The sequence below is a fragment of the Myzus persicae genome, unplaced genomic scaffold, assembly GCF_001856785.1.
Source record: "Myzus persicae strain clone G006 unplaced genomic scaffold, MPER_G0061.0, whole genome shotgun sequence".
In the NCBI taxonomy this organism is placed as follows: Eukaryota; Metazoa; Arthropoda; class Insecta; order Hemiptera; family Aphididae; genus Myzus; species Myzus persicae.
In genome coordinates this window covers 6,346-78,434 of record NW_019104087.1, presented here as the reverse complement: position 1 = coordinate 78,434, position 72,089 = coordinate 6,346, and the positions used below count along the sequence as shown (strand labels likewise).

General features: G+C 31.1%; 4 protein-coding genes, 1 long non-coding RNA gene and 4 pseudogenes across 5 annotated transcripts; 4 read left to right on the top strand and 5 right to left on the bottom strand.

The window, feature by feature from the left end:
- Window positions 1-12,600: 12,600 nt before the first annotated feature.
- LOC111038546 lies at window positions 12,601-13,234 on the bottom strand (annotated as a pseudogene).
- Window positions 13,235-19,050: 5,816 nt separating this feature from the next.
- On the top strand, window positions 19,051-20,176 carry LOC111038538 (annotated as a pseudogene).
- Window positions 20,177-26,926: 6,750 nt separating this feature from the next.
- On the top strand, window positions 26,927-29,277 carry LOC111038537 (putative nuclease HARBI1). The gene is given in 8 exon segments (XM_022321670.1): window positions 26,927-27,041; window positions 27,215-27,459; window positions 27,563-27,620; window positions 27,623-27,758; window positions 28,069-28,213; window positions 28,584-28,728; window positions 28,801-28,948; window positions 29,022-29,277. Coding segments are annotated over 8 exon segments (1,248 nt in total).
- A 709-nt stretch (window positions 29,278-29,986) lies between these two features.
- LOC111038528 lies at window positions 29,987-31,397 on the bottom strand (annotated as a pseudogene).
- A 5,822-nt stretch (window positions 31,398-37,219) lies between these two features.
- On the bottom strand, window positions 37,220-40,284 carry LOC111038535 (protein ANTAGONIST OF LIKE HETEROCHROMATIN PROTEIN 1-like). Its single transcript, XM_022321669.1, has 2 exons — window positions 40,061-40,284; window positions 37,220-38,057 (listed from the first exon to the last, which is right to left on the bottom strand). Exons 1-2 carry the CDS (start codon window positions 40,282-40,284, stop codon window positions 37,220-37,222), a joined length of 1,062 nt encoding a protein of 353 aa, XP_022177361.1.
- Window positions 40,285-45,138: 4,854 nt separating this feature from the next.
- LOC111038534 lies at window positions 45,139-46,176 on the top strand. Its single transcript, XM_022321668.1, has one exon. The coding sequence runs from the start codon at window positions 45,139-45,141 to the stop codon at window positions 46,174-46,176; it is 1,038 nt and encodes a 345-aa protein (XP_022177360.1).
- A 49-nt stretch (window positions 46,177-46,225) lies between these two features.
- On the bottom strand, window positions 46,226-49,362 carry LOC111038533 (52 kDa repressor of the inhibitor of the protein kinase-like). Its single transcript, XM_022321667.1, has 2 exons — window positions 48,024-49,362; window positions 46,226-46,290 (listed from the first exon to the last, which is right to left on the bottom strand). Exons 1-2 carry the CDS (start codon window positions 49,360-49,362, stop codon window positions 46,226-46,228), a joined length of 1,404 nt encoding a protein of 467 aa, XP_022177359.1.
- Window positions 49,363-65,211: 15,849 nt separating this feature from the next.
- LOC111038532 lies at window positions 65,212-67,677 on the top strand (annotated as a pseudogene).
- Window positions 67,678-69,204: 1,527 nt separating this feature from the next.
- LOC111038527 lies at window positions 69,205-70,275 on the bottom strand. The gene is made up of 4 exons (XR_002604993.1): window positions 70,058-70,275; window positions 69,902-69,971; window positions 69,392-69,557; window positions 69,205-69,317 (listed from the first exon to the last, which is right to left on the bottom strand). It is a non-coding gene; the product is annotated as an uncharacterized LOC111038527 (long non-coding RNA).
- Between the last annotated feature and the right edge of the window lie 1,814 nt (window positions 70,276-72,089).

Genomic DNA, 72,089 nt, shown 5'->3' with positions numbered 1-72,089 from the left:
GTATAATCAATAAAACCACATTTCTATCACAATACCTACTTGAGAATAATATAATCTATGAAAATAAGATCAAATTTTTTACCAACATTCATTTTTATAAGAACATTATTTACACAATTTAAAATTACAATATTATAAATCTAAAATGTATCTATTATTACAATGTTTATTATAAAATAATTCTATAACAATTAATAATTGAAAAAAACATGACTTAAAATTTTTAATTTTTCAATCTTAGCTAATTTAGATGTTGTTGCATATAGTTGAGTTTTTTAAAATATTTTACAAATTAAAAGTAATTTTATGATATAGAATTTATGATTAATACAATTGATATTAATATTAATCCATGTATTTATAATATCACAATTTTGTATTCTTTGCGTTAAATTTTGCCTAATTTTTTTTCTATGCTGGAGATGATCAAATTTTTTTTCAAAAATATTTAATATTCTATCAATTATATTATTGAAATCTTTTGTCGGAACCTTAAGTCCAGTGTCTAAAGATGAATAGTTCTTGTTCAATATTAACAGTTAATTTTTTTCATCTAATCATTTTTCAGTTACTAATTGACATTCACAATATTTACAATTACATTTTTGTATACATTTATATGCTAAATATGTAACGGAACAATCTTCTAAGCTCACCGTCGATTCTGAATATTCTTCATTTGAAGAATTTTTACTGGATGTTGAATTTACAGAAATGGAAAGCGATTCTTCAGTATCTGAAGCAAGTGCTTCTAATAGATGTTCTTATTGTTCTTGCAGTCGGGTTTTTATTGTAACCACCTTTTTGTCTTAATACACTAAATACATTTTCCAATGCATCTTGATTCAATATATTAGTTAAAACAAAAGTTACTCCATTATCCGATTTTTCTTCTTCAAAAAAATATAAAATTCCATTAATTGTCTGTGAAAGGCCTTTAAAACATGGAGGTGTTGTTGTCTTTCCGTTTTTTATTTTTTGTACATTTTGAAAATATGTCGATGCTTCAGTTAAAAATGGTTTTACTACACCCGAGTAAGATAATGCACAGTTGTATGGATTTTTACTAAATAATGTTCTAATATTTAAACAGTCAAATAATTGACAAATTCTATAAAGTCTGCCGTGTTGTTTGCTGTTTTACTAAGCAATTGTTTTGTTCTAATACATGTGCGTATAGTGGATGCCATTGTGTGACTCAGTAATTGAACAACTAATTTTACTCGCATTTTTTGGAATGAGCTTGGATTGATATGAGCATCCATTATTTTTAAAAGAACTCTACTTTTTGTATTTTTTTTAACTATTTGATACGTTTCCGCTATATCACTGAATGAAATTATATCATCGCCCTTTTTAAAACAAGAACCAATTAAGTTGTTTCGAATACTTTTAAATAGGTGTGGGACATCAAAAATTGAAAATATTTTATTTCCTTCGACGAAAAAAAAGGAGTGTCACATATAGAAGACGGCTGGGGAAAATAAGTTCAGTAACATCACTTCTACTTCTGTTGTATGTTTTTGTTGGAGTTAGTGTTTTTAATTGTAAATCGATTTCATCTATCTTTTTATTTTCAATGACTACAGGTAAAATATTACCTATAAAAAGAAAAAGAAATTGTATAAATGTATAAATCAAATTTCTAAAAATGTGGGTTTTGAATGTTCTAAAAAAAACTATCATTCATAAATATTAAATACCTAAATTATTGATAAAACGGTGAAAGACTAAATATATTACAATTGATTTTATAATATAATATATATTTATTTATATTATAAAATCAATGATATTACATAAAAACAAATTTATTAGAATAACAAAAATCGCTTACCAGATGAAGTAGATGACCGCGCCTGTTCAGAATTATGTTTATAAGGAATTGCCGTTGGTTTCAAATTTTTATTTGAACTATTCATGAATGAATCTGGAGAAAAATGCTCTTGACATATATATCTATTATATAGCTGTGTCTTGTCTAAAGACAATAAATTTACATTTCCTATAAAATATTATTATGATATAATTAAAATATTAATACTTTAACAATAAATATATATACCTACTACATGACAAATGTATATAATATATGACATTTATTTCTCACCTGAATTAATTATCCATGTATGATGTCTTTCATTTTTTGGAATTCGGAAGGTTAGGTTATGTTAGGTACATACTTTTTTTTATGTAAGTGGATATCGAGTCGTCAAAAAACGATGGTGGTGAACGTTTATAAGGATTTACAATCGAAGACACCAGATATGCTGTACATGCAAATAACGTCCGAGATTTCCCAACTTTTAGGTATAGGCTTGAATTCAGTCCGTAAAATAATTTCGGAATATAAATCAACCGGAACCGTTGCATCTCCTTCCAAGAACCAGAATAAGAAGTTCGACAAAATTGATGACTTGGATAGGAATGCACTACGTCAAAAAGTACATAGTTTTTGGTTGAAAAGGGAATTGCCGACAATCGACAAGGTTTTGAAAGTATTGAATGATCCGGCTCTTCCTAACTTCAAACGCACGGTTAGGTTAGGTTAGGTTAGGTTAGGTTAGGTTAGGTTAGGTTAGGTATACTACAATCAAAAAATTGGGAGAAAGACATGGGAGAAGACGCGCTGCCGGCCACGAGTCGGCTAGATAAATATTTGAAGGATGCACGCGACAGCTGTATGCCTGAAGGTAAGTACAGGGGAGGTAAGAAACCTGCCTATTGGTGGACGCAGGACATCGCCAGACTGCGGGAGGTATGCAATAAAGCCAGACGCCAATATAAGAGGGGACGCCTTCAACCACCCGTGGACCATGAACGGAGGAAGGAAGAATTCAAGATGGCAAGGAAGGAATTGAAGGCCGCCATCAAGAACAGTAAAAAGAAGAGCTGGGACGACCTATGCAAGCAAGTAGAATCCGATCCATGGGGTCTACCATATAAACTGGTGACCAAGAAACTGATAGGCAGAAGGCCGATTCCAGGTCTTTCAGTGCCAGGAAGAGCGGAGTCAATAATCGACGCCCTCTTCCCAAGAGAGACAGCCACCGTCTGGCCGCCACGTACGGAGAGCCACGTCTTCCCGGAGGTAACGTGTGCCGAAATCGAAGAACTCCGCTAGAAAATCCCGAACGGAAAAGCGCCGGGCCCGGACGGTGTGCCCGACCTGATAATCAGGGAAGTCGCCAGGGTGAAGCCGGAGATCCTCAGAGACGTCTTCAACAAATGCCTCAAGGACGGCGTATTTCCACGCTCCTGGAAAGCGACGAGGCTCGTCCTCCTCAGAAAAGGCGATAAACCCCTGGAAGACCCTTCGTCGTACAGGCCCATCTGCCTTCTCAACGCGGTGGGCAAGTTGTTTGAGCGAGTCATCAAGGCAAGGATCGAAAAGCGGCTAGAAGAAAATGGCAAACTCGAAGACAGACAATACGGGTTCAGGAAGGGAAGATCGACAGTCGACGCCATTAAACGCGTCCTCAGTGTCGTTGAAGCAGTTGGTTCCGGGCCACTATACAAGAGGAAATTGTGTGCAGTAGTTGCGCTAGACGTGGCTAACGCATTTAACTCGGCGAAGTGGCCGAAAATCGTTAAATCTCTGAACGACAAGGGAATGCCCCCTTATCTCGTTGGGATAATTCAGAGCTATCTGTGCGACCGGACGGTGGAACACGGAGGGAACATAAGTCCTACCACGTGTAGCGTTCCACAAGGTTCCGTGCTCGGGCCGCTCTTGTGGAACGTCATGTACGACGAACTCCTACAAGTGGACACAGGAGGGAACGAACGCGGAATGTCGTCCACCGAATTAGTGGCCTTTGCTGATGATGTGGCTGTGGTGGCAACGGGCCACACAACATGGCTGCTCGAGTCGGCAACAAATGAGGCTTTGAGCAGAGTCACAGAATGGATGACGAGCGCTGGCCTAACCCTGTCTGTGAGGAAGACGGAGGCGGTGATGTTAACCACAAAGACAGGGTACAGACTGCCAGAGTTCAAAATTATGGGTAACCGCATAGAGCTGAAGGACAACATCAAGTACCTAGGAGTGGTACTCCATAAAGTGCTCGGCTTTAAGGCGCACGTGAAGGCAGCGGCGGCCAAAGCACAGGCAACGTCAACTGCCTTAGCAAGACTTATGCCTAATGTTGGATGCTCGGGCCAGAGGAAGAGGGCCTTACTTTCCACGGTGGTGACGAGCAAACTCCTATACGCTTCGCCAGTATGGGCCGAGGCGCTGGTGTTTAGGGGGAACATAGAAACCTTGGAGAGGCCTCAGAGGGCGATAGCCTTAAGGGTCGCAATGGCATATCGCACAGTATCGACGGCTGCGGTATTTGTGATAGCGGGACTGATACCGGCCCACCTGCTAGCATGGGAGAGGATGGAGACGTACAGGCGTAGGCACGAACCGGACAGGAGACGCGTGTCAACCGAGACCCGAGCGACAGTAATGGAGAAATGGCAGATCGAATGGACAAGCGGAGATAAGGGAAGATGGACTCAAAGACTTATCCAAGACGTCAAAACATGGACGTGCAGGAAACACGGAACGGTGGACTTCCATCTGACCCAATTCCTGTCAAACCACGGGTGTTTCGGGCAGTACCTTCAACGGTTTGGGAAGATTGCAGCCTCGACATGTGTGGACTGCCAAGATCCCAAGGACGACTCGGAGCACGTATTTTTCAAATGCGACAGATGGTGGAGGCAGCGACGAGCCCTGGAAGTGGAGCTAGAAGAAGAGGTGACCCCGGAGCGCATAATACCATGCATGTTGAAAAGGAGACGAAACTGGGACACGGTAAGGGACTTCGTGAATACAGTGCAGTCAACCAGGGAAAACGAGGAAAGAGAGCGGCAACGAAATCAGAACTGAACTAGTTAAGTTATTAAATTGTACGCCGAAGGCGAGTTTTAGAGGTGTAGAGCCCTCTCTTTTTTGTTGAGCGAATGCTCCTTACAAATGTTATTTTTACATTTTGTCGTGTGTTCATTTTAATAAATGATACGGATACAGGAGGAAGGACGGCCCTAAACGGGTGAAGTGCCCTCCTGTAGCGCCGTGATTCAACACAAAAAAAAAAAGGTATACTACAATCAAAAAATTGGACTTCGTCTTCACTAAAAGGAAGAGATGTAGTGTGTTGACGGAGAGAGAAGATTTACTTGTTTGGCGACAAAACTATTTGTATGATGTTCGCAAATTTCTTGAAGAAGGTCGTACCATCTATTACCTGGATGAAACCTGGGTGAATGCAGGTGACTGTGTTGATAAGTTATCGGTTGACAAGTCAATAAAATCAAAACACGATGCGTTTACTAGAGGTTTGACGACTGGTGCGGCGAACCCTACTAGTAAGGGTCAGCGTTTAATTGTGCTACATATTGGGTCAGACAGAGGATTTTTAGAAGGTGAACTGTTATGTTTTTTGTCTAAGAAAAATAATGGCGACTACCATGACGAGATGAATGGTGACAATTTTCATGAATGGTTCGAGTCGATAATTCCACGCCTCGAACCAAACTCGGTAATTGTTATGGACAATGCCCCGTACCATTCAGCGAGGAAAGAAAAAAATACCAACATATTCCTCAGCAAAGGACGAAATTTTGACATGGTTAACTTCAAAAGGCGTTGTCATTGACAAATCTATGTATAAACCACAACTGATGGCGAAGCTAAGAGAAATAAAAGGTAAATATAGTCTTATGTCGTCGACAATATGGCTAAAAATTCCGGCCATACTATACTCAGACTGCCCCTTACCACTGCGAGTTAAACCCCATTGAATTGGCATGGGCAATGGTGAAGAACTATGTGAATCAGAACAACAACACCTCTAAAATTGACGACGTTAAAAACTTACTGAATACAGCAATTGATCGTGTAACCAGTGAAAATTAGAAAATTTTTATTGAACACGTCAAAACGGAGGAAAATAAAATAAGCGAAGTTGACCGCAATATGGACGAGATAATTGATAATTTGGAACCATGCGTCCTCACCATAACAAGTGAGACTTCAGATTCTTCTGATTTTTAATTGTACTAATTGTATTTTTGTGATTTATATTGTATTTAAATTTTCTATTATTATTTTGACGATCATTTTGACATTTTTGTGATTTTATGTGATAAATTGTTTAATGAAAAAACGTAAATAAAAATAGTTTTGATATATGAATGACTGGCGTATACGTAATTGTTTTGTATGATATTTACAATAGCATATTGTAGGATTGTTAATAAACAAATGAATATTTTAATTATCTTTACTTCATATCATGGACTGAGTATAAAATACAAAATATAATACATTATATTAAATATATTATTACAGTTTAAGTAAACCGTTTGGTGACTGCGACGGACAGACATAAAAAATACACGCAATGTATTTTAAATTATTTACACTCATCGGCGGTCGATACTAAACTAATTAGAGCTCCCATCCGCGGCAGCTCGTCAAGTGCTACCACGGAACAAAAGCCACGCCCATGCGCAGATCCAGGGTTGCCAGATATGGCGATTTATCGCCAAAATGGCTACTTTGTGTGTGTGGCTGGCGCATAATTTTTTTTTGGCGGTTGGCTACAGTTATGGCGACTTTAGAATACGATTTGGCTAAAATATGGCTACATTGGCTGCAATGTTTTCATTTTAATTTTTCGATATATTTATTTATAAACACAATTCCAATATGATGTAAATTACTTATACTTGTTAATAATTAAACCAATTCTACAAGAAGTCAATCATTTAAGTATAACTTTCCAAAAAAGTTTTGTTGATATAGGAAGATCTTATGATGACATAAGTTCCTTATTTTTATTTCTTGCAAAACAAATTATTAATGTTAATGTTATTTCTAAAGGCTTTAATTTCATGAGAGACTAAATTAATAATAACAATGTTTATAATTCTCCAGATAACTATGACTATGGTCTAGATTACAATAGAGTATTAAAAACTTAAATATTGAACCTAATGCTATTAAAACATTAGAATTCAAAGCATTTTCATTTATAAAAGCATTATTGTATGAACTAGACAAAAGACTACCTGACAATTTAGAGTTTTTTCAAAAACTACAATTATTTTCACCCAAGCAGTGTTTAATCAATTGCACCCTTCTTTTATAGAGTTACCATTCATTGACCAATTTTTAAATAAATCTATGTTTGGTACAGTTGAAACACATTGGGAAAAGCTGACCACAGTAAAATTTAATTCTTATTTAAGTGAAGATGAATTATCAGATAGTTTAAAATTTAGGTCCAAATTGTATTCATTTAAAGATACAGGTGGTACATATATTTTTAGAGAACTCTCTGAGTTTGTTCTAAAATTATTATGTTTACCATCAAGTAATGCAATTGTGGAAAGAGTGTTTTCCATATTAAATGGTGTTAAAACAAGATCAAGGAATAAAATTAATTTGGTAATGTTGGAAAATTTATTAAGAATTCGGTGTCATTTTAATTCTTTGAAAAAATGTTGCACTTCTTTTGTTCCGACAAAATCTATGTACACTAAGTTCAGTTCAAAAATAATGTATAAATCAAGTGAAACTGTTACATCAAATAATATTAACCTTGCATGTATTAATGATGATGATGATTATGATAATCTGTTAAATGTCTTGAATAAAGTTTCATTACCAGATAATATGTAAGATTACCTATAATTGTTCAAGTACCTAATTAAGTTTATAAATGAATTATGTATTATATTAAATAACTAAATTATTATTATTATATTAAATTATATTATATTTGTTTATTTAATTTAGATGTTTTAATATTTTGGTTACCTATTTAAAGTTAATATAAATCGATGTCACAAATAATTATGGGATGGTTAGAAAAATAATACTGTGCATGACATTGTCATGATATTGTGATTTGTATGCTTGTGGCTACTTTTATATGATAAAGAAGAAATTTGGCTATTAGTCTGATAATGTGTGATTGGCGATAGTTGGCTATTTGATAAGAGTAATCTGGCTACACTAATCATCACAAACCTGGCAACCATGCGCAGAACTTGGCCGCCGAGTCATCATCTCATTTTGAATGGACTGTGGTGCCCTTGTCCCACACTTACACATTTTATTGTCATCAATTATTATTATCAATTATTTTGTTACCGCAACCGATGTTCCTCGTTTTATGTGATTGTACTCTTGTGTTTTATGTGAATTATATTATGTTCCTACTCTTGCCCTTTTTACATTGTCAAAACTTAATAATAACCCGCGATTATCGGCCGAAGCCGTTTTCTACCCGCTCGAATCACCGCCGACTTCGAGCCCACCACTTTTACGTTAGGTTCGCCTCGACAACTATAAAAAAACAAAATATACGACCTACGCGCGCGGTTTAATTTTGAACACCGTTTATCACCCGTCCATGCGGAACCTCATGTTATGTTAAACCTCTCGAACTTAATATTAAGAATAAATATCATCACAACATTACTTATTTTGTGTTTACACTTAATGATCCTTTAAACCTTCTGATTTGGGAAGCGACCGTGCTGTCGGTGTGGTAAATCACCCCGACCACTAAAAGACTATAGATTACGAAGCGCGTTATCTCATGCAGCTGCGTAATTATTATGAGACAAGGCCGCCACAATCCAGTCAGTTCGCTAAGGACGGTCAACACGACTTGCGAAATCATTTTTAAGTGCGCGAATCGCCGTAAACTAGTATAAGTGAAATTATTATTTATTCCATTCCGTATTGCTAATGTGGTTCTTTACATTATTATATTCATAGGCGCAAATCGCCAACTTTATTATATGCTGTGGGCGCCAATCGCCACTTGTATTATTTATTTTTATATTTCATTTTTGCCGGTTTTTTTTATAATTTTTATATTTCGTTGTACGCGCTAATCGCCGGTTGTTGTAATTTATTATTATTTTGTGTGTTTGTGTCAATTACCATTTTTTGTAGGCACAGGCAGCAGCTGGCCATTTTTTATTTGTGTAATTAACTTTTCAAAGTATCTAACCCTGGAAATGGCAACATAAAGTTGACCATGACTAAACACAGGTTGGGGTAAATACAATCCTACTTTATCCAATGTTTGACTCTGCGCTTTGTTTATTGTCAAGGCAAAAGCTATTCTTATCGGAAATTGACGTCTGGTGAATGAAAAGGGAAGAGTAGAATCAATTCTAGGCAATAAAATACGCTGACCAGCTCCTTGACCAGTTATAGTTTCCAAGTCTAAAGAATGATCGTACATATTTCGTACAATAATTCATTATATTGGAGGAGACATTTAAATTTCTCAGGAATATTACAATAGTACCTTTCTTTAGTACCAAACTGTGCGGTAGTAAACCACTTAAATGTAAACTACCCGTCTAACAATTCAGTCGGAAACAAAAAATCGTCACAGTCTTTTGACACTGTATTTAAACTTAAATACGTTTTTTTCTGGCCCTGGCAACATATTGACGATTGAGTTATTTATTTCATCACAATGTTCATTTTTAGGTGCAAGAATTGCAAATTGTGAAAAAATAGACATATTTTCTAAATTAAAAATAATATTTCCAAATACGTCTTTTATTATATTTTTTGATAATAACGATGGTTTAATTTCAATAGAATATTCGTCCAAGTCAGGATTTATTAGAGGGTATTCATCATTTCCAATTTGTAACAAAAACTTGGAAAATTCAATTTCATTTTTGTTTACTCTCATATTTCTAAATAGTTTAAGAATTTTAAAATGTGGCCAAATCGGAGAATTTTTTATGCAGTTTTGTATTGTAAGCTGTCTAGAGCCATATGGGACAACTGGTAAGACTTGTCTGAAATCTCCTCCTAAGACAATAACTTTCCCACCAAAGAAAACGTCGTTTTCCATTATATCTTTTAATAATCAATTGACAACCATTAACGCACACGCACTTGCCATAGCCGCTTCGTCCCAAATAATAAGTTTTCATTTTCGAATAGTTGATGCCTCTTTGCTAATTTACCTTCAACGATGAAACTGAAGTATCTATCAATATCAAAGGTAATTTAAATCGGCTATGTATTGTGCGACCTCCGGGTAACAACATTGCTGCTATTCCAGTCCAAGAAACCGGAATTACATCATAACCCATTTCTATACAACTGTTAATGATACATTTATAGACGAATGTTTTCTCTGTACCACCAGGTCAATCAATGAAATATGCGTTAGGATCACTTGTATTTTCAAGGCTCACGCATTTCATAATAGTTCTTATAATATCACGCTGTTCTTGATTTGCGCTGTCAATTAAATCATGTTGAATTGATAATGGTAATGTATCTTGTTGATTTGATTCGCTGTCTATAATAGCAGCATCATATTCTGGTAAACCGATTGATTTCAATGTCTGACCATGCAATTTTAATGTTAATGAAATATTTGATAAGGTTTTTGCATAAGCAATAGTGGCATTTGAAATTTGTATAAAGTCTACACTCATTGCGCCTTTAAATGTTTCCCATAAAACGTTAGTGTCTAAGGTCTTTGAAAAATACTTATATATGCAAACATTTGTCGAAGTTGCTTTGGCATTTGAAAAATGGATACTTCACTTAAACAGCGATACCACTCTGAATCATCTGATATCAAATTTCGATATTTAGCTGCCTCTTTAAAGGTAGGAAATGTTATACCATTATGTGTTCTAATGTCTTCGAATGATTTAGCACCAATAACGTGGAGTAGAAGTAATCTTAGATAATACCGTTCACTATCAGAAGGCGATACATGGTACATTCTGCCAATGACTGGCTCTTATTTAACTCGTTTTTTCCATTGCTTCCCATTCCAAACATAATGTTACAGGTGTTTCTGGATAACTATATGGACTTTTAGTTTGTTTATGGTTATTTAAATTTAACCATCCTATTAGTGTGGTACTTTTTAACTCTGCGTGCATTAATGCTTCTACTGCATTATCATTGGTGAAAATACACTTGTTGTTGATCGGGTAAATGCACGGCGAGTCGTATTACAGTATGTGATTGCTCATGCATATTGTATGAAAATATTCTATAAGTTGCTTCACATGTCCAACGTATCTGGTGTTTAAATAAGTGGTCACTTCATCATGATTCACTGATGTTTGGTTGACAGTTACTTGGAGATTAGTCATAAATATTGTTGTGTGCGTAATCTCAAAGGCTCCAAAAGCCGTAAGCTTTAGAGACAAATCAACAAGTACCAAATTGAACTGTAGAATTACGTTTATTTAGCAGAAAATATAATAAGAGCATAATAGCGTGTGCGCGTGTGACGAGAAGTTGCTCAGGTCTCCGTGGCTATGATACATCTGCCCAGGCTGTCCCACGGGCTCCCTTATAAGTGATGTAGCGGCGCGTGCAGCTTGTATGTGTGCGTGTTTCGGTTGTTGTTGCCAATTCTTAGAATAGCGACTCGTGTCCATGATTTCTAGTCGTGTACATATTCTATACTATATTGTTGCAATATTTATGTTAATGGAGTTTATGACCGTAATAAAATTATGATATATTATATTATATTATATACTATGTTATATACTATGTTATTATATAGCGAATAGTGGCGCCTAGAGTGTCAAGGCCCGCAACAATATATAATATAAATATTACAAAAATTAAAAATTAAATATTTATAAATATATTTATGTAAATATTTAACACTGGGGACACTTGCATAAATTTCAACATTAATATGAGCTCTAAAATACTTTAACAGAAAGGGATTATATGGGACAACGTATCTGTTATAAATATCAATACATTTTCCATTAACTGTTTTACTTATTGTTCGGCCATTATCTTTTCTCATATACACAGGATATCCATTGTAGTGTTACGTGGTAACAATTAAATTATTGTCTTTCACTACTGGTATACGGTGTGTAATTGTGTATCCGTAGTGGTAGATTAGTACCAAACGGGGGAATGTGAGAGGATTTGGATGTTCGACAAGACGAGTACACCGAAAGAAAAACCACAATCATAATAATAAAAAAGTATGTTAAATTGACAATAATCTTGTTAATATTGAGCCAACAAGATTTTGTTATCAATTTGATGATTTTTATTGTTTTTCAAACAGTCTTGTTTACCTAACCAATATACATTGTTAATCATACAGTTTCTATTGTGAAATCAACAATCATTATATGATTGGTTATATTAATTTGTATTGTAGAGTCAACCAACATATTGTTAATTAGGTATAAAGTCTCTTATTTAACCAACCAATATACATTGTTAATCATACACTTTTAGTTGTAAAATCAACAATCATTAAAATATGATTGGTTATATTTTTATTGTAGAATCAACCAACATATTGTTAATTAGGTATAAAGTTTCTTGTTCAACCAACCAATATACATTGTTAATTATACAGTTTCTATTATACCATTAACAATTATTTTAGGATTGGTAATACTAGTTATAAAAAAAATAATTAATTTTGTCTTAAATCGGATAATATTTGTCCAAGAGTATGACACGGTTTATCAAATTTTGTGTTTAAATTATATAAATATTTTTGAATAAATAACCAAGTAATAGAGGATTCAATTGGATACTCTAAGTTAAACAAATGAATCAATTTGAAACATACATCAATCGCATTAATTATTGAGAACACTTTATATTTTATAGAATCAAAGAAAACAATTGTTTCTTTTGGATGTATTGGTGAACCAACTATTAAGATAAACGGTTGAATAGGATTGTTTTCATTGCGCCGTAGAGTGATGTATTCCTCAATTTCACAAACCGAATTCTTAAAAATCATGAAGCTATTTTGTGAATCTTTAATAGAGTGTTTCACTTGGTTTATTTTGCCATTATGATCTCTGGTGACTTTTTTAGATGTCGGCACAAAAATGGCATGTAATAGATAAAACATAACTGTATTCGTTTCATCTGAAAAATTAAACATACAAAAATAAATTTCTAATAAATATGCTATTTCTGAGTAAAAATGTTTACTTTGACTTATGTCTGGAGTATCCTTTATACTTTCTAATAATTTGCGACTTGAAGAATCTTTGATTTTCTCATCAATCAAGTTCATTATTTGTTTGGATGTTTCCTCAAATGTGGTCATCAAGTCCTGACAGTCTGGATATAATGTTTTGAAGTCAATATCAACCTAAAATGTTGTTTTAAATTTCTAATCATTTAAAAGCAGTTTATACATTTTATAACAAATATGTAAACAGGGTGTCCTTAACAAATTCAATAATAATTTATATCAAAACATTGTTTTATATTTTTTTTATTGTTAAATTTTGGGTGTTATTATTTTTTAATCATTGGTAATAGGTACTGTTCTAAATTCATACAACCCTACAGATTTTAAATTACATACATATTGATATAATATGTATCTTCTTAGGTAATAGGTATATTATTATCTAAGTGATTATTACTTATTTTAGTAGCTACTTTTCAAAGCATTTTTTTAATTAACTTCACTAATTAATTGAAGTTAAGTTAAGGGGATTGGTGGCGGTGATTTTCTGTCTTTGTCTATCACACGCGCAACATAGGATTATAGACGTGTTCTATTTCCAACGTACCGATTAATCTAGTGAAGCGATAAAAATTCTGAAAACAGATTTGAATTTGTCATCAAGTCTATTTGAGATCGGTCAGTCCACATATTTTATATTATCCCCCAAAATCCTAAAAAAATTGTATTATTAAAGAGTAATTAAAAAAATTTCATATTTCATTATTTGGAGAAGTTTAAATCAAAAAATCAAAAATGTAGACTGACCGATCTCAAGCAGACTTGATGAAAATTTCAAATCTGTTTTAAGAATCCTTATCGTTTCACTAGATTAATCGGTACGTTGGAAATAGAACACGCCTATAATCCTATGTTGCACGTGTGTTAGACAAAGACAGGAAATCACCGCCACCAATCCCCTTAAGTTAATAGTATTTGTTTACTTAATTTAAACTTAATCGATGTACTAAAATGTCTATTAACTTCGCTTTTAATTTAATTGAATGAAAAAATACTTAACTTAACTGAGTCAAAAAATATCATTAACTTGCCTAGCCTTGATAATTTTTAACTTTTTTTTTTATAAATACATTTTTTAATAAAAGTTAACGTTAACTGTGTTTAACACAAAAGATATAGGTACTTACAAGTCGGTATCCAAGAGGTAATTTAAAACTATTCCAGTCGCTAATTATGTCACTTGTTGAAGTTGCTTTTTGAATTTCGTTTAATCTAAATTTTGTTGTTGCTTTCCAATTACGTTCAACTTCCGGAAATGTACAATTTTTGTCATTTTTAATTTGATCCACTATGTAACTGATGTCTTTTTCTGGTTCTGATGCATATCACAAATGCAATAAGTAAAAATACATCATAGGTATTAGGTAGTGAGTGAAAAATATCTTACCAAAATCTATACAATGTTTGCGACTAATAGGCTTATCAACATTTTTTACATTTGATGTAACAAGACCAGTTGATTTTAAAAACCTCATAGAATTATAAAACTTCGAGTAAAGTTTTCCTTTTGGATTCTTGTTTGATTCGTACTTCATAAAATATGTATCCTAAGATTAATTTTTAAACAATTATTATTAGTACAAATTATGTAATTACATATTACTCCTATAACTTACTTTTACTTCTGATGGAAACATAGAAATTATTTGATCACCAATAAAATCAGCAAGGTTGACCGACATGGTCATTTTTTTGGTAATGATGTAACTAATGATGGCATCTACTAATAATGATCTAATATTATCATTAAACCTATTGTTAGTTTTATAATATTCCAATATCATTCCACCAGTAGTTGATGCGTTCAATATAACACCCAAATCAATATCATGAACTAAAGATTTTTGTTGCTGAATAGTTTTTGTGGTAGGAGTATTATATGGAATTGTAGTAGTCATATTTCCATTTTGAGGTAAACATTTTTTCCAATTTTCCAAATTATTAATGAACTTAACTCGAATTCCTAATGGAAATTTATTCAATAATTCTTTACAATCATCATCTTTTAACAATTTCATCACTTTCAGATCTATTAATTCAGCTAAAAAAGATTTTACAGTATATTGTCAAAAATAATATAATTTATAATAAACAATGACTCTATTGATTATGAACTAACTAACCAAGCAATGTTTGATAAACGCATTCCAATCCCCAATCTTTGAGCAAGTCTAGTAGAGGTTGAAGATCTTCAGTCGGATAGCTATACCCTGGTACTAGTGGCATTACAACAGTAGAAGATTCTGTATCTAAAATCTATTAATATACAAACAATGATTAACTATATTTGTTTATAGTAAGTATCGGATGTCAAAACATATGCAGGAACTAAAAAAATGCAGAAAAAAGTATGAGATTCATGCAAATGTATAAGTTAAAAATTAAAAATACTTGCAAAATGATCATTTTCATTATTTGATTGTAAAGATTCTTGTAAGTTCTCATAAATTTCAAATTGCTCCATTATAAAATAAAATAGCCAATACACAGTATGTTATGTAAGTAATCTATATTTGAAAAGCCAAAAGCATAATATTTACAGTAAGTAGGTGCATAAATATTAATGTAAATGTATATATATATAAATGAGTAAATAAATGTTAAAAAAATTCTTTAAGGCGAATCATTAATTTGCCTGAAGGAGATGGTGTAATGTTGATTGGTGGTCCACTAAATTCGTCTACATTATAAATCACACAATCTTCAATAACAGTTTTGTCGCAATCTACCTCAAATGCTTCAAAGTGTGAATTAAAGTTGATAATCTTAATTTGCTTAGCTAGAATGTGAATTTTTTTATTCGGTATATTAAAAACTATTACTTCTATAATTTCAAACAAGCTCATCTCTTCTATAAATTTTGTCAAATAATATCCTTTTTTATAAATTGTTCCCATAAATTCTATTTGGTTGTAACAACAAAAATCAACAGATGACAGAGAAAGAATTTTGCATATATTATCCGAATTTAAACTATGTATTTTGTGCTTTTCTTTTATTATAATTTCTTGAGTGCTGGATTGTAAAAGAATGTGAGCAAACTTATATTGGCATTTCTTTGCTAAAGTTAAAGTAATATTTTTCCTGGATGTTGTAGTCCGAGCGTACATTTTTAATTCTCTATGTTTTCCTTCATATTTAAAACACCAATAAAACCTTGGAGGTCCAGAGTATTGAATAATAGTTGGGTAGTGAATTAAAAAGTGGTGTTTGGGTTTTAAAGTATCATTAAACAGTCTAATATACATTGAGTTATGTTGACTTATTAATTGTTTAAGGTCCATAATTTTGCCGTCAGTAAAATTATATGAGAGAAGTAAATCAATGAGCTTTAACAGGGTTAAGAAGAATTTCCACACTTCATCGTCATCAGGAATTAAATCTCCAACCATAATTGGGAAAAAATGAATAAATGACATCATCTCCCTCGCAGACATTTTCAAATGACATTTATTTAAATGATTCACTGATATTACAGGTGAAATATTGCCAACTTCAATAGGGCCATAGTTAAAGTTGGTTTTACGTTTATTTAATGTATCTAATGAAAATATTTGAGCAGTATAAACATAATATTTAATGATATGACATATATCGTAGTGACAAATGCCTTCAAACACATCGTGCATTACATCCACACAATAATTTTCAGTAACATGGAAACTATTTATTAAATTTAAAATTGAATTTTTATTAATACCAGTTTCACTGAAATCCATCTTAGCCACATCATCTGAATAATTTATACTGTTACGCATGCATAATATATTTTCTACACATAGCTTTTGGGCAATACTTTTATGTGTTTTACAAAACCGACAATAATAATTTGATGAAAACGATTTACTGAACTCAAGTATACTATTGAGCCCCAAATTATCACCCAATACTAAACCAAGAATAAAATATACTTGAAATTCACCATATCCTGTTGAAGTACTAAGTCCTTCTTCTTCAAGAAAATTAATTTCATTAATTAATTGTAACAAACATGGGTCATTTCCAAACTCTTTAAGATCAGCAGATTTAATCAGTGCTGCTAAAAATATATTTGATAATTTTGAATTGTTTTCAACAAGCGGAAAACTGTAATAAATGGCAGCAATTGACTGGTAAGTAGCATGAGATCCTAAAGGGTTATTTATCTCAAAATCATCAATGTACAAAAAATATGGAAAAACTATTTTTCCCTCAAATTGAGTTATTTTTTTTCCCCACAATTTTCCTTGGACAAAATTTGAAAGAACATTTCCAGATGCTTTTAAACTTAGAAGACGGTCATACATCATTTTAAAGTTATTGTTATTTTCAAAAAATTGTTTGAATTGTAATTTTAGTGGCAAAAGAGTCCCTTTGGTAATTTTTTCATTGTAATAAATTTCACCTCCTTGATTTACAGCACACAGCTCATTATTAATATTTATCTGTTGGACATTTGACAAGAGTTTATTATCAATCAACCATTTGTTTAAACGGTATTCTGTAGAACAGTAAATAAAAGGATTTAAAATTACAGTTTCTAATCGGTTAAAAGTTGATAATAATATGGGTTCTTTAATATCTTTATTAACTACATTTTTAAGTAAATAAGCCATTGGCTTTAAAATGTTTTTTTTTACACCAGATTGAATGTATTGGACATCACTAATATTAAAATTATTGTTGTTGTAAAGACTTAAAATAAATTTTACAGTTGATTCATATAACAGTTTAGTTGAGTTTTCAAAATTAAAATTATCTGTGAGTTTATCCTGAAAAGGGTCTTCTAAGTCTAAACTTGGGTCATAACTCAGTTTAATTTTTTTTGATACTTCTGCATCAACATTATTAGTAGTGGGTATATTTTGAAAAACGTGATCACTAATTATGTGTTTTTTATTAACATGCCTTTTAAATGAAGATAAGCAGTTAAACGACTGCGAGCAAGCATTTTCCAAGCACGTATAAGCACTGTCCGATTTCAATAAGTGAATAATTTTAAAGTGGACCACCAAAGCTTGCAAATCACCAACGTTAACATTACACAAATAACAAATCATTTTCTTACCACGAGCTTTCGGCGTATTAAGTCCGGCGAAATCGTTTGTCGTACAAATTAAACAATTAAAAACACAATTTGCTGCAAAAACCTAATAACGACGCGAAGAGTAACACTGTAACTTGCAAGGCGCAATCGTACAATGCGAGTAGGTAACGCAGACAATGAGCCGTTGGCGGTTATTTAGAGTTTACAAGACAATATTGTGAATTGTATTAGAATTATCATAAAATCAAAATTATATCTCGTCAATTTTATTATATTATTGTCATATTGACAAGATATATTATCATTCTGTGTCTCTTTGTACCGACAATGTTTCTTATCATATTAATAATACTTAATATTATTTTAACAAGACACATTGTTTATAATACAAGAAAATATTCCTCGCAACAAGATACTCATTGTTGACCCTTAACAATATTATATTGTTGTTATTACCACCAATATTTTTTTCAGTGATGACAACAACTAAAAAGTATACTCACTCCAAATATTATATCCCAAACGCCCCCAATACCCCATCCATCATCTATAATTCCAACCGAAATGAGAAGCAACATAATCCAATGGAACATCAATGGGTTCTTCAACAAATTCGAAGAACTCCAACTCATAATAAAGGACCACGATCCCACAGTCATATGCCTTCAAGAAACCAATTTCACCGACAAATCCTACACAGCATTACGGAATTATACAAGTTACACTCAACACAGAACCAACGGTCTAAGAGCTAGTGGTGGTGTCGCAATATATGTCAAAACATTCCTTCCCAGCAAACAAATAAACATAAATACACATCTTGAGGCTATTGGAATCTCAGTACATCTTACAAAAAACATAGAACCTTAGAAAACTTCATACAACTAAAAAAACTTCGTGCCCAAGCCAAATTTTTGATAAAAAAAAAGCAAAAAAAACTCATGGAAAGAATTTTCAACAAGCATCAACTCCAAAATGAACTCGCACATGATATGGAACAAAATACATTCACTAAAAGGCCTAAACCGAAATCAAGAAATACACATATCTGACGCACAAGGAAAAACATCATCCCCAGAAGACGTAGCTGAAAAATTCGGTACCTACTTCCAAGCAAACTTTAGCAATGAAATTTACAATCAAGACTTTGTAGATAAAATTAAAATACCATCTGAAAACTCACCAATAATCTCCACAATAAACCCATGTGACAGTGATCAAATTGACCTGAACTCCAGCATAACACTCAATGAAATGGAAACTGCCCTAAAATAATGTCTAAGCAAAAGTCCAGGCCCTGATAGCATACCCTATTGTTTCATCATAAATCTTGGCAAAACAGCAAAAAAATTCCTATTAGATATATACAACAATATATAGCACTTAGGAGATATTCCAAAAGAATGGAAAAAGGGAATAATAATTCCTATTCTCAAACCAGGGAAAAGCAAACATTACATTGATGGATACAGACCCATAAAACTATTGAATACAATGACCAAAGTGATGGAAAAGATCATAAACGCAAGACTTATATGGTTTCTGGAAAAAATGAAATATTATCCAAAGAACAAAGCGGCTTTCGTCACGCCAGATCGACAATGGACAACCTTATAACAATAAAAACAGAAATCGAAAATGCATTTAAACACAAACAAAAACTAGGTATGATCAGTCTTGATATAACCAAGGCCTGTGATTCCGTATGGAGACATAGAATACTAACTTTATTAAGTAAAATTTTAACAAGTGGCAACATGTTCAAATATATAACTAATTAACTAAAAGAAAGACAATTTCAGGTCAAAGTATCCAATATCTTATCCAATACGTTCTTTAAAGAAAACGGTATTCCACAAGGATCCTCTCTGGCAGTTACATTGTTCCTCTTGGCTATTAATGATATCGTTGAAACAGTACAAGCTCCCGTACAAGCCAACCTGTTTGCCGATGACTTCAACATACTATGCATAAGCAATAACCCAAAAACAGTGCAAGAACTGCTCCAAAAAAGTGCGAACAGCTTATCAGGTTGGTAAAAAAAACAGGTTTCTCATTTTCTATCCTCAAATCAAAAAGTATCATTTTTACAAAACGTTGAAAAATAAAACCTCTCAAAATAACACTAGACAACCTTGCAATACCCGACCATGATAAAATAAAAATACTTGGAATCACATTTGACTCCAAATTAAAATGGATACCGCACCTTAAAAATATCCGCGATTCACTATCTCAAAAACTCAATATAATTAAAACAATTTCCCACACAACATGGGGGGGGGGGACAGCTCAACTCTCCTTATGATATATAAAGCTTTAATTAGATCCAAAACAGACTACGGCTCAATATTACTCAACAACGCTAATTCCTCTCACTTAAGTGTGATCCAAACTAAACTTAATACTGCCTTAAGATTATCAATCGGAGGATTTAAATCCAGCCCAATTGAAAGCATTAGAAACATTGCTAACGAAATTCCGCCTAATCTCAGAAGAAAAAAACTTCTCTTATTATATTGTGCCAGAACCAAAAGAAATACAAACAACCCAGCCATCGAAACAACAAAAACATATATACAAGAAGCTGTAAAAGAAAATATAAAAATAAATAATATTCTAGAAAGAAAACCTTATAATCTTCCCCCATGGAACACAATATTCAACGTCAACCTCACACTAACTAGTTACAAAAAAGAAAACACAATGCCTGCCATATACAAAAATATGCTCCAAAATATACTGCAAGATCATCCAAACAGTGTTCAAATCTACACTGACGCCTCTAAAACCAACACTGGAGTCGGGCTCGCAATAATAGTTAAAAATAAAAAAATAACATACAAACTACCTCCCCAAGCCTCAATATTCATAGCAGAAGGGATTGCAATATACAAAGCAGTAAAATATTTCCACACAGAAAACGTAAGCTCCGTAACAAATTGTACGATACTTAGCGACTCACTAAGCAACCTAATAGCAATGTCAAATACAAGTAACCCGCCTGATATCACAAAGCTCATTCAAGAAGAAACCTTCCAGGCCGGTAAAAAAGGGAAAAAAATCCATTTTGTATGGATTCCTGGTCACATTGGCATCCCAGGTAACGAAATAGCTGATCAAGAAGCCCAAAACGCTATCGTCTCCACATCAACCACAAATATAAATTCCATCACATTCGCTGATGCGAAGATCGAAATCAACGTCTATATAAATAATAAATTCCTCTCTCACTGGAGAAAATTAAATACTAAACTCAATCAAATCAAAAATAATATCAACCCATGGAAAAACCCCGGTCTCAACAGAAAAGAAGAAACCTCAATCAATAGACTTCGAATAGGACATACACACCTAACGCACAGCTACCTAATGAACAATGAAGAACCTCCAGAATGCGACACATGCAGAGTCCTTCTAACGGTAAAACACATCATCACCGAATGCCATAAATACAACCACTACCGCGACCAATTCCACATCTCCGATCAAATCTGCCAAGCACTTGGACCAAACCCACAGGACACAAACAATTTAATTCTATTCTTTAAAAAATCCGAATTGTATAAACTAATTTAAAAAATCATGTAACTTATTGTTATTACCATGTAATCTAACACTTTGTACTAATGACCTTGATGTCGATGTATTTAAGATCAATAAAAAAAAAAAAAAAAAACAATAAAACAAACAAATTAAGATATTATAAGTGTAATATAAGTACATCACTTTAACCATTGAAGTATCATGTAAATAATTTTAGTGATGATTATAATAAATAAAAACCAGTATCAAAACTTTATTTAGATAGGCTCGAGTAACAAAAACTCTTAATATCTAATGTCATTCCTCAAAATTCAAATCTTATATGTAATAGAGTATATTATATTTGTCATTTGGTGTACAATATTATATTTGTTCTTTAATTAATCCTACAGGCTACAATAGACCAAACATTATGACAAAGTACTTAGGTACCTATCTGAAATGTAACTTAAACTTAATTTTGTTCAAAAAATTACTTTTATTCAAATAAAATTACGATATCATAATATTAATATTAACCATCCAACACTACCTTAAATAATTAATTATGATAGATTGGAGCAGCATTGCATTTTTCCAAATAGGTTCTCCTTGAGGCTCAGGCACATTCCTACATCACTCACTATTGTTCCTTTTTGACTAGAATTTAATAAAACACTAAATTAATTAATATTACAAAGTACAAACAGATACATATTACTACAAAGCTTACTTGATGTGTTATGAATTATGAAGATTTGAATGTTTGATTATTGTAGGTAGTAAGTAATTTTTCATCAATGGACTTGCTTCTTCATTAGGTAATTCATTATTGAAAAATATTATACCTATAATAATAGGTGTTTGAGACTGGAGTCATTGGGGTACCCTCCTTCCATTTTGCACGAGGCAGCTACCTCATAATCAGCAATTCACGATTCGACTAAATACATTATAGGGATTTTAACACTACACAAAACTTACATGATTTGAGTTATGATGGTTTGTTGATGTGATTGTTGTAGCTTGAAGATATCATAAGTTTAACTTGGTTCTCGCAATAGTTTGAATTTTTTGTCGAATATATTTTACCTACAAGTAATTACACTGTAATTTAAAATAAAATACTACATAATACACAAGCAGGTTAGTAAAAACTATGTACGACTTACGAAAATCACATGAAAGGCGAACTGTTTGGATTTGTAATTTGTATACTGCACAAGGACAGGTAGTGAACATATTAATTAATTATATAAAACCTACTTAAAATAATAAAAAATAGTTAAAAGTGATTAATACATTTTAATAAATCTTATAAATTCAATAAAAACTTCAAATATTAACATACAGTAATATTATTGACATAAAATAGGAACATAACCTCAATATTGTTAGCATTTGAAACGGTAACCATATAAAACCTAAACCGTGGTTATAGTTATTAAATGATCCATTATCATAATTTATAATCTATGATTTTTGATAAATCGTGTTTTATATGGTTTTTTGAAGCTATCCATTTAACCACTGAAAAATTCGTTACGCCGATCATTCAAATAGAATCTCCATAAAAATCTATCGATTAACTCTAGATTTCACCATTTCAAGTTCTCCTATGTGGGATGAACCTCGTCCACAAACAGACCACTACAATGGTTCTGAATAGAATACATTCCTAATATAATATACATCTGTCATTTACTAATTTACTATACCTATAATATTGTCCATCGTTAGTAAATTTAAATTTTGAATGCAAGTCATATTATAGTATTATAACAAAATACATTTAATTATAATCATATTTAAGACCTATGTATAATTAATTTTGATAATTCAAATTCAAATTTCATCAATTATTCAAACAATTGTTCATGTTTAACACTCTTAAATAGATTTATTATCGATATGATTACATGAATAGGTAACTACTTCTAAGAAATCTACTAGCATAGAATGTTCTATGCTACTGACATAATTACCAAATGTTGAAATGTGAACAAACTTATGTAAATATGTAATAGTTTTTAAGGTTTAATAAATCATTTATAAGTTGTACTTTGTAGATGACGTTCACATAAGATAATATTATACTTTCAAGTTACCAAACGTTTTGGTTTAGGCCCGGTCCTTCTAAAACGCACTCCAGGAGTCGGGGGGTCATCGACCCCCCAACCCCATGGTTTATTTTGAAAACGTTTAGTTTTTGTACGGCGTTTCTTAAACTCGAGATTCTTATAGTTTGGAGGTTGGTGATCAATTTCGGCGTCATGTGTCGAGACCGTAGGAGCAGTTTTTCCCTGTCTTTTGGGGATTCAAAAATTCAAAATTTGCGTTTTTTGGTGTTTTTCAGCACATACACTTAGATTTTGGGCGTAGAGAGCCGTTTTGTAGTCGGATGTGAAGAGGACTTTTTGCCGTATCGATGGATATTGAAATCGAGGTTGTCCAATTTTTAGTTAGGGTGTTATGATGTTTCGTGTGATTTTAGTACTTAAAAAAATAGATAGTAAAGTGTATTTTGGATTTTGGGTTTTCGTTCGATCACTACTAAACTCGAGATCCTAGTCTTTTGGCATACGAGAATTTAAAAAGGGTTTATGGTCAAAGTACGTACAATCATTATTTTGCCCATAATCGGAGTAGCAAAAAGTTGATAAACGCATTATGTGATTTTTCGTATAACCAGACATCTCCTTGTGGTATACGTCTGTTTAACCTATTGAGTAACATAGGCGCACATAGGGTGTGAATTTAGGGGGGGGGCTGGAATAATTTATGGTACACAGACCCGTGGAGGGCTTTGCCCCCCACACCCCCCTAATACAATAATAACAAGATTTAATTTCCTGTTTGATAACGCAAATTTTTGCAATATAATTTCCCCATCTATTTTATTGGTAAGATCTCTCTCAATGCTAAGCGTAGATAGCTTAGTAAATTTTTCTTGGCCCATACTAGTGCGTAACCAGTTTTTCAATCTACGCATAGCCGAGAGGAGCGTTCACACGTTGGAGAAGAAATTGGAATTGTCATTTTCACTTGAACTAGTTTATAGACATTTGGAAACGAACTTTTATGACATTGATTTTTCAAGTCTTCAAATACAAAGTTGGCTGGTACACTATTCTTTAAGACCAACATTTCGGCTGATAAACTAGTTGTTGATATATTCAAAATATCCTGATATACACAAACAGATTTATATACTAATAATATTTTGAAAGATATGACCATGTAATAAATATTTTAAATAGTTAGTTATTTTTTATCAAATATACCTTATAATTGTTAATAAAACACACTTTTATGTTCATCCTAGTTAAAAAAGTTGTCCACAGATTCGGCCAGCTCTAAGCTTTCTTCCGAAAAACGTTTTTCTAAATTTATAATTATTGCATCGACTGTCTAGCTAACCGTGAACAGTAGATAATAATAAGAATATAAAGTAAGATTAGATAAATGTTAATATAATTTCCTATTATATTATGATTGCTGTTTATTGTTTAATGTTTAGACGAAAAATACGGGCAATCATACAATACTGTGAATTCGTGAACTATATTAATATTGTCTATTTAAATAGATAATAATAATTATAATGGAAAAAAAATGTCCAACTCAACAAACCATAATAATTTACAAATTATTAGTGGATTACTGAAATTAATTTTACAGGAAACTTAGGGTGCTAATTTTAAACCTGGGGGTGCTAAGCACCCCCAAGCACCCCCCTATGTGCGCCTATGTTGAGTAATAAACATTTTGAACTTTATTTCATATTTACTAGCTCCTTCAATATTGGGCGTATCGACTTGAAACCGTCGAGGTTCAACGCAGTGGCACCTCAAGATCAAATTTCTGTTCCCAAAAAAGTCGCGTCTCGATTATAAGTTTGATAAATTGGCAAAACAAAATTGCCCGCCAATTTTATTTTTGAAAAAATTGAATTTTGAACTAAAGTATTTTAAATAGATTATAAAATAGCTCAAAGGTTATTATTATTCAAATTAGGTACCTATAAAAATATTCAGAAGTCATAGAAATTCTTTGGAAATTATAGGAAATCAATGGAAATCACTGGAAATCTTGAGAAATCATTTGAAATCCGCAATCTGGTGTACAACATTTTGTATAGTGGTTTACCCTCCGGAGTTAACCATGATCTGCTGAGCGTAAAATTTGCTATGTTGTACACGTGTATGACTGAGACAACATAATATGCTTGTACCACGTCCTCTTAAGGTGAAATATTGATAAGGTACCAACCGGATAACAAACATAACAAGTACAACTTACTGATCCTACTAAAAAACAAAACAATCATATAAATTAATTTACAAAATTGAAATAAAATTATAAAATATATTTACTTGTGGATATGGTCCGATTATGCCTTGTACGTATCCATCTTTGCGGTGTCCAGCCCTTCTCTAAAATCCTGCGAGGTCTTCATCTCTGCTGAGTTGTTGCACATGACCTGCTAAGACAGCGGTAGTGTTCTCTCGTTCCCTTCTTGATGCTCCATCTCTAATCTGAAATGTAATGAAGTTTATTCGTTGAAAAAACAACATATCTGATAGCTGCCCAATAACCTACTCTTTTGATCTGCCAAACAACGTCTCTTTAAGCGTAGATGATGTCTTCCAAAAATTATCCGAACTACATTGTAACAAATCTGTCGGTCCAGATGGCCTACCTGGTGTATTTCTTTTCAAGCTAAAATCCGTTATATCTTATCCCCTGTGGATCCTTCTTAGGCGATCACTTGATGAAGGCATCTTTCCACACATTCTTAAACTGGGATCAATTACGCCAATTCTGAAGTCCGGATGCCCAACTGGTGTCTCCAACTAAAGGCCCATCTCAATTTTATCGCATATTGCCAAAATGTTTAAGTCATTGGTCCAAAAGGATATTCTTAGATCTTTCAATAATATTATTATGGAAGAGCAACATGGTTTCCGTCCTGGGGGTCTATTCTCGAATGTAACGTAAGAAAAGTGAACGACCAAAGCGTACGTAAACCACCATTTTTACGTAGTATATTAAAAAACCGTATTCTTGAATTTTTATCGTACATACGTATACGTAATTATTCGTAGTTCTCTTACGGTTACTTATCCACCATACGAATAGAGTGTTCTTACGTTTTATTATCATTATCTATCTGATTTTATTGTTTTAATCAAAACGTATTTACACCTACCAAACAATAAACGTTAATTAAAAGTTTAAAAGTTTAAATTTGAATCATTTTTTCAATTCAATTATTTATTCGTTATTTATTTACCTACTTGTAGTGTAAACCCAAATTTAAACGATGGCTTTTCAAGAATTTGAACAAATGTTAATGTTACAGCAATTAGAATTTGTAGAGTTAGATGCAGTAGATAATCATCCTCGTCGATTTTACCAAGTTCAAAATGTTTTTGAAGGTTCGTTCAATATATTATGTCCTTTTTACAAAAATTATAATTAATTTTAAAGAATATTTAAAATTTATTTCATATTGAATATGGTACCTATTGACTATATTCATTAAATAAATTATATATATATTACGGCAGTAAAATAAATATAATATTTTAGCGGCTAGATTTTTGACCTTATTTCCCGGGAAAAGTTAAGAATTTAAATAAAATCAGCACTGTAACTACGGTTGTTTGGGACCCCAAACACAGCCTTTATTTAATCGTTAATTATTATTGCCCTTATTTAATTTTAGAACTATCTGATAAACAGTTTATTAAAAAATTCCGCCTAAGTTAAGGGTTGGTTGGTGAACTCATTGAAGTATTAACGCCTTATATGTCTGAACCAACAAGAAAATCGTCAATTTCAATAGAAAGAAAGGTATAATTTAATAAGTAATTTTTCTACGTTTAAAGTAGGTGTAGGTATAGTACCTAATAAAAATTGTCAATCAATTTGATGTACAATTTTAAATTATTAATAGGTTTTGACAGCATTGCGATTTTTTGCAAGTGGATCTTATCAACTTGATATAGGAGATAACAGTCTTTAGGCTTAAGCCAAGCTTCTGTGAGTCGATGCATAGCTGAGGTCACTGATGCAATGAATATATCTGATGTTGTCAAGCGTTATATCCATTTTCCAGATAGTTTTGAAAAACTTAATACTATCAGAAGAGGGTGAATATTATACTTACCTAAATTATTTAAATATCAAGGTTTAAGGCATTAGGTATTGGCATGGGGGGGGGGGTCTACATAAAAACTTTATTGTTTTAATACCTATATAGGCTATAACTGTAATTAAATAATCTCAAAAAAAAAAAATCAATTTAAATGATTTAATACTTAAATATGGGTACCAGGTACCTAATATAATATCGGTCTTCACTCATACGACATACCTTATGTCCTATATCCATAATAACTGAATATCAATTACCTATACAGTTATACTAAAAATGTAAAACTGTTTAATAATAATATTTAGATTTTAAGAAAAAACTGGTGTACTGGGAGTTATAGGTTGCATAGATTGCACCCATATAGCAATTTTTCTACCTAATTCTAATGGACTATATCCGGAACATATTTACGTTAACAGGAAAGGATATCACAGTATAAACACTCAACTAGTAAGTAATAAAAATAGGCACTAAAGTAACCTTATAATTAATACAGTAATAAATTTAGTTTAAATCATAAACAAATAACAATAAATATAAGTTATGTAAAGCTTGAATCTTATTAAAATAAAACAGATACCTTTATTTTTGTACATTCAAAAATAACTTTTTGTATACATGGGAAATTCATAAAATTATTATTTGTATGTTGTAACTGAAATAATTACACAAAACACTATTTTTTATTAACTAGATTTATTAATTGACGTGTAAAGTGTAATACTTACCTACTACTTACCTAATACTTACCTGGTAGTTAATACTTTCTTGAATACTATATACTATTACTTTAACATTTCATTAAATTATACAATTCAAGGTTTGTGATTCAGATGCTAGAATTTTAAACGTAAATGCTAATTTTCCTGGTAGTACTCATGACTCCTATATATGGCGTCAAAGTCGTGTATCAACGTACATGGAAAATTTACATAGTAATGGTCATTCATCATATTTTCTCTTAGGTATAAATTACCAATCTTCTCTGTAATTGGTATAAGATACATTTTATATATTCAGTAAAATATCTTCTGTAGGTGATTCAGGATATCCACTAAGATCTTGGCTTTTAACGCCACTAAGTGACCCAGCGCCAGATTCTCCTGATGCTGGTTATAATAATTGGCATACAAGTACAAGGTCAACAATTGAAAGATGTAATGGTATTCTGAAAATGCGCTTTAGGTACATATTCTCTTTAGGCTAAATAAATAATATATAAATAATTCAAACATTTATTTTATTAAATTATAATTAGATGTTTACTGAAGCATAGAGTTTTGCACTACCACCCAGAGAGAGCATCAAAAATTATTATAGCTTGTACCATTCTCCATAACATGTGCATTAATGAAAATATACCTGTTCCAATAAATGAACCTGATGATCCTGCAAATGTCGACTTTGGAATGTATGATGCACAAATTAATCCTGACCCTGAAGTAGGCCAACATTTAACAATTGGTCGTCGTATGCAACAACTGGTCATACGTTCATATTTTACAAGACATTAAAATAAAATCTAATATTAATAAAAATCTATTAAAAATGTCATTATTTTTTGTTATATTATGTATTAATACATTTTATAACAAGCATGCAGTGTCTAATACTGTTAAAAACAAGTAAGCCCCTTTACCCCTTAGTTAGTAATAAACAATGTTTCTTCAAATTTGTGTTTGGTATTCTAATTATTTGTTTTTATACATATTATATTATTATTAGTATTATAAAATATAATTTATTAATATATTATTAACATTTAACCAGTGTTGGGTAAATTACTTTAGAAAACTATTAAAATTATGTTACTTTTACATTCAAAAGACAAAAAATAAGGCATTATAAATGAAGTTACTTTTTTAAAAATGAATTTTAAAATCAGTCCATAATGACTAATAATATATAGTAGGTATATTATTATTTGTATTACCCAACACTGTATTTAACATATAATAATATATAATTTGAACTGTTAATTCAAAAATAGTTAAAATCATCATTAAACTATCTTAAATATTCTTTTCAAGCATACAATTTAGACATTCAAAGCATACCAACCCTAAAAACATATAAACTCAATATTTTTATACTCAAGCACCCAATAATAATTAACATTAGATAAAAACCAAAAAGTCAAGGTAAGAAGATTTTAATAAAAAAAACATATAAAGCATAAAAGTTAAGCAAAGAAGAGAAGAAGAAAACAAATAAACAATTTTAAATAAGCGCTTAACAAGCAGTTAAATTTTATATCTACTTTCCAGACTTTGAGCAATACTCGTTAAAGCTTCAGCTTTTTTTTCCTCAGCTGCAGCAATTCTTTCCAGCAATATTAATTTTCTTTCATAATAATTGGCCTTAATTTTTGTTTCTTTTTGGCTTATAGCAGCAAATGATTTTGTGGCAGCAACAGTATTCTGCAAGTTGTTGATTTTTGATTTGTTTTTACCGCTATATACATTTCTATGAACAAATTAATTTAATTAATTAGAAAATACGTATACGTTTAATATTTAATATACATTTTTAAGTATGTAAGAACATTTTATTCCAAATATTAGAACTATACAAACCTAATTGATGGTTGTGATACGGTTGGGCAATTTGTTATAGGGTCATTAGCACAATTATCATCAACCACTTTATTTATATCTTTTACACTTGATAAAAGATCTTCAAGTCCTTGAGTCAAGCAACTGAGATAAAATAAATAATTTTAAAAATTACACTTATACGACATACATTTATATATTTTTAAATATAACAAACCCATCATTCCACATATTATCATCTGAGACATCATCTATCATAGCAGGCATATCATTGACCAATTCTATATTTGACTCATTTAAGCTTTGTGTTGATCTTTTGTACATTATAAAATTGAATAGTTAATATTAAAATAATTAATAATATACAATTTAATCTAATAATTAAATAAATGTTATTTGTTACCAAATAATTTAATATTGTTTGTTCTTTTAAAACACCTATGGAAATTTAGCATTTTGTCTCAACAAGAATCTAACTAAATTACAATTTACTATAATACACAAGATTAGTATTTAACTTAACATTAGCAACTACATTAGTACATTATTAGCCTACATAATAAACTTACAAATGTGGTACAAAAAACGAAATATCAGCAGTGCTTTTCTTGCACTGAACTATATCCTTCAACTATTGTCGGACCGATCAGTTCCAATATCTTATTTTCAAATTCACTAAACACTTCTAAATCTACTTCTCCACCACCAATTTTATTCCTTTCTTTTCTGTTACACCCTGCCGTACTCTTAACATTTGTTTTTAAATCACGCCATGTCTGAGTAAGCAAAAAAAAAAAAAAATAATAATAATAAAACTATTAAAAATCATTACACAACTATATAATACAATTACAATATATTATTATACATACCTTTCTCCACTCACTCCAAGATTTATTTGGACCAACTTCAGAGTTTAAAACTTCTGAAATTCTTTCCCATAGCTTTTGTCTTTGTTTTACTGTAGACTTCGAGGTATTTTTTCCAGACACCAGTTCTGGATGTAATACCATGAAGTCTACTAGTAATTTTTTTTGTTTATCTGTAGTATTCGGCTTTCTGTATTTTTTCGTATCCATTGTAGAAAAAAACGAGTAAAACGATCAAATAGTGCAGTAAAATTAAAAAATTTAATAAAAAAATAATAGAAAAACAAGGAACAATTTACGATGAGTTACAGTTTTACTGCTTAGTAAGCGTCATTCAGTAATCATTAATAATTATCAAAGATAAAAAATATTTAGCCAATAATTCATAATTATAGCTATTATCATTATCATTTACCACATTTATTCTAAAATGCTGTGCCATGACTACGCCTGTCGGCTGTGATAACGTACAAAATATTTCAAAAACCCGCCAAAACTTTGATAAGATTGACATTTTTCAGAGTTACCAACTACACTTTTAATGATTTGTACGTTTGATTTATTCGTATACGAATTGGTCGTTTAGATTACTCGTATGCTTTTCAAGAATACGAGATAATGAACGTAGACGAGCAAAGGTTACGAATTGCTCGTATACGAGTAATTACGTATACGTTTACTTGATCTTTTCGAGAATAGACCCAAAAAAAATAAAAAAAATAAAAAAAGAACCTTTTTTTTTTCTGTTTAGAATCGTGAAACGGGAAGGGAAATATGGCTGCCCATTGCTGCCTTCCCGCTCACATCGTTTATTGGGACAAAAACGGATTATTACAATAAATTACTATAAATTTAGTACAATAAATATTTACAAATAAAAAGTGGGGGCCTCTAACCACCCTGCGTTTGGCCGATCAGCCTACAATATGTAATACTTAACTAAGGTTTCTTTACACTCTTGCCATTTGGACGCCTTGTCGCTCTTTCCAGCTCTTCCTTTCTGCTCATAATAGTCTCTACCATTTTATTGAATGACCTGTGCATCCTCTTGGCAGCTTCTTGGACGTTAGTCGGGTCCACGGGGAGATCCTCCAGTTTCGGCCTGCACATCAAGTCCGTGACGTCCTCGGGAAGTGGTTGTCTACTGAGGAGCTGAGACAGTTCGCTTCTCGCTTCGTCCCAGAAGGGACATTGTAAAATTGTGTGCTCTGCATCGTCAATTACTGCCGTTCAGTGGACGTAACCTGAACTCTCTGCTCTCTTCCTTGACCAAATGTATTTTTGGAAGCACCCATGATTTGTCAGTGCATGAGCCATGTGGAAACTAACTTGGCTTGGCCTCTGGTACCACCATCTGGCCAGGTCGGGAATGAGTCGTTTGGTCCAAACGGCTTTTCCAGTGGAAAAGTCACATATCAATTGCCACTGACTGATGGTTTCTCTAGTCGCTTCAGCTATCGGTAAGATATTGCCGGATTTCTTAGACTCGGCCATGATTTTCCTACGTTTGGCCAGGAGGGATGCCGGTGGCATTTTGGCTAGTACCAGGGCGGCCATGTCGGATACGGTCCTGTAGCACCTGGCGATTCTGAGCGCGGCGGTCTTCTGGGCCTTCAACAAAGCTTCATCAGATTTCCGGATTTTCAGTACGCCATCGACCCAAATCGGTGTGCCGTAGAGTAGCCGGCTGAGAACGACGCTTATGAGTAGGCTTCGTTTGGACTGCAAGGGCCTGCCGATGTTAGGCATTAGCCTACCGAGCGCGGCAGCCGCTTCTTTGGCGCCAGCAGCCACCGAGGTGGTGTGTTTGACGAAGGAGAGACGGGTGTCCAGACGCACCCCTAGGTATCTGATGTCCTTCTTCACTGGCACTCGGAAGCCTTGCAGGTAAAAATCGGGTGACCTGTAAGCATACTTGCCCGTCAAGATCACGCACTCGGACTTCTCCGGAGCAAGAGCGAGTCCGTTTGCCGACATCCAATCGGCCACATCGGAGAGGACCGGATTGACGAGTTGCTCAAGGAGCTCGGCGTTGTGGGCGGTCGCGACTATCGCTACATCGTCGGCGAAAGCTAACAGTTTTACGTCTTTATCGACCGGCAGGCGAAGAATGTCGTCGTAGAACACGTTCCACAATGTCGGCCCCAGCACCGACCCCTGTGGGACACCGCACGTTACATCAACACTTGGACCGTCTGTGGAATGGTTTCCACTGGGATACAGCAGTTTCCTATCCTCCATATAGGACCTGAGGATGCATATTAGGTATTCAGGGATGGAGGCTTTTTGTAGCGCTTCGTCGATTAGTCCCCAGGGTGCAGTGTTGAAAGCGTTCTTGACGTCAATCGCCACCTCCGCACAGAGTTTCCTATTCTGGACGGCGCCCTTGCTCGCAGCGCGTGCCGTCATCAAAAGCTCCTCAATGGCGTCGATGGTCGAGCGGAAACGCCTAAAACCGTATTGGAGTCTGCTAAGAACTCCGGATGTCTCTATGTGGGATTCGAGACGGCACAGCAGGAGCCGCTCCAGTAGTTTGCCACCGCCGTCGAGCAGGCTGATTGGTCGGAAGCTCGAGGGTTGATCCATTGGCTTCCTCGCGCCCTTGTGCAGTAACACTAGCTTGGCACACTTCCATCTCCGGGGGAACTGACCATTTATCAAGCAGGCGTTATAAGTTTCGAGGAACGTCTTAGAGCTTCGTTTAGCCGCCAACTTGATCACTTCGTTGGGGATGAAGTCAGGACCCGGTGCCTTACCCGAGGGTAGCTTCCTGACAGCTTTATTCAGTTCGTCCCCTACTAACCTAACCTAACCTAACCTAACCTCGTTCTACTATCACTTACAACCTAATTTTTCATAATTATGTTTTCAACGCTTTCCAACATCATTCACAGGTAGACGTTATTTACACGGATTTTAATAAGGCCTTTGATACCGTGAACCATGCTGTCTTAGTGAAAATCCTAAAAGATTGTGGCACTGGTGAGCGGCTTTTGTCTTGGCTTAAATCCTACCTAGTTAACAGATATTAATGGGTTAAGCTACCCAAGGTTAAATCTAACGTGCTCTTTGCCCCCTCTGGTGTTCCCTAAGGTGGACACCTGTCCCCTTTGCTTTTTCTATCTTCATCAACAGCCTGAGTAAAACACTAAATCATTGTCAAGTTTTATGTTTTGTGGACGACATCAAGCTTTTTATGCAAATAAACTCCATTGAAGACAGTCTTAAACTAAAAAGTGATTTAGGTAGATTTGTTGCTCTTTTTGTTAAATTAGGGTTATCACTGAATCTAGGTAAATGTAAAGTCATGACGTTTACTAGAATCCGCTCTCCGTTAAAGTTCTCCTACCATATTCAGGATTCAATAATTTCTCGCTGTGATGGATTTACGACGGATCTTGGGTTCAAACTCTCCAGTAACCTTGACCCTGACATAGAAATGGCTTGTTGCAAAGCTCTGAGAATGTTGGGTATAATAATGAGATTGTCAAAGGACCTTAACCTTAACCTAACTTCGTCATTGAAAGTTCTATACTGTTCGTTAGTCCGGCCAATTATTGAATAGGGTGCCATTATTTGGGATCCCCACACTAACCTTTCGTGTGGGGAGATTGATTTCCTCATAACTTTTTTTTTTTTTTAATGAATGGTGTCACCAATGAAAAAAGTTGGAAGTACGTTTCTTCGTCCATTCGCAAGTAATTATGCCAGTCTTTCGGAAACAACTTGAATTTGGTCAACAGATTAATGTGAGAATATCCGTTTCTTTTTTGTAACCAATTTTTACACCACAGTCTACGTTTACGTTTTTTAATTTTAATATTTTTCATGGCTATCAACAACCCTAAAACAGCAAGCGCATCTTCGTTGGTAGCCATGTCTCTACAATATAAAATAAATACAATAAAAAACTTGCCGCGGCCGGACAGATTCGCCGGAACGTATGGGAGCGCTGACGTTAATACTTTAATGTCATATCACTGAATACTATGGCACAATACTAAGTTTTAATGCTCAACTAATAGACTTTAATCATAACAAACAAAGTGTAATTTATAAAACTAACATTAACTATTTAAATACAACTTTAATATAAGAAAAATATTAATGTAATTAAAACAAATTGTAAAAAACATTTTGGATTAAGAAGTTGTAGTAATACTGCAACTGAGCTATGTATATTTTATTATTATTTTTAATACATATCAAAATATTTTTTGTTTTAAAAATGCTTTACTTAAAATAATTTAATTGTCTGCATATTATTAAATGTTAATTATATTTCTGTTCTGTGTTCATAAAAGATAATATTTTTAAAAAAGTTAACTGTGATGTATATTGTTTTTGTTTTCTTTTTGTTATTTTCGAATAAAATAGTAGATACAATAAGAATGTAAATACATACCTATTTATTAACTATGTAACAACAGTGATTTTTCTCTTTATATACGAAACAACTCTCACCTCCATCACAATCAAGCTTAAAGGAGATGATGAGCAAGTTTATTGTTTTAATTATGTAAAATGTATAATGATGTGTTGCAAAATCTTACAAAATAAATAAATATTTTACTATTTTATAATAAATATAGATTAAATAAAATTCATACAGAAAAAATAAAAAGATAAATATATGTGCCCATAAAATATTATAAAATGTTCTAATACAATCATAAACATCTAGCAGGTGTAGATAAATGTCTATACACTAATGTAAGTTATATGTAAATTTTTTATCGGTTCCTGCTTGTTAATTTAAAATTCAAATAATTAATATATGATTCACATACACTATTACCATATGTGACTAATAATATAATAGCTTATTAGTTATAATACTAATAAAATATTATATTATTAGTCACATATGGTAATAATATAAGTAAATCTTTTATTAATTTACTTATATTATTACCATATGTGACTAATTATATGATAGCTTAATTTGGCAAAGACCAACATTTAACTCTTAACATAGACAAAATATGCAAAATACAATTTTTATTATAACTTACTAGTATTATGAAACATATTTATACATCACTGACATTGATCTGTGACCTTTTTAGTCAAATATGAAAAACTAGAAGTCCTCAGCCAGGGTCGGACTGGCCCGGACCGCATGTCCGCGATCGTGGACTGGGCCCCCAGCTAGTTTGGGCCCCCAAACTTCATGTTCATGAATATTAAATTAAATTAAAATAAGATTACCATTTATAGTAACTGTATTTAAACATGTCTTAGGCTGGGAACACACTAGCGTTATTTTACCGCACCGTAATTTTACTGCGCGTTTTGTTAAAATACATTAAAATGTATAGAGCACAACACACGAGTGTCGCGCAGTAAAATTATGGCGCGACATTTCAAAAACTGTCGCGTGCACCTTGACTATACCGTGCGTTAAAAATACCGCGCGATAGGTATTTCCTGTTAATATGCACTGAATTAAATGAGCGGCCTCACATTGGCCGTAATAATCGCGCGGCAGTCGGACAGTTGGTTATTTTTCGTTGATTATAGTAGTCGTGCTTGTGCTAAAGCAAATTGCAATGTCAATCGATTTTAACATGTCCTCAACCGATGAAGAAATTCAGATTCCCGAAGAAGATATTTTGGACGTTGATCTTTTAATAACATCAGTAGAGGAGAGGCCGTTGTTATGGGATAAGACGTTAGATTCATACTCGGACCGAAACGAGAAAAGGAAATGCTGGAGAGACATATTTTGTATAATGAAACCGGGATTTGAAGAGCTGGATATAAAGGATCAAAAAATTATAGGTAAATTAAAAAAAATTGCTAATTATGTTTTATTAGGTATAGTGATATTTAAAATCTCAATCATAAAATATTATACAGATAAAAATAATGAAAATACTGAGTAAAATTATTGAACATGAGTTATTACTTATCATAGAATTGTTAATTAATGGTTTTTGAACTAGGTACATTATTTATAGAGCAAAGTAATTTGAATAACATTATTATAATTATTTTTGTTATATTCTATATATTTTTTATTTATCATGCTACCAAGGTACAGCTCCAACTGAAGAAAAATAATCAGCAAATGTATTTCTCATATCACTCGCTGATCGTGTGCCACGGTCAGAATATGTAGTGTTTACATCATCAAATCCGTCAATAGACAGAGTATCTTGAAAATTAATTCCATTTTTTTCGCGTACATAGTTGTGTAGAACGCAACACGCTTTTGTAATATCCACTGCTAATTCAGTTGTAACATTCATTGGTCGATGAAAAATTCTCCATTTATTGGATAGTATCCCAAACGCACATTCGACATACCTTCGTGCACGAGACAAACGATAATTAATAATCCTTCCTCCATAAGGACGTAAAACATGTTGAGAAAGACCAAATGCCTCATCTTCTACAAAAACATAATCTGCATTGATACTAGTATTCAATATTGGACAACTTTCAGGAATATTAAGTTCATTTTTTTGTAGCAGATTCCAAAATGTTGAATTTTTAAAAATCGTTGAGTCTGAATCTTTTCCAAATGATCCTATATCGACGTATACAAATTTATAGTTAGAATCAACGATTGCTAGCAAGACAATTGAGAAGTAATGTTTGTAGTTAAAATTTTGACTTCCAGTTCCTGTTGGCTTTATAATACGGATATGCTTCCCGTCTATCGCTCCTAAACAATGGGGGAAATTAGCACGTTGTTCGAACTTGGCTGCCGTATCTTTCCACATCTCCTCTGCCATAGATGGCATTTGGATATGAGCAAGTTCTTCCCAAACTACATTGCAAACTTCTCTAACAATATCCGTTGAAGCCCCTAGTTTGAATGAATAATGTAAATCTTGGAATGTACATCCGCTTCCTAGGTATCTAAAATATATAGTTTTAAATTAAAAAAATGTGGCAAGTGGATGTCTCTCTGCTGTACAGTAGGTTACAAGTGGTTACATTTTCTTGATTTTGTAAGAATTTTAACTTTTTACGGTTATCGTAAGAAAAACTTATTTAGAATCTAGTGTTGAATTTTCAAACCTTAAATATAAATAGAACAATTTTTATGAATTTTTAACCACAAAACAATTTGCAAATGTTCGATATTCTGATGACCAAACTTTGACTTAAAATGTCTATAAAAATTATAATTATAATATATCTTTTTGATTTTTTGGTTACAATATAAACTACTTATGTAAAATCTTGTTTTAAATGTTCAATCCATAGTTATAAAAACTGAACATTTTATAAATTTTTAACTACAAAACATTTTGCAAATGTTCGATGATGAATTTCGGCCAAAATTTGATGTTTATAAAAAAAAATTGGGCCAATGTATTTTTATTATTTTTGGTGTACTATTTAAACAACTTACGAAGAGTCTTGTATTAAATTTTCAAGAAATTTGTCGTTGCAACATTTTTTTTATCGATATTTAAAAAAAAAAAATTTGAGAAAACAAACAATTTCCTAGGCCTATAATTAGCCCAAAAATTAACAAAATATTTTTTAATTTTTTTGGTGTATATAAACTGGTAATATGGACATTTGGTGAAATTTTCAAACGTCTGCGGTAATTCCTTTGTGAATTACATTAAAATAAGAAAATCGTTCCCGGTGAAAATTGGTGAACATCCAATGTCTAATTTCAATCGCTCATAAAAAATTAGTTTGAGTTTCCGGTAAACTTTTTATTTTTAGAAAGGTAGAAAAACATATAGAGAATCTTGTGTTGAATTTTCAAATCTTAGATTTAAATAGAAAATTTTTTATGAATTTCCTAATTAAAAAAAACTGCATAATTTCGTGATTTTTATGTATTTTGTCGAAATTTTAACTTCTCTCCCCCTCTAAACATTTCTAACAAGCTTCTATGAGTATACAAATATAATAAATTATGATATATATTTATTAATAGGAAATAGCATCGAAAAAAAGTGGAAGCACATTAAAGATGCGTACTTTCGATCAATTAAAGAAAATAAGCCTAAATCTGGAGATGGGGCGAATAAGAAAAGAAAAAAAATTATGTTTACCATGACCAACTGGGATTTCTTATAAAAACTATTCAACCTAGACAAACCACAAGCTCTTTAAATATACAACTACAAACTGCTAATGAATCACAAATACATGATTCATCGGTTGAACTACTTGTGCAACATGAAGAATTACGTCCTAATAAATCAACAAAAAAAACTAAAAATGTTGAGGATAAATTCATCGAGTACTTGGAAGAAGCAACGAAAAAAAATAGTCACATTCAAGAAAAAGATGAACATGAAAAATTTTTTGATTCGTTACTTTCTATTGTAAGACAATTTAATGATGATCAAAGTTTGATGTTTAGAGCAGAAGTTATCAAAGTAGTACAAAAAATAAAAGATGGCCCAACCAACTCATCGGTTCAACATCAACAACCACGTCCACTGCAGCATTTCTACGAATCACCTTATAACTACTATAACTATAACTTACCATCTAATGCACCTTCTTTTTTTAGCTCATCTTCATCATCGCCACAACTTGTGTACCAACCAAATATAATTGCAGATGATCAAACATTTGCACATTGCCCAAACAGGAGTTAATTTAAATTTAAGGATTGCATTTTAAATTTTTAACAGCTATTAAAAATCATTTTATTTCTACATACATTTAACGTTATTTTATTATAAAAAAAGGTTGTTTGATTATTATTTATTATTAGTACCTATTGACCAGAGAGTTCAATGTTTATTTTATTTCAAAAATGTATACATTTCGTACAAATTATACGCCATACAGTGTACAATATTATGTTTCTATGCATTTGTTAAACTTTTTCTAAATATTTTTATAATAAAATTATAAAATAAATTGTCATGCTTATTGCTTACCTTAACGTTACAGCCAATTTTTCAGCTGGAGAAATAGCCTTCCGCAGATGTGTATCCATTTTCAAATGTTTTTCTCCCAAGTATGTGGATAGCAGCTCATCAAATGCAGAAACGCTCATACGAAAAAAATTAAAAAACTTTTCAGGATCACTTCTGAGTCCTTCAAAAAGTAAAGTAAACGCACCTTCGGATGGACGAGAACTGACCAAAGGATGAACCCACATTTTCCTGTTGATCTTTTTTTTCTTTTTTATTAATAAATGGTAACCTAAATACAAAATAATGTTTTTGTCTACTACGTCTGCCATGTTTGACATGTTATTACACACTGAAGAATTTTTGTTCAAAACGCCAAGTTGAGAAATATTGTGCGGTAAAATAACGCTCGTGTGTTGGTCGATGTTTTTACCGCGCGTTACATGCAGTAAAATGTCGCGCGGTAAAATAACGCTAGTGTGTTCCCAGCCTTAATATTTTGAAGGGCTCTTTATTAATTTTATTTTGTAAATCTAAAATTAATATTATTAACGTTTATCTAACAACTGAATCGTAATTCAGTATTAACATTATAAATTATAATAATAATTATCTTCTGGGTCCTTCTGCCTTCGACCGCACCACGTACACACACATGCACACACATACCAATATGAATACAGATATAATAGATGTATTATATAATTCGACTGCGGGCGACTATCGTTATTCCCGCAGCTATCTAAAAATTAATTTTACAAAATTGAAGAGTCTCGCTAGAGACTCCTTTCTGTGCATAAGAAACACCGATAAGAAACAGCACACAAAATAAATGTCGATAGCGAGACTATACAGCCATTAAGTTTCGTCTATGCACTCGGACCTACTCGTTAAATATATACTAACCTAACCTTATTTATCCGTGGCTTTTTTGTCGGTGGCTTTTTTATCCTAGATCCATTTGTGATTACTGATTTGTACCTAAATGACTGTATGAATATAATATTACTTATTAGTTATCAGTTAACACATGTCAAGAAGTCCCATCAATGGATGGTCTCTTCTCTCGAGCCCCTGTCTCAATTGTAAATAATTGTAATTATCAACCCGTTGTTTATTACTTATTATTTCATCTTTTCTATATTATTCTATCCTAATATCACTTAACTTTAACTTTTTATCTCGTTTATGCTCAAGCTTGCCAATAAGACGCGGCGACTGGTCGGTTATCAGTAAACATTTGATAAAATAATTACTTATTTGTTTATTTATAAAAGTATCAATATTATGATTTATGAAAATGGCCTTAAGAATAGTTAATAATAAGCATTGTTAGGATTTGTATGCAATAAAAAATTGTAAAATATGTATTTTATTTTCCAAGATATGCATTTCAATTTTAATAAGATAAATACAAAAATAAAGTCACAAAAAAAATATTTATTTATTGAAATACATTAGTGATTGGCTGTTTGTCTTAATATAATATATAGGAGAAATAAAGAAAAATAAAATAATTTAGAAATACAATTTATAATTCACTTTTACAACGTGTTACATGCTACGACCCCATATTTTTTTAAATTTTCGAAAATGAATGATCGGCGATTGGAACATAGTCTCCTCTTCGACCACTAGTTATTTGTTTTTGATTGACAACAAAATAATATACATAATAACATTTTATTTACTATACAATTTTACATAAATTCCTAATATGTGTTTGAGTATTTATATAAATAAAAATAAATCATACCTACCTTCATCCATTTCATTAGTGCGTCTCCGTGATTTTGTCGGCCTGTGGATATTTACCATCAACAGAGCCGGAGTGTGTTGGCTTTGATTGTGGACTGTTTTGCATATGATTCGTATTGGTGGCATCAACATTTAATTCTATTTTATAGAAAAAACATTTTTTTTTTTTTGTTATAAGTACATTAATATTTGTACTAACTACTACATTATTAATTATGTATATTTTAAATATAAACCTGAAAATTTTACTGGAATAGCATTTGGCATTAGACGGGTTTTCGGATCATTAGGATTCATATACATTTGCTTTTTAAATGATCTGAACAAATGTATCTTTTTTTAATGTTTTCGGACTTAACCCTTACAAGCATATGTTTCATAAAAAAATGTTTTATAGGTACATCGAATATTATTAACATATTATATGCTTAGGCCTAGGTACATTTTGTTTATTTAGTAATTATTTAGTTTCAAAAATTACTTACCCGAGTTCATAGGCGGATCTACAGGTGTGCCGGGTGTGCTAAGGCACACCCTAAAGTACAAAAAAAAAATGAATTAATAACATAACACATTCATTTAATTTCAGTTTTTTGTAAATTAAATTACGAGTGTTCAGAATAAAGAGGCCCATACACGATCAATATTATTGCTCAATATTTGATATTGACAATAATATTGACAGTGTACTGATCATATTGAAGACGTGTTCAATATATTGAAACAATCAAAATTATTTTGATATTTAATGATAGATTGTCAATATTATTGTGCTATTTGTGGCACTTATCAATACTATTGACAATATTCCGTCTGTATAGTTTTTGTTTTTGTCACGATAACAAGTGCGTGTACACGTGTTCTGTACGGTGTTACGGACGATCCTGAGATGTCCGCGCACAAATAAATAACAAACACTTCCGAACTAATTATTACTTTCTATATTTAAATTTGAAAAGAAAACTTACAATAAATTTAATGAATTAATATAATATGTTAAAAATGATCTGACAATAAAAATGTTCTGGAGAGAATCACTATGTTCTGTCTTACTACTCTAAAATCCAATTGCCACGGCTTGTTATACTAGCCGTGTCTATAGCCAGCGCTTGCCTGGAATTGCTGCCACAGCAATCCTTCCAGACAGTCACCACTGAACAATATTATTATACGCTAACTATATTATATACTAACTAATATGACCAGGGGTTCTTAACACCCTCCAACTTAAATGGAATTTAGGGACCTAATGGTTCCGAATGTTCCGTACAATATGTGTTAACAACTAAATTTTATGCTTGTAATGTCTACTTATTGATTATTCAATGTTAAAATATTCGGTATATCCGGAGAATATATTCTAATTATTCTATTTCTAAACTTAATAGCCAATCCACTAGCTACAGATATTACAGTTATTATTAAGATATACACAAGTACCATATGAAATTCCATTTGAAATATTATTAAAGGGTCTGTTGTTACCTTTTGTAATTTACTTATTTCTACTAACCTTTTGGATAAAGAATTGAAATCGTGTATGATACTTATGTCTTTTAGGTTCTGTGGAATTATATTTTTAAGACTTTCTGATAATAATAATTTATGTTTTTTATTTTCCGGGATTAAATCGGTATAGATACTTCTATTAGATCTACTTGTCGGAAATATAATGGAATAATCTGTATGGATTTCACAATCCTGTGAGGTAGTCAACCTTCCTACGCCTGAGATCTCTAATGTTACTATTTGTGGGAGTTCCACACACTTGATAGTCACTAACGTTGGTTGAGTATAAAATAACCATGCATTAGAATCCATTAACTTATCCCAAATGGGTGTTGTTAATGTTACCAATTTTATTTTACAAGTTTCTGGGATTGTCTGATATGCTAAAAGTGCTACTTCACAAAGGTTTGATCTCGAGCGGCGGTGAAATGTTTGACCACCTTTACATAATTTATAGGTTCCTAAATTTACACATGCTTCCCACTGTTTTCCTGTTAATGTGAAAAATTCCTCGTTATCATTGTTAATTACCAAATATTCAACTTCTGGTTCGATTAAAATTACTGTATTGGTAGAGTATAGAATTGGTAATGGAATAAGTCGATACACATTAAATACTTTACTTGCAACTAAGGGTATCTCAATAGAGAATATTAAGTACTCGCCTTGCACAAAAATCGTTTTTTCAGAGATTTTGAAAAGATTTGGCATGGGCTCAGGTATTAGTTCTATAGGGAGGCTATTTCCCAAGGGTAAGTTGATTTTAATTTCTGTTAATTCTTGTATCAATTTTCTGGGGGTAATTACGCTTGTGTGGATTTTGCCATCTAGTGCTGCATTTATAATGGCAATAAGATTTTGTGTTTCGTAAGCATAGTGATTTAGAGTTACCTCGAATAAAAATGCTTGTTCTAACAGCTTATTTTTGAATTCTAATCTGTTAATATTAACGATACTTTCCTTAGTCAGTCCTTGTAAATACCGTAAGTTATTTTCAAGTTTCTGATGATGCTCTGTGATTTCTTGCAAAGTATGGTTCGCGTCCAATATTTCTGCTTGTACAACTCTTGTTTTTTCTTTGACTAAATTAATATTTTTAATTTTGTTTTTGGTTAATTCCAAGATTTGTTTAAATATGAATTCGGTGTCGATTTTTGAGTATGCACCATACACAACGTTGATCAGGCGTTTGAAGGTGCCTCCCAATCCTTGGCGATTTCGAATTTCATTATTTGAGTTATACTCTATCGATAACATTGCGTTACGACGATTTATTTGGATTTCATACAAATATGGTCGGGTTGTAGTAGAAAATTAATAATCAGTAATCGCTAATCACTTATTATTATTAAACGTCCGTGGACTGTGGAGTATTGAGATAGATAAGGATAGCAATTAATAACAATATTATCTACAACCACACCAGTAGCTGCTGCTAGCTAGCTAGACGAAATACGAATATCTTCTTAACTTAACCGTAGTCCGTAGTCACTACTAGTAACCGGCTTGTTGATTGATTTCTGACTTCTTAATTGTCTTCAATAGTTCTATGCTCCCTATAACTACCTTTACAATACACATTTCAACATTTGTGAATTGTCAGATATAAATATAACAGGAAATATGAATATCCTAGAGCTTTATTCTATCTTCAACTTCTGCTAGTCAACCTTTTCGTCGCTCATGGGTCTCGTCTGTTTTTTTCTCCATGTGTGACGATTTAAACTTGTATATATCTAAATTTATTATGGGTAAACCGCAATATACTCAAAAATTCCGAAAAGATTGGTTGAATAATAATCAATTCAAAGAGTGGCTTGTAGAAGTCGAAGACGATGAAACGAAGGCCAGGTGTATTGTATATATTTAAGTATTGCAAGTGTGATATTATAGAAAAAAATTATGATCTTGCAAAACATTTGACAACCAAGAAGCACAGAACAGCATCATCAGCCTTTTCAACTTCTAGGAATCTTTCTAAATTTATGAAACCTGAAAAATCTAATAAATCTAACTCTGCTGAAGGTAGTTTGAGCTTATTCATTGCTGCCCATACTTCAATTTTACCAGTAAATCATTTGGGGGAAACACGTAAAAAGGTATTTCAGGGTAGTGATTCTGCCAATGAATTAAAACTACATCGATCCAAATGTACTGATATAATTGTAAATGTTTTGACTCCACATTTTAATTATGATCTTTTAAATAGTATTGGCAGTGGGCACTACAGTATTCTTATTGATGAGTCTACAGATATAAGTGTTATTCAATTTTTGAGAATCACAATTTTATATTTTAGTAAAGAAACTGTTGAAGTAGTTTCTACTTATTTAACATTAGTAGAAATCACTACATGTGATGCAGTGTCCATAACAAATGCAATATTAAATACATTAAAAATTAAAGGGTTGTCAATAAACAAACTAGTTGGAATAGGTACAGACAATGCGTCGGTAATGGTTGGTATCAATAACGGTGTACACCAAAAGCTTAAAGAACATAACTCCTCTTTAATATTGGTACCATGTGTGTGTCATTCTTTACAATTGGCTGTGTCTGCAGCTGCTAATGTTGCATTACCAAGGCATATTGATTTTTTATTCAAAGAAACTTACAACTGGTTTGCTCATTCAACTTTAATGCAAAATGAATATAAAACTTTATGTAAGGCAATTAATGATGGACATAGTCTATTGAAAATTATTCAGGCTTGTGGAACCAGGTGGCTATCAATTGAATCAGCTATAAATCGAATACTACAGCAATGGGTTGAACTAAAATTACTTTTTCAAATGGCACGAACTAAAGACAAATGTTACACAGCTGAAATACTTTATATCTTTATAATGACCAACAGAATTTTGTTTATTTAACATTTTTAAGTCCAGTTTTATTTGAAGTACAATCTGTTAACAAGGCATTTTAATTAAACACTGCTGATCCGCTCAAATTATTATCAACTTTATCTAATTTAGTTCGATCGGTGTCTAAAAAAAATAGTAAACCCATCTTTAAATTATAATTCAATTAATACTAAATTTTCGGAACAATATTTACACCCTAAACCATATCTATGATACAAATTTGAAAATGCTTTAAAAAATATTCCAAATTTTAAAGATGAAGATGAAAAAACACTTAGGCATAGGCGTATACATTTTACTATTGAAATTTTAAAACAACTGCAGCAGCGATTACCCAAAAATATTGAAATATTGGAAAGCATTTCAATGTTTTCTGTTAATAATAGCTTAAAAACATTAAAAGACAATTTAATTCCTTTACTAGAACTTATGAACACTAAAGAAGATATAATTGACAAAATAAATAATCAATGGGTAAATATAACATCCATACAGTGGCTGGAAAAAAATAACACAATCATTTTGGTACGAAGTATCACTGTATAAGGATGCTTCAGGTTATAATCCGTTTGCTGACCTGAGTTCGTTTGTTATTCAAATGCTGATACTTCCATGGTCCAATGCCGAAGTCGAAAGGCTCTTTAGTCAAATGAATATTATTAAAAGTAAGACGCGCAACTAAATGTTACCAAAAACGTTGGATTTAATTCTCACCATTAGATCGAGGTTAAGAAGAAAAAAAAATGTTGTTCTGATTATATTATTCCTGAATCAATAATAAAAAAAATTGGCACATTATCAGCATATACATCAGCTGATATTATAGAATTGAACAACTCCAGTGAAAACGAAGAAGAAATTGATGCAAATGATTCACTTTATTTTATTTAGTCAAGATGATTAAAAATTTTTATTTTTATACATGAAACAATATTGACATTTTTATTTAATAAAAATTTTTTTTAGCCATTTCTAGCCGTTTTTTTCATGTCTTTGACCATTGTTTGCTAACAGTTGTTGGCAACACTGGCTCTACGGTTCAGGCAATCTGGCATTCTACAGCAGAACGACCACTGGTGCAGTCGCCACTCGCCAGTCTTGTCCAAATTATTGAACTGAGTTGTAACAGTCCAGAGTCATTATTGTAAGTATTTTAATTTTAATTTTATTAATTTGTGACTATTAATTAAATATAATTGTTTTTATAATTATTACATTCAAAATAATAAGTAAGAAATTGAATAACGAATAGACTTATAAAATAATATTGCACAAGGGATTGCAGCCGTACTATTTCCACGCATACTGTTTCTTTTTAACTCATCATAATGATTGTTGTTTATAATGTATTGAACATTAAAAAAATATGGAACCATATAAATTTAATTAATTAATTTGAATTATTAACTTAACATGGCATATATCAATGTAATATATTGTTAATGTATTGTGTATACTGTGTGCTGCAATAGGCATATCATAAAAACTATATTTGTTGTAGGGTGAACCGTCCAGTTATTGAACACCCTCCTGTAATTAAACAGCGCTAACAAATGCTTTAAAATTAAGAAAACTAGGTATATAAAGTAAGGCTTGAAAATAAATAATTACTCAATTGTCACTGGTTTATAAGTTTGAATAATAAAGTGCTTATATATTTCTTAATTAAATTAAGCATAAAATAGACAAGAAAAAAATTATGAAAAAAAGAACTAACAAAAAATATAATAACAAAAATAATGAGAATAAAATATATTTTTATTTTGTCCAGTCTACTAATTGTAGTCGCTTCGGTGATGTTTTTGAAAATTGTTGTATAACTTTAAATTCGGTTAGATTTTCTTTTTTATTTATACTTGCTTGACGCTCCTCTGTCATGGTCGACCTTAAGTAGGATTTCAAACGTTTCAAAGTTGAAAATGATCTTTCTGGAGTAGCAGAAGTAATTGGCAAAGTGGCAAACAGTCTGAACAGTACCTGGATGTTTGGTAATAGATTAGTACAGTGAGGTAGTGTATCAATAACTGATTGTGGTTTGTCATAATAATTATACCACTGACATCTCCACATATGTAGTTCAGCTCTAAGACATGAACTATCACAATATGTAAGGTCTTTTTCATAAATCATAGCTGCCTTTAAAATAGAATCATCATCATAAAAACTAAAATTTGATGGAATCAGTCCTTCCAGAGGCATAACATCAGATAGTCTATCATCAAATCGTGTATGCAAAGCTTGAATTATATAATCAAGAAATGGCAAATACACTAAAATTTTAAAATATGTTTCTGGATTGGTTACATTTATATTGACTCTATGAGTTTGTCGTCCACAAACTCGTGGCATACTTATTTCGACATCAACTTTTGCTGAAAATTCAACGATATCTTTAAACATTTTTTTAAAGTTAACATCTGCATTTTCTCGAAGCTCCCCTAATGCGCATCGAACCACCATTATATCAGACAATGCCTTTGACAAATCTTGCTGCTTACTTTGCAATGATATACTAAGTTGCAATGTATATGAAAAACCAGTAACAGTGACTTCTAGTGACACTAAAAAATCACTTTTCATAATAGAATTTAAGTACAATGTGGCTTTACACGAAGTTTCAGGATTAGTATCATTCTGTAGATCTTCAAGTGCATGAACTAAGTATATGTATAAGCTCTTAAATGTTATTAGAGCATCATGACGTTCCACCCACCGAGTTTCACACAGTTTCTTTAATTTCATTTTTTTACTTTGTTCAGAATTACTAGTTGTGCCTGCTTCAATAACTGACTTTAGTTTATCAGCTCTTTTTGCAGATGCACTAAAAAAAGTAGCAACGCAAGACACGATTCCCAACATATTTATAATAGATGGAATATTACAAGCTTTAGACAGACAAAGATTTAATGAATGGCTGAAACAATGTGTGTAGAAATCAAGTGGTTGCTCATTTTGAATTAGAGCTTGAGCACCATTATTTTTCCCCGACATATTTGCACCACCATCATATCCCTGCCCTCTGAGGTTGTTTATACTTAAACGAATATCTTTAAGCTTATCTAAAATTGAATTTTTTATTGCTAAACCTGTTGTTGAGTTCATTTCAACAAAACCTACAAAATCTTCTCGTATAATCCAGCAAGATCTACATATCTTATACACAGTCATTTGTTCAATTGTACTAATATCTGTCATTTGTAGAAAACTCGATAGTTTAGCATTTTTACCAGAAAACAAAGTTTTAGAGGGAATGGATTTTTTAAGAACAATTATGCCACCGGAGGCAACAGATTTAGTCGATTATTTTGATACCACGTATGTCCATGGGTCTTACAGAATTGTTCAGCATAATCCGAATAATGGTATCAGACTTCGAAATATTGCACCACTCTATCCACCATCAATATGGAATGTCTATCAAACTACCCTTGATAATGGACATCGAACTAACAACGAAACAGAAGTGTGGAACCATCGTTTTTCAAAATTAGTAGGCCACAATCATCCTTCTATTTGGTCATTAATTAAGAAAATGAGATTAGAGTTGTCTTCAGATGAAACAAAGTTAGCCCAATTCGTAATAGGCAATTTAAGTAAAAAAAAAAAAAAATTTATGAAAAAATGCAAGAAAAATTGTATAAAATATGTAGTGATGGCTTAACACAGCGGACAATCGACGAATATTTAACAGCTATTGCTTACACAATACGATTATTTTAATTATTTATTATTTTATATTATTATATTATGAAAATTCATATGATACTTGATTTAAAATTCGTCTTTTTTATCCATGTCTTTTTTATCGGTGGCTTTTTTATCCTGTGGATTTTTTATCCCATAGCTTTTTTATCAATGGCTTATTTATCCGTGGCTTTTTTGTCCGTGGCTTTTTTATCCGGTTACCATCACAAATATACTATTCTCAAGAACATATTATATAATATTTTCGCCATACATTAATTATTTTTAAATTAAAACCAATTGAGTTATTGCTCATATATATTTATACCTCAAATGTTTATATTCATAAACAGCCAATATTGTCAGTAGACAAAATAATCTAGCCTACATGTTAAACCTATTTTGAAAATGAAGATATTCAGATTATTGCAAATTACTATTTTTCGAACACCAATATTAAAACTCCATTAGATTTTCCAATAGTTTAAAAATGCTTATATCCAATCTAATACAGCAATTCCTTCTTCAGCTCACGTGGAACGTTCATTTATTGCGGGAGGTCAGTTATTTAAGAGATTCAATGGCTGATAAAAACTTTGAAATGACTCTTTTGTTAAAATTGTATGAATATTTTACTGAAGTATAAAGTTGGCTCCTTCCTCTTATAGTTTAGTTAAAGTATTCAGAGTTAAAAATTAAATACATTCCTTGATACCATGTTATTTGTATTTAATAATTTAAAAAAATGTATAATGTATTAATAAATCAAAAGGTTTTATTTATTTCTGTATTTTGTATTCTTGTGATACCTACTATACCTAATATTCTATTCAACAGCTCCTAATAATTAATAATTCTAGGTATAGAATAACTATTGGCTACTTCCTGTGTTCAATAATATTTATGATTTTTATTATTTGATACCATATTACTTTTTATTTATATAGATATTAAAAAAAAAAACTTAACTGAAGTTTGTAAGTTAATAGAAAATTTTAAAATAACTTTTAACTTAACTGAGTTAAAAAAAAAATAGGTTAACTGTTAATTTTAAAATTTTTAAAATGTTTTCAATCAACTTAACTTAACTTAGCTAAAAATTATCATTAATTTACCTGCTTGCTTATTGAGGTAGTTGGTACATAGCCCCCATACGTTTAGTTTTCTGACACTGGATTGGTACACTGCAAAAGTACGTACTTTATACAAGTAAGAATTATTATATTTTAAGAGTAGTACAAATTACCAAAACTTTAAGATACCCAAATTATAATTTCGGATAAAATCTTTTCTCTAAAAATAACATTCATGATATAATCCAATAATGAAATTCACTTTTTTTTAACGCAAAAATCATTATAAATAAAAAAATTTAATTACAGCTTGGTTTGATAACAACTTATTAGAAATAAACTTTGACAAATCGAAATACATTTATTTTAACATAAATCTTGAAAATATTGTTCCGAAAAATAAAATACTCGTTGGTTCGTCGAGCTATCAATTATATAGGCTGTATACTGTATAGCAAATATTAATTCTACACCCTTACTTTCAGTAAACAAAATCAAATACCTTGGTATAACATAAGATACTAAACTTAAATGGGATCATCATATGAATGCTTTAACCAATAAAATACTGAAGTTCTTTTATATCTTTAATAATGTTAAATATATATTTAATATACAAATAAAAAGATATATATACATATCACTTGTTCAATCAATATTAAATTATGGAATATTTTTTTTTTTTTATTATTAAATTAAGTCCGCGGCAGCTGGGCCATTGGACTGACATAAGTAACTGGTTCACATTATTAATAGTATGGGGTCAAGTATAAGACTCACCCTCAAATTCTTTGAAATCAACTGTAAATACCCTATTAAATCCTTGCTAAATAAACCAAAATACACCAATAATGAATATATATATATATTTACCAGAAACTAAATGTATATAACATCAAAGCTTTATATTTTAAAAATATCTTAATTGCTCTATATAAATACAGACATGATACTATATCTAACGGTAACCATGAATATCGTACTATATAGAGTACTAACACAAAAATTCCTACATTTTATAAACAATTTGATCCAAAAATTATATTTCTGTTGCTATGAACTTATGAAGAATTCTAAAAACCAATATATTTGGTTTTCATAACTTAAGCCATTTTAAATTGTATTAAAAACTTGAAAATTAAATTGAAGTTGAAATTGTATAAGTTTGGAGTCTATGTTTTAACCACAATTAAATATTTCAATATAGATACAGACACCGATGAGAATTTTGGAGATCCATATCATACGCATCATGCATGTTATTATAAATTTAATATTTTGAATGTGTCTATTAATAGCATGCAGACAAACCACGGCTACATTAGTACATTATATGTTGTTATAATTTTATAAATTCATAAAAATACTATAACTGCAGAGTACTTATAATATCAACAATATTATTTAATGTTTTGTTAAAATAAACACGTTAGTAATTATATTTTTAAAAGTCCCCCTCGTCGTGATTTCAATGCATATTATTATAGATAGATAAAATAATTATAGTCAAAATAATTTCCGAATGCAAGAATCTGTAGTCTGTAAACGAGAAAAAAAGAAATCTGTTAAGAGAGTGACAAAGAATGCTCGTACTATAATAAAATAGAAAAGAGCAATCATCAAGTTTATCGGCCTTATTCTTAAGTCGCGATGATTGTGCACGCGTCAGTTCGTCGGACGTTTATACGTAGAACAAACACCGTTGTCAGCCTATGTATACTTATAGTGTTCAGTCGGTACCTATATAGTGGCTTTTAGTCGGCAGCGGTCGACTCATTTAACTAATGCACTTTGTTCGAGGCCGCTGCGCGTTATCGGGCCACCGACACCGCCGCCGTCTCACCCCTGCTAGCCGTCACCCATCACCCATCGGGTGTCGTATAAGCGAGCGTGTTTCGCGTTTACTACCGAAATTAACGATTTCTCCGTCGGTCCGTCATCATCGCGGTCGTCGAAATAATATGAAAAAATGAACGCCGCCGTGTGATAAAAAAAAAAAAAAAATAGGAAAGTTTTAGCGCCGGATATCGAAACCCCTCAGACCTCGCCGGCACACCCTTGCCCCGCATACCCTCTGATAAACCCCTTACCGGGGGAGGAGTATATAGGTACTATATTGTAGGACTATACCTGCGATATCTGAGCGGGTAAATGTGTGTGTGTGTGGCATTAACCGGAAAGAACGCCGCCGCCAGGTTTCATTTGGTTAATGGACGCGCCGCCGCGTCGAGTCGCGTGACTTCCGTCGGGGGATGCGTGGGGTGGCGATTACTTATTATTTCGGAGAGACATATTTTACGCGCGGGACGAGACGAGACGGACGAGCCGCAGGTCACACACTTTAGGGGAGGGAATGACCGATGGTAAAACAACCCACACACGCACACGGGTCGGGTCAGGAGCGGAGCGTACATACGATGATGATGATGATGATGATGATAATAATAATTTATTGTGTCGATTCGACTAACAGTTCACGAGCTGCTTCGGCATGGTGTAAATAATGTTTTTTTTTTTGTATTCTAGTATCCTACGTCAACACACATACACACACAATTCTACACGTTAATTCTAAGTGTAGGTACAGAAATTGACAATCATTTGATTAACTGCACAACACTGCATTTTATACCATTTTCCAATATCGATAATACCATACCATTATATTATCTCGTACAACAAGAACAAATAAAGAAATAAGACAAACGACGGCGAAATGTATCTCTAATACATCGCATGTTGCCAATAATACATATGTGTACCTACACTGTAGCATATTATTGTTCACACATCTATCTATATTTATGTGTGTTAATAGTGTTAATACCTAATGCATCTGACCTATTATGTGACTATGCGAGTAATAGTGAGTTGTAGTCACTCCGTTGCTTCACATTATATTTCGTTATTTACTATGTATACAATGCAAACGATAATATAATTAAACGCTGCTGCCGTTGAAATATTTATTGACAGAAAAGCAATTCATTTTTTTATGCCATTTATTTTGAAATTGAATACCTACTAAAAACGTAAATACAATAGTACAACACCCTTAATATAAAACCATTATCATCTTATGATATAAAAAAAATGTTGATAAACATTTTTACTATAAGCATTAAACCTTAAAATGACTCTTATTTAGTTAAAAATGTCAACACCTTTTAAAAATATCAAGCATAAATATAAATCTAATACTTAAAAGCTAAAAAGTAAAATAAATTACCTATTTCTTATCGCGTCATACGGATACAATTTAGTCACGCCATAGTTTGTTTCCATAGGGATGTGTAAACAAGTATAACTACCGAAATTTGATGGTTATAAAATATGTAAACAGAAAAAACATAATTAGAGATAGATACTAGGAAATATTTATCTACCAACAAATAGATAAACGAGTATAGTACTTACATTGAATTAACACTCAGTTTCTGTGACTTTTCATAAAATTTAGTTGTTCAAAAAATCAATTATTCGAGTGTACTTACGCTGTTTTTAAAATGCTCACACATGACTACAAACATAAAAATTCTGAGAATTTTCAGACATTCAAATGTGACATTAATTTTATTCGTGCCATTTGTATGCGCTGAGTATAATATATAATAAACATATACAATGTATGCAGAACACTTGACTCGGTGTGTTATCAATTTAAAGTATCGTGAAATGAATTAACTCGTAGAAATACATAGTTAGGTACTTTCTTAGGAAGAAAAACACGATTGCATGAATATTTAATAAAATTAATATCTCAGACTTCTTAGAGTAGGCATCATTGACCGGAACAACGTTTCTCGTTTGGCGCGCATTGCATGCAAACAACAAAAAAGTATTTTTGTGTAAGAATAGCTGTCAAGTTCCTTGGTCGTGTTTATCTCTATGTTTTAATCACATAACATTCTCAATCGTCATCAGTGGCAAATATTTGTACACTAGGAGCACAACTGCACAAGTTGGGTGCACCTATATTACGATTCGACATTCGTAATATTTACGATCGTGTAGAGGTACCTTTTACAATATTCCGATCAATATTTTTAAGATATTTTTGTAAATAATACTATTGACGATGTTAAAGCAATATATTTTTTTTCCGGAATTTCTCGTCATTCCTATAAGATATCAGCGTAACAAAATTATTGGTTAAATGGAAAATGGAAAATACTTACCTACTGAATTAACAAATGTAACAGATTTTCGTTAATATTTACATGAATATTTTGAAATAAAATCTACACAGTGCACATTGATTGCATCATGTATTAAATGTTTTTTTCGTATATGTATGCACACATTTATTTTTGAAAAACATGTTACATAGCGGTTGTGTAGGTACGATTTTATGATGGTTCATGTAGAGGATAATATAAATTTATATTAAATAAGTTATAACCGTATCGGATGTTTTGTCGTCACATTCGCATTGGATACACAATTTACCAGCCAATGGCAATAGATCGGTTTATTATCGATCGTAAAAGAGGAACAGTATTCACTAGGATCCATTATTATTAAAAGAACAAACAACACGATTTGTTTCTTCTTCAATTTTATAATTTTTAATGTTTAATTTATTATTGTAGTCGGAGTTAAAAGACCTCAAGCCGCCACTGCATTATCGTTCATAGTAATAATATGGCATAATATCGGCAGCATAATGTGTACTTAAACGGCTACATATGAACTCGAAAATTGTGTAAGATTTTTTGTTTTTATTTTTATATGCTTCTGAAAATTTAAGAATTTAGATTCCCATTTTTAATATTTTTTATTCTTGTCATTTTTTTAATTGTGTTCCTAAAAATCCTTGTTATAGCGTCCATCGGTGCTTTAAACATATAACCGTACATTTCTGTAGAATAAATAAAAGCACATTAGATCATGTCTGAAGTACCTACTTGCTATGCATTGTTTATTTTTCTAACCTATTTTGTTTGTTATTTGATGTGATTACACTTAATGTTATAATTTATTAGTAGGTATTTTGTTTTTCAGTGCAGGTGCAACTACAGGTCGTTGAACATTTTTTTTTAAATTTCCACTACCTTTATATTGTATAATATATTGTCAATCTATAGGCGTATTTACGATTGTTGATGGGTATTGGGTAATGCTATAGCAACACCTGTATCGTTTTTTTTTTTTTTATAAGGACTATTCATATTATTACCTAAGCAACAAAGGTTTTATATTATAATTTAAAATATCGTACATTTATTTTAATCAACAGTAGCTTGTAGCTATATGCCAATCAAAGTGTTATTTTATCAAAGAATAGGAGGTACTTGTTTCTATAGTTATTTTCTAATGTTGTTTCTGATGGCTGACGCTGCTCTATTCTAAAATAAATACAAATTATTTTGAAACATTTAAAGATTCAGAAAAACCTAATATATAATTCTGACTACAGTCATACTAATACCTTATTTTTGTGTTGTGTTCCATAGAATAATTTGTTTCAAGACGAATAGTATATAAAAGCAAATATTTGGGGGTTGGGGCTGGTGTTTAATAAATTTAACAGAACAATTACATTAAGAGTTTTAATATAATAATAATTAAGTTTTAATAATTAGAATAATACATTACAAATGGAAAAAAAATTACAATAAAATTAGAAAAAATCTAATTTTACTTATTTTGTGCTAGTTATATTGGAGTTAATTATGAAATAGCAATTTTAACATTTGTTTCATCTGGGTAAATGCTAACTTTATTTAACATGTTTATTGTTACGGTTACCACACTAATTTTGTCACATCTCACGGGAAACGGTATTCCATGTGCAATAGTAATTATATAATATATCACTGTATAAATCACAAATGGTTTTGAGAAATGTATTAATAAATTCTATTAATTCAGCTTGGTTTTCAGTTTTTTAAACCATCGCTCAAAATTAATTTCAATTTTTGTTTTCTTTTGGTTTCATTTTTATAACTATGGTGGGAAGAGATTTTTTCTCCAATTTACTCAATACTTCCTTGTTCTTTGAATATGGGCACTAATTTATCAAGCTGCTTTAGCTTGTTTTCCCTCGCCCCCTATTTGTTTGCTTAGTATAAGTAACTGCTTGGTTATTATTCTTTAAATCTTTTGTTCTTAATAATTTAAAATTTAGATTCTTTAATTTTTTTTCGAGTATTTGACTTCAACCAATAGTTCATGGTATTCTTTAGAGTTTAAAGCACCCATTATTTAGCTTATTTAGTTTGATATTTTATTTTCTATGCTGATAGGTACCTCACAATGCCTGATGGCTGATGATCGCCATCTGATAAGTATTAACGAGGTTGGTCAGAGTAGCAGTGTGTACGGTTGAGGAAAGAACACAGGGTCTATACGAAACGGCGCCTATTGTGTATTCTAAAATGCAGTTTTTCATTATTTTGTAAATACTTACTGCCACGATTAAAATATCTGTCCTAGCCACTTTATGGTAATCATTATTCATTATGATTATTTATACCTACGTTTTGGGATTGCCATTGATTACAATAGTTCCACAGTCCAATTAATTTGGTATTTTTTTAATGACTTACCTACCTATTACATGTTTGTGGAGTACCTATATATATACGTCTTAAATAATTTCTGATCAAAACATTTCATCGTCTAATGTTTTTCTGTATCGTTGAGATAGTTTTGACTCAGGACTGAGTTGTTTATGTGAACTAGTTCAAAATTGACTTAATTAACTACACAGCATATAAAAAAGTTATTTTATCAATACTAATAAAATAGCTACTGTTTTTATTGGAAATTAAAAAGAAAGAGGTTTTTAACAATTCTACACAAAGATCAAAGTTACCACTGAAAATTAATTTGATGAATGCAAGTTTAAGAAATTATTTGTGAATTTCACAAGATATCGAATGCATAATAATATTGCGAAACTGTAGTCGTATTCTGTGAATTGGATATTTCATTTCTAACGATCCAGGTATATGTTATAGGTACCTACCTAAATATTACAAATAAAAAAAATTAAAAAGCACGTCCTTCTTCTGTACAGTAGATTACAAGTGGATCACTGTAATTAATGGTATTAAATTTGAATTGAATGATATAAAATCATTGTATATATAAAACGATTCTGAACGAAGACGGTCTGTCAGCCTATAATATTAGTTAGTATATTTGATGATATTATTGTGATTGAAGTAATTAATTTTACTATGAAACATTAGTGCTTACAGTAGGTTAAATTCATTTTTGTCGAATCAATTACTTTTGAAAAGTCATTGTGTGTACAAAATATAATAATATACTCTAAAAGTTTCAAGTACCAACAAATAATGTATTTAAATTACAAAAAAATAAATAAATCGTTATTCTTGGTTTAAATATGTAATTAAGTCCAAATTTTTTCTTAAAATAACTCTTAACTTCTAACTTGCAACCTTGTTTTAAATTTTCAAACTTAGGCTATAAAAGCTGAACATTTTAAAATGATTAATTACAAAATACTTTGTAACTTTTGAATTTGATAAATGTTATCAACATTTGAACTGTAAATGCTTATAAAAAAATGGGCCTATATATTTTGAATGTTTTTCAACTTCTATTGTAGCAAAATATCAGGATCATTGTATTATATTTTCAAGCTTTTTGATCCAACAAACAAAATTGTACTGACATATACAAAGAAAACAAACTAAAATAATTGAAAATTGAAAATGTCCAAAAAAAAGCTCAAGGTCAAGATGTCAAAATATTTTGAAAATATTTTCAAGTATAGAAAATGATAAACTAAACATTTTGTGTAAATTTCAAATATCTGCGGTTATTCGTTTTTTAATTGCAACAAAATAAGATAATTGTTCAATAAAAAATCAAAAGAATATCCAATGTTGTAAAAATTTCAAAAGTTCATAAATACTGAATTTGACTTTCCAGTGGACATTTTTGGGGAATCTTGTATTCAATATTCTAATCTTAGATTTAAAAAAAAACAATTTTTATGAATACGTAACTAAAAGTAATTTGTAAATTTTCGTGATTTTTACGTATTCTGTCAAAATTTGGAATTCAGGTAAATAATATAATTAATGTAATAATTAAAGTGGATTAACGTCCAGCTTTTTTTAATTTCCACTAATAACATGCGAGGAACTTTGTTTTACAATGCCAAGTTTTTTGACATAGAAAACATTTTTTATCGATATAAATTTAAAATAAACTAATAATAATCGAAAATTGCATATTATGCGTATAAAAATAATTCAACATGACTCAAAATATTTTGAAAATTGCATGGTGTATAGACAATTCTAGTATATAGATTCAGTGAAAGTTACATGTATCTACTGGCATTTGTTTAAGAGTTACACCAAATACCCAAGTCAATTTTTCTTAAAAGTCCTTGTTTTTTCTTAATGTTTTGTCTGTTTTCGAAAACTATTCTGGGAATTTTAAATGTTGACCTCTCGAATACACCAACTAGATTCATTTTCCCACCGGAAAAGATACTGAAGTTGAAAATTAATGCATTTTTTTGACTTTTTATCGTGTACAAAGATATCAGACACAAGTAAAAAAAAAATACACACATCATTGTAAAATCAATGCATCCATCGGTCCGCTCAGAATCTAAAATAGTCAGTGTAAAGTAATACTTGTATTATATTCATTTATTTATTATGTAGTCCGAATGTGTCTTGTATCATAAAAACACTACTGCTGTAGTAGGTACTGTTGAGAAAATAGATAACAGATAATAGAGAGTGTTTCATAAAATAATCGATTGATAAGATTCACGGAAACCACAAATGATCCTGTATTATTATTTTGCTTATAATATTTTTGAAAAAAAATCTCTAAGCGATTTCATAATATAATGTTACTATTTGTCGGATGTTAATAATAATAATTGTGTGTCCAACAGTCGGTGTATTAATATAAAAATTAGAATCGAAGGTTACACGGGAGCCTGCGTTACGGCTCCGGGCGACCGCAAGGTATACATATACATTATATGCATACATATATTTATGTATACTTTAATTTTTAACATGAATGTATTGTAGACGACTGCAGTTAGTCGATTTTGATTATGTACCTACAAATGTACGTGGTGAGTATATAAATACAGAGCTATTATTTGATCACTAAACAGTCATTTTATCGATATAGGTAATACCTTTCAATGTGTTTATGATTTAATTTATTTTTTTACTTAATTTGAAATAGGTAGTTAAAAAAAATTGCATCCTTTTATCGTTGTTATTTTTAAACAACATATATTTTGTATACAAAGCTCGATAAAATTAATGAGATAGTCAGTAATAACGTTTTATCAAATTATTTAACAAAAAAATGTTTTTAAAAACAAAAAAAAAATTACCAAGAACGTTGTGTAGTGATCAAAGAATCACCTTGATAGCCAAATACCAGTAACTATGTTCAATAGCTGAGAATCTCTACTAAAAATTTAGAATACAAATATACGAAAACCGTTTAGCAGCTGTCATACGCCAAGTGACTATTTTATGTCTAACGTGCAAAGCTGTTATTAAGGCCCGTATGCAACTATAAAAAAAAAAACTAAAATCCCTAAGACCTTACATCTTGTACTAATCAGTAATGGTTTATGGTCCAATAACATAATTACTTATTGATGCTAATTAGTAGTTAATTAATCAGTCTCACCACGTTTGTTGAAAGTAGCTTAGATCAAATTTCGTTTACAGAGGGAAAGTTTACAAATCGATTGCTCATCTCTCATGTGTATGTTATTTTTAGGCCCCAAACATAAATATAAGACTGGCCCAGTGGTGTCGTCTAACTTAAGCACCCCGAGTCAGTCCTCCCATGGCCCGAAACGTTTTAAGGGAAACGCTCGTTTGAAGCAGTTGGCACGCTAATGTAAAGGCCCTTCCCATTTGTAGTCAGTCTATGAAACTTTTCACAGTAGGTACAAAAAATGATCAAATATTTTTACTATAATATTATACTACTTATAGTAAGTTATAACAATTGTTTTAAATAACCATGATATATTATTACCCCTATACTCTATAGATTTTAACTGTCTTATTTTCGGTTGGTTATAAAGCTGCTAATTAATAATTATTAGTTGTTTGTTCTGTTACAATTTATATCATGTTTGTAGTACTTTAATAAACCATTTTAATATTATGTATTGTATATACTAGTTTGTTCCATTAGCGCCGCAACTACATACTAAGGTGCCCATGTATGATATTTTTTTTGGGCCCCTTCCTAAATTAATTTTACTGTAAGTATTACAATCTATAAGTGCCAACATTTTTAGATTTTGTGTATACCTACGTATATATATATATTTTTGTTCATACGTTTTATTCAATCCGTTTGGGAGGGAACAATAAGAGTAAGTGATGGTATAGTTTCTTTTAAACTTACCTAGGTGACAGTTTAAAAATTAGCTTAATTCGCATTTAGTATTCATACAATATCTAAAGAAATAAATAAATTACAAAATAGGAAAATAAAATCGATTCTCACATCGTTAGGTACTACTTATTTGGTGACGACTTATTACAATAGAATCACAGAATATAATAAAGAAGAACGTAAATGGCATAGGCCATAGACCAACGAATTTATTTAATTAACCTTAAACACTAAACAGTAAGTTACCTGATGGTCGATGGATGATGATACTCGGAGCATCAGCAACTAGTAAGTCAATAAAGCTAGGTACATAATAACTTAAAGGTAGGTAATAGGTATCATCATTAAAATTGCGCCGCACACTCGGCACACCCGGTTTTTGTGGCACTTCAAAACTCCGGATTTGAATTTTCTGCAAGTGATGAGAAAATTTATGAGTACAACTGAAACTTGCCAACTTAGCCGAGATGGACAATGAACATATACGTCAGAAGTTATATTCCATATACCCGTCAATCGAAAAATGTAACTATACTATGCGTTCATATTAATTTTTGTTTTTAACAGTTTCTTTTTTCTAATCAAGTACCTTGTAACGAGATTAAATCTGGTATTTTTAATGAAACACCCTACAGTAAAGTATAGTTAATGATTTTTATTATGGGTGTAATTTTATGTAATATTGTAATATTTTGATATATTATTTTTAAATATACCGTCTTCTATAATAATATAATACGTGCACCTATGTTTAATATATTAAATTATACCTATGTCCTATACCGATATATGTACCCATACACTATACAGAAACATACCGAACGCGTGTCTCCCGTGTAACCTGTTATATATACATATTATATACAAAGAGTATGTAACCTTGGCGTTAGTATATAAATGTCACAATGTCCGCCTCCTCGTTTCTCGAGCACACAACTTCGACACCACCGCGAAAACTATAAGCGTCCAAGATTTATACAGTTCGAGCACACGATGTGCCTATATATAATGTTATAATATTGTAAACATACATCATACGTCTATTATGGGTACATAACGGCCCGGTGGATCTATGTACGTATATTACACACCACATCGCGATACTGATACAAATTAATGTAATACCATTAATACCTACCCACAATACGAGTATGCGGATGTGGGTCCAAACAATATCGCACATCGAATATTATATGGATATAATTATTTTGTTGACGTTTTCTATAATATTATGTCCCCTTTGTATACGTCATTATCATCGTTCGGACTGCTACAGGTGGTGGTTGTAATGTTGCAGTACACGTATTCCTGCAGATAGTCCTTAATCATAAATTGTCGGTCGTCACTATTATAGATCTTATACTACTGGACAAGTGTTCAACAACACTACAACAGTATTATGAGCAGCGTACAAGCATGTCTCAGTGGCGTAGGCTGTCTTGACGACAAAATACAACAATCAATATATCTACACAGTAAACACCGTACCCTACTACCCTGCACTGCCACACATTGAGTACCTAGGTAAACGAGTAAACAAAAAGCGTCCTCTATGATTGTAGCCGTCGCTGTCGCCATATAATAACTGTTTTAGGAAATAATAATACATTTTCGTCGTATTATCCGAATACTCATTGAATAATCATCAATCAATAATGCTCAATATCACAACATTTCGTACATAACATAGCTATAATAGGTGGATACAAAAATAAAAGGTCACTGTAGACGTTTACAAAAGATATAATTGCCTGTATATATGTTTGACCTAGATGTATGTGATCCCGATAAATCTGACCGGGTAATGTAGGTAGGTACATAAATGGTAAATGTTACAGAGCATTTTTAACCGACATTTAAGTAATAGTTCAAGGAACAAATTTTCCCTATCATTGAAATATGTAAAATATATTACATATATACATTAACTAAAAACGACCCATATGCGCCGAAAAAGAAAAGTACTGTTTTACCGACAGCCGTTTTTCTCCAAATTTACCTTCGTTTAAATTTTACAGTTTAATCATTAGTCAATGGTCAGACTATACCCGACATCAGCCGAATATTTTTCGGGCAACATCTGCCGAATTATCGGTGAAAAAATTCGTCCGATGAAAATGGTTGGACAACAACAGGATTTCGGTTGTATTCACCAGAATTATGAAATAATTAGTCAATATGATTTAAGTTCTAATTTAGCTAGTTACAATTCAACACTCAGTCACTATGGACGTCATTGATGAAATGTATTTATTAGACACTAATCCAGTTATAAAGTATTTGTTATTGACTAAAAAAAAAAGAAAAACGGTTTTGGGTTAATGATATTTTTGAAGAGAGGGAAAAATTCGGAGAATTTCACACTTTTCCCCAAGCTTTTGGCTTAACCGATTAAATTTTTTGAGTACGTGCGAATGTCTCCTAGTACTTTTTATTATATTTTAGAAAAACAGTCAAATTTTAGAAAATGCATTACACCTGCGGAAAAATTAACAGTTACTTTGAGGTAAGTGCTACAAATAAAATAAAATATTATAACCTTTAAATACATTAAATATATATATATATTTTTTTTATTTTTTTTGTAATTAAAACTTACAGGTTAAGTATGTTTTGTATTTTAGAAGAAGATTCTGACACGTCAATAAATATTCAATATTAATCCTTGATAATATTGTAATAAAAACGTTTTAAGACCATAAACTAAGATGGTAAGGATAATATTTTATTTTATTGAGTAGGTTGTGATAAAATGGATGTTATATGTGCACCAGTGGACAAGTCAGAAACAGATTGATAGTTTAATTTTAGTAAAGTGATACATTTTTCATGTCATACTAGATAAGTCAACTATAAATAACTAAATATAATAAATGTTTAAATTTTGTTTTCGAAAACATAACAACTTGTAGTCTTAAACATAATATACCATTTTAAAATATAACGATCGAAATATATTAGGTTAATACGTTTTTATCGTCTCTTGAAAAGTTGTCATTTTTGACTTGACCACGTTCTCACAAAAACCGTCCAATTATACTTGGGTAGTTTTTATCCTATAAAATAAAATTATAATAATTACATATACCTACATAATTATACCTAAACTTACATTATTTATAGTACCTATTTAATTAATAATTTTACTATTCAGTGTTTTCAGTATTCAAAGTCATCTGCTAAACAAAAGATCTCTCAAAATCAGATTTCAACAATACTGGCGAAGAGGAAAAGCAAGATGATCAAGTTGTTAACCAGGCAAATGAGCAGTAAAGGTCCGCACTAGGGTTGGCACTTCCGGAATTTCCCGGGAGTGATCCCGGGAAGAAATATTCCCGTTCCCAGGAATTCCCGACAACGCCAGGAACGGGAATTCCCGGAAATTAAAAAAATTGTCGAATCGTCGAAGTAGTAAAATAGTATAATATTATTAGCATGATAAAATAACATCATTAATTATCCTGATTATTAATACGTTATTTTCTGTCACCTGTTGGCATCACTGCATCGGCAATAATCATGACCACTCATCGCCACAACAACAACTACACTAATCCGTCTATTTATATATTTATTATTAAAATATAAGTAAAAATAATTATACTCTTTGGTAAAAATATGTCTATGGACATAAACACATAGTTCTGATAACGATAACAAATTATTTCAATATTGTGAGACGTGAGTTTATTCTTTCGTATAACAGTACATTCTTCATGGTTACATTTTTATTTAATCCATTCCTTTAAATTAAAAATAGTAGCTTGGCTTTATAGAAAAAAAAAAAAATATGTCGTTCAATATTATAAGGAAGTATTTTGATTATAGCGATTGTTTAAATAAAATTAATTACCACTGTAAATATTGCGGACAGTTGTATACCCACAAAAACACAACAAAAATGACTAAACATTTGACCAACAGTAAGTTGTGTAAAATACCACATGAAACCAGAAAGGCTTTATTAAGAGAACTTAATATATTTGACAAACCCAAAGTTGTGGTAAGTATTTTACCTGTTAAATATATCATATTAATTGAAATATGTATTGTTGTAATCTTATACATATAATGCAACTTTACATTATTAGATGCGAACTGTCATGAGTAATTCTCAGCTGAGTAGTCAAGAAATAGATTCACCAGATGAAGTTGTTACTAACAAAATGTTAAATAATACAGAAAATACAACAGTGCCCATATTTGATGTAATGAAATCATTTGTTGATAGAATGGATGACTCTTCTAAGGTATTATGATGATAAATATCTATTATATAATTTTTTTTTAAATACTAACTATAATAATAAAAAAAAATACATAGAGCCATCTATAATTTTAATGGTTATAGATATATTTTGATCTTTACCTTTACCTAAAGTTAAATGTGTGCCTAATTTGTCTGTTAATTATATACATTAAATTTAGATATTTAATTTATAAAAATAATCATAAGAATAATATTATTAATAATTATAAACAATAATTCTTATAGACATTGTAGTTGGTGTAGTTGATTAAAATTAAAAATGACTGCATAGGTACACAACTATCAATATGTTACTAACCTAAGTACACTATTTCCAGAGTACATAATATAAAATTGTATCAATATGGTATTATTAATAAATATAAATTATATTTTTTAATGAAGTATGATCACACATTTTTTTAAAATTTAAGTGTTAAGAATAAAATATTAATATACCAAGAAAATTATTTATTAATCATATTATAATTAATGTATACTTTCAATGTTGTATTATTAATATCAAACATTGTAATAGAATATTATTTAATATTTATCTTAAGAACTTTTAAATTTTAATACATTTTCACTAACAAATTATATTTTACTTTTTTATAGAATGAATTAGACAGATTATTAGCCAGAGCTATAATTTCATCAGGAACACCATTCTCCATTGTAGAAAATCCTCTTTGGGTAAACTTTTTTCAAAAACTTAGACCATCCTATAAAATACCCCAACGAAAAGTGTTGTCTGGTAGATTACTAAATATAGAATATGAAGAAGTAAAATCTGCTGTTGAATTACAAGTAAGGAGTTCAAAGTTCTTATCACTTCAATTGGATGGGTGGTCTAATTTAAGAAATGAAGGCATTATTAATTTTATTATTTCAACGCCTACTCCTTATTTTGTTAAATCTGTTGAAACAAAGTTAGAAGCTCATACTGGTTTATATCTTTTTGAAGAAATTGATAAAGTTCTTACATCATACGGAAGTACAAAATTTTTAAGTGTCATAACTGATAATGCTAGCAATTGTAAGAAAGCTGGATTATTAATTGAAAAAAAATATCCATATATATCTTCAATAGGATGTATGTCCCATACATTACATTTATTATGTTGTGGTATACTTAAATTAGGATCAGTGAAACAGTGTATACAAAATGTTAAAAAAATAGTAAAAGCTATTAAAAGAAATTAGCGCCTTGGAGAAATGTTTCGCAACATTCAAAACTCACCAGAATATCAATCAAAAAAATCTTTATGTTTACCAGTTAAGACTCGATGGGGATCACATTTAACCATGTTAAATTCAATTGTAAGTAATAAATCTTGTCTTCAAACATTAGCTGTTCTAACAGAAGGGTCAGAATTATTAGGTACAGAATTAAAAAGTATGCTATTAGAACCTGAATTTTGGTTGTACATTGAGCACATCATTTGCATTTTAAGTCCTATTGTTACTTGGGTAATAAGGATGGAAAATGATGAATCTATTATAAGTTTAAGTTATTCATGCTTTAATGATATTGAGTTGGCAATTAAAAGTGTATTAGAACGTACTGCAATGTTGACAAAGCTTGAAAAAACTTTTATTACATCACAAATGATAAAGCGTAAGCAGTATGCAATAAAACCTATTCACATGGCAGCTCATCTGTTGGACCCAAAAACAGAATCTTTGCCTATAAGTACAGATTATGAAATGGAAGGAATTGCTTATATTAACATGCTTTCAGAAAATGACCCGAACATTATGGAAGATTTTTCAAATTTCAGATCTCGCAGTGGTGGAATATGGGGAAATCAGTTTATATGGGATTCTGCTGAGTCTACAAAAACTATTAGCTGGTGGAAAGGTCTTTTTCGTAGTAGCCCTCTACAAAATATAGCTGTAAGAATACTGAGTACCCCTCCAACATCTGCTGCTACCGAGCGGTCTTTCTCCACATTTTCCTCTATTCACACTAAAAGTAGAAATAGACTTACTACTGAAAGGGCAACTAAAATGACATATATAACTCATTATCATAGAAGCAATATTAATAGTGTCAAGAACTCAAAAAAAAATAAANGACCTGAAGTTAGGTCTTTGCAATGCGGGCATAAGTAATTTACAATTTTTTTTCTTACATTGGCGTCACTGCTGGATTACTAGTATGGTTTAAACATCCTTATCATTTTTAACTATTTTGGAAAATTTGGCCCCAAATACAAATTTAAATTAAACTTATGACAGGGGGGCAAAAAGACACTATTGACCCCTCAATGAAATATCTGGGGGGGCAGTTGCCCACCCTTGCCCCCCCCCAGATTACGCCTATGCCTATAACAATAATATTATAGTTATAGTTTACCTACTATTATCTACACTGTAAAAAAATGTTTATGTAAATTTACACAAAATGTGTGGCAACACACATTAATAACGCCATGTGTTTAAATTTACAACATATTACTTGTAAATCTACAATCATAGTGAAGTTGAAATTTATTAACCTATTTGATGTGTAAAATTATCAGTATTCATAGTTGAAATTTACTTATCTTTATGTTTTGTAAATTTAACTATTAATATGGGTTGAAGTTTACCAACATATGTAACTTGTAATTTTATATTAGTTACAGGTTAATAGTTAAATGTACAAGTTAAAAGTTGAGTGAATTTCAACTGTTAGTAATACTTAAATTTACAAACTTTTAAGCGTAAATTTGCACTTATGAGTTTGTAAATTTAAGTATTAGTATAACAGTTGAAATTCATGAACTTTCAACTTGTAAATTTCAACTGTTACTAGTTTGTAAATTTACAAACTCATAAGCGTAAATTTGCACATATGGTAATTTATCATGTTGAAATTTACTACATTCAAATTTTAAATGTTTATAAATTGAAATTCTTTAAATTTACTCACCTACTTACTATATGTAGGTAGAAATTATGTAATATATGTAATAAAGATTACCTGTTAATTTACACTTAAAAAATACTAAAATACCAATTTATTATTTAAACACAAAAAGTAATCATAACCATATTATGATTGTAAGATATACATTACGGAATCAAATGGGGTCGGTAAAGCCCTCTAATACCAAAATCCTGCAATTGTTTCAATAATTTGCCTCCGCTTAATAACTTCTGCCCCTTAGTATGTAACCAACAAAAATCTCCACCAAGACCTGAATATACCAACCCTCAAAGCAACATGGCCAGATATCATTACACCAAATTTTATTCAAAGCTCCACTCGCATTCCAATCCATTAATTAAAAAACTATCCTCTGCCAATCTCATACCCAGAAGGTTAAAAATTCAATGGCCCAGAAACCTGCATAATAATATTAACTTAAACTTGTCAGGTGGCACTGCTGGCCGAGCCTTCCTATTCTTATTTCTTATCTTATACGTCATTGTAAAATTTGTCATCAGGCTTACTTATTATACTATGTTTGTATAGATTGTAAATAAATTGTCTTTAAAAAAAAAAAGTTTATATATATAATATAATATATAATTATATCATTAATAATATTATAAAACGGTTTTCACATATTCATTAAGTAAGTATACTATTGTAGAACCTTTTCATAACAGAAAAAATATCTTAAAAAAAAAAAAAAAATTAACATGTCCACTTTTTAACATAACTGTCATAATCCTTCATTAGTTTTAGTAATTTTGAAACAAATTTTTCGGCTGAAGTTTTCTTTTTTACTTTGTTTCCTTCATCATTTATACCAAACATAGAACTGTAAAATACATTTGATTAAAAATAATTAAATAATATTTAGTATAGGGAATTGTCATAAAATATAAGAATTACCTTTGCAGATACTGCAAAATACCAGCCAATTCCTTAGGGTATTGAATGTTGAATACGAAAAATGACATAAACATAATCAAAATTGCTTCTTCCAATGCTATTGGTTCACGCCATAAACATTGTTTATCCACAAAGATAAAGCATTTTGGATTCGACCAAATATCACCTACGCATTTGTTACATTATTAATTATTATAATATATAATATATATGACATACAACTAACAATTAGTAATTACAATTAGAATCAAAATATCCAAAATTACTTCAAATGTATCTCTACCATAACAGGTTTTTTTTTTTTAAATTTTAAATTAGATATATTGCAATGCTTTTAGAGATTTATTTAACATAGAAGAATTTTCTGTGTTAATAGCATTACTTTTCTCAAAATTGTTTACGGACTATTAATATTTGATCCAATATCTATGTTGGAAAGTTGAGACTAAGCGCGAGACATTTTTACTCAAGAAAAGAAATTGAATATATTTTATAGAACTATAATCTTACCGAGACAAGCTATAACAGGTGTTGATATTATTTTATCATTTGATTGCACTTCATCAAGACTACAGGTGTCCTATAATTTAATCAAAACATTTTTAATATTTAGATGAGTTGATAGAAAAATAAAATGATAAGCTATAGGCAGATATTAATACTTACTTCAAATAATAAACATCAGCTCAAAATTTTCCTTCATTATAGCCATGTAACACAATAATATTGTCAAAAAATCATTATAATTATTTTTATTATTACTGTGGTTTTTAATTATATCCATTAATCTTGTTTGCAGATTATTATCTTTCCGCTTTTTTTCAGCTTCTGCCTGGACAAACTTTAGCATTGTAGGTATTTTTGTTTTGAAATTATTTACTGCTGTATCCTCTATATTTGTTAGATAGTAGAAATGCTTCTTCAGGAACAGTTCCTATAGATATTTATATAACATTATATTTAAGATTATATGTAACAATTTACAACACTATCAATGTTTTTTATAATAATTGATAAATAATAATAGAATCCATACTATAAACAAAAATTACCTTGCCGAGGAATGGCCATTCCAATAATATAGCATCAATTGGATCAAGATTTAAAATTATCTGTCTTTGAGCAGCATAAGTAGCTTTCATAAAACTGTGAAAAGATTTGATTTAAATGCATAGAACATTAATAATTTAAAGGTTTATCAACAATTTTGCCTAGAGCTCAATGGCATTTGGACACTAGAAATACTATTTCTAGATGACTAAAATGTACATTAAACGATACAATACTCATAAATTATAATTATATATGTTTATAATAGAAAAATTTAGAATATGTGATAACGGTTTCAAAAGAGTTATTTTTTAATATTTCCGGCGTTATATTATCATGAATGGGAGTAGTATTATTTTTTAGGGAATTAATTACTTTTATAATTGTGGAATCATCTATTGGATTATATTAATTTAGTGTAATCATTATTAAAAATATTGGCAATTTTATTTGCATCTTTTTATATTTAAAGAATGACCAAATTGGCCTTTTATGTGGATTATAACATGTTTTTGTTTAGTACGATTAGATGCTGTATTGATTAGTTCCCAACATCGTTTATTATTATTTCTATTTATATTATAAGTTGTGTTAAATTATATCTAAACTTAATATAAAATTGTTTGAGTTTAATATTATTGGGATGTAATATAGTATTAGTCTATGATTTATAAAAGTATACAAAAAAAAAACAACATTGAATTGATATTATTTTATCTATAGGATAGGACAGATATTTATTATTTAAAAATAGTATTTTTTTAATGACCTTAACTACCATTCGTCTTTTAGCAAATAATTTTAAACCGTTATTTTTTTGCAAAATGCCTAAGTTTTTCACCAAATTCTTGAAAGACTTGGAATATATATACTTAATAATATTATATTTTACCTGGTTACACGGTTCCAGTCTATGTCAACTAACAGATATGTAGCTTTTAACCAGTTTTTTTTTTGGTCCAGAGTACTTAAGGTTTCTCCATCTGGTATAGAACTTGGATCGTATCGCTCAGGATGTGTTCCAAATCTGTTTTTTTTTTCGTTGAAGTTCTTTGATGATGTACTATAATTTTGTGGTAATAAGCCCCTTTGTTTCAGCTTTTGTCGTTCTTTTCGTTTGATATAATATATGTGTTGTAAAAGTTGTTTTGCAATATATTCCGTATTGTCTTCAAATTCTTTATTTTTTAAAGCATTTGGAAACTTTCCCTCCAACATTCTTCCAACCTGTCTACATTCACGAAGTCCAGGATTACTAAAATATAAATATAAATAATTTATAATATGGTAAAATAATTTAATACTAATTCCAAAAAAAATAAATTTACCTCATAACATCAAACATGTGGTTGGACACCGTTTCAATTACATGAAGTCTCTCGTCATTACGTAATGAACCTTTCTGTAAAGGTGGGTTTACACGTTCAGTTAAACTGCGCAAATGGACTGCATGAACTTAAGTTTGCACAAACTAACTGTATGTGTAAATGAAAATCGTATAACTGCACAGTTCAAAATTTTGGACTGTGCGAGTTCAGGCGATGCCTGAAAAAAACTGTACAGTTATAGTAGTTGCGCAGTTTTCCTATGCATGTAAACGGATAACTGTGCGGTTTGGACAAAATAATAATTTTAAATTTACATAAAA

Bases quoted from the DNA above. Each gene is read 5' to 3' on its own strand.
- LOC111038535 (XM_022321669.1), bottom strand. From the start codon at position 40,284: ATGTGGGTTCATCCTTTGGTCAGTTCTCGTCCATCCGAAGGTGCGTTT. The intron at 38,058-40,060 runs GTAAGCAATAAG...TATATATTTTAG, and splicing joins AAATTGGCTGTAACGTTAAG to ATACCTAGGAAGCGGATGTA.
- LOC111038534 (XM_022321668.1), top strand. From the start codon at position 45,139: ATGAAACGAAGGCCAGGTGTATTGTATATATTTAAGTATTGCAAGTGT.
- LOC111038533 (XM_022321667.1), bottom strand. From the start codon at position 49,362: ATGACAGATATTAGTACAATTGAACAAATGACTGTGTATAAGATATGT. The intron at 46,291-48,023 runs GTATAAATAAAA...TATTTTTTTTAG, and splicing joins GACAGAGGAGCGTCAAGCAA to ACACCGATCGAACTAAATTA.